The following is a 72,089-nucleotide window of genomic DNA, read 5'->3' as shown; positions in this document are numbered from 1 at the left end:
ACCACTTGGTGGTCCCCCTAAACTCGAGCAACATTGCAGGTGCTCTCAGACTGTATTGAAACACGGAATTAGTTCTGTTTTTAGCCATTTTTCTGTGGCATATAAATCTCTGCAAGAGCGCAAACACGGCCATTATGCGCCCCTGCCAAGCGTCCACTCGGGTTTTTCCAATGCCGCGTACACGACAGCCGCTCGCCACGGCCCCCGCAGCAACCGCCAGCCACGTGGTCTGCGGCGGAAACTGCTGCTCTAATCTCCCGCCACAGTTTGTACGGTCACAACATTGTTATAACATGTTGTGGTTTTTGTGGTTTTCTACGCTGCTTGAGGGTGCAAATAGAATACTTGGAACTGGTAAATACGAGGGTCACTCCAAAAGAAATGCACACTATTTTTGTAAAAATACAGTTTTCGTTCAGCATGTGTCAAAGTTTTACAGTGTGTAGATACATCCTTCCAGCTTGTTTTCAAACTTAGGTCAACCTGTTCCCGTGAGTGGTGCCGTCACAGCATGTCTTCAAGATGGCTGCTACACTTTACGATCGTCAGAAGCAACGTGCTGTCATAGAATTCCTGTGCTGTGAAAACGAGACAGTGGGAAACATCTACAAAATGTTGAAAAAGGTGTATGGATATGCTGCTGTCGATCGCAGTACAGTTAGTCTGTGGGCAAGCAGGTTACGTGATGAAAGCGGGGACGGCAATATTGAGGATTGTCCTCGCAGCACCAGGCCTCGTACTGCACACACTCCAGACAATGTGCAGAGAGTTGACGAATTGGTGACTGCTCACAGACGCATCACAGTGAACGAATTGTCACGCTACGTTGGGATAGGGAAAGGAAGTGTTTGCAGAATATTGAAAGTGTTGGCGTTAAAAAAGGTTTGTTCCAGGTGGGTTCCCAGGATATTGACAGTGGCTCACAAAGAAACAAGAATAACGGTATGCAGCGAACTTTTGGAACAGTGCGTGAATGGTGTAGATTAATTTCTTGAAAGAATTGTGACAGGTGATGAAAGATGGCTCCATCATTTTTCACCAGAGACGAAGAGGCAGTGAATGGAGTGGCATCACGCAGATTAACACAAGAAAAAAAATTCAAAACCACACCTTCTGCTGGAAAAGTTAGGGCTACGGTGTTTTTCGATTCCGAAGGACTCTTGCTTGTGGACATCATACCAAGCGGGACCACCATAAATTCTGATGCATATGTGACGACAATGAAGAAACTTCAAGCTCGACTGAGTCGTGTTCGACCACATCAGCAAAAGCGGAATGTTTTGCTGTTGCACGACAATGCACGGCCACATGTCGGTCAAAAAACCACGGTAGCGATCACAAAACTCGGATGGGCAACACTGAAACACCTTCCTTACAGTCCTGACCTGGCTCCATGTGACTATCATCTCTTTGGGAAACTGAAAAACTCTCTTCGTGGAACAAGGTTTGAAGATGATGACTCCCTTGTGGACGCTACCAAACAGTGGCTCCAACAGGTTGGTCCAGAATTTTACCTTGCGGGTATACAGGCGCTGGTTCCGAGATGGCGTAAGGCAGTTGAGAGGGATGGAAATTATGAGGAGAAATGAAAATATTGTTCCTAAAGGATGTATCTACACACTGTAAAACTTCCAAACATGTAGAATAAAAGATGGATTTAAAAAAAATAAAATAGTGTGCATTTCTTTTGGAGTGACCCTCGTATTAGTGAGTTCGGTGCTCTGTACGATGATTTTGGCTTGTATTAGTCGTTGCCCGCTTATGCTTTGATACGTCAGGTGTTTTCATATCTGTTTCATTTTCTGACCTGTGTAAGATCACCATACAGTGCAATATGTCTCGGCGTTAAATAAATAATTGAGGGTGTTCAGGTACAGACAGACAATTCCTGTATCTCTTTTATTTAATGATTTTCATTTATTATGTGTTTTTTACATCAGTCACTAAGTGTTCATTAGGCTGGGCATAGGTTATTTAAAGGATTTCATGAGGGCAAAATGCAGCAGTGCACAACCAATCCCTGGTGTTAGCAGACGAGCCACTAAACTGATTTAAAGTTTGTATATTCGCCCTCCATGGTTAGACGATTAATCTCACAGTCATTACCATACCATGGCGTTGCAAGCCCTCTACCAGTCGATAGCGTTCGGCTGAAAGGAACTGGACTTTGCAATGTTTCAGATTTCAAACAGCTCGCTCTACACTTCGGGGTTGAAAAGGACACGTATTAAAAACAAAACAGATCTTCGCATTATCACCTGCTGCGGATGTGTAGCCTCTAAATCACAGCTCAAAATAAAAAACGATAAAGATCAACAAACACTGGAAACATAAAAAACCATCACCCTTCTTATGGATCAGTATGTACATATAAAATAAATTCCAGCAGCTCGGGAAGTGTCTTTGAAATTTCATTGCACTTGTGCGCACCACAACAGGCTAAGAATGTTCCTGTAAAGGTTCTGAATATTAAACGAAAAGAGAGTTCACTAAATAAGATTCTCCGTCCAAGTTATCACTTCCCTAGTAACATCGGCATCTTGCTTTCACATAAATATCAGTGTTTGGTACAGCAATAAACTGTACTGGATGCACACCGATACGTCCGGTCGTTGGTCTTGTGTAAAATGAAATGGTCGTAACAAATCTTCGTGAGGGATTGCAGGCCAGCGGTCGGACTTTAACAGCTACAATCAGAGACCGTTAAAATGTGCTTTCAGGAAGCACCATGACCATAAGAGTCTGATTGCCGCAATTAGACAGTCGTATTGCAGTTGGCTTTAATGTGACTGACCGTACATCACTACTAAGAGGCGGGGAGGTCATAAGAAACGCTATTTTGACTCCCAGCTTACGACGAAACTGCCGTAGTTGAGTACATGCAGACCCACAGATCGATTTGCCAGCAGTAATCGACACAGGACCAGTTTGCGACCAAATTGTTCCTGGCGAAGTAGTCTATCAGAAACAGGCCAGAGGATCGCGTTTGTTGGAGAACATCTTGACGTGATACAAGCGTTCCATCACCAGCTGCACCTTGTGAGAATGTACATTACCGTGTCAACCCAACACACTCATTACATTGCGTAAAACGGAAACGTAACTGGGCAATTCACGTTCGACTTCAAATAGCGCTATGTGATTTATAAGGTGGGATAAAGAGGAGTTAGTGCTTCGACTCTAATTGTTTCTGATGTGTGTGGGTTGTTAGTCTCTAAAGAGACTTCTTTTACAAGAATCATCAGTGATTAATTGCTTACAGTTTTGATGATGTTGTGAGCCGAAGTTTGCTGTTTCTCGAAAAATTCGACTGATTTTTGTGGTATTAGGGAGCAAATTGTTTATTGTTCTATCTTTGCTCTAACGTATGTATTGCGGACGTATCTGTCAGCACATGTTTCTACATGGAAAGTTTTGTTCTCCACTGTTTGCGAGTGCGGAAAGTTTTCGTCTGACATTAAAGATCGCATAAAAAGATAAAAGGTACGAACTGGCGAATAGCATTCTGCAATCCGTGGTAAGCCCCTATCTCCTGAAAGTAGAATAGAGACGTAGTGAGAAGGGCAATCTTTACTTGTGGCTTTGATTATGTGAGTATTCCAGCTATGTTGTGTATCAATGTCAAAGCGTAAATATGCATATGAATCACACCAAGATAAATTCCTCCCACTAAATGAGAGGTGACGGTGAAATAGTCTGAACTTCCTCGTGAATTATGTAGCTCGGCATTTGGTCGGATTAATTTTAATCTTCCGAAAATTGTACTCCTTGCTTACTTCTTCAAGATATAGCTCTAATTTTCAGTGAATAGAAAGAAGACTGCGACACTCTTTTAATATTGTAGTTGATGATCGACTTAGGTGTGTCAGGCTTGTTCCAAGATGCTACTCGAGGTGGGTGTAAAATTAGCAAAGGAGAATAATAAACGCTAAAATGAACTGGAGACTTGATTTAAAAAATTCAGTTTAACACTTCTATTATTACTATTATTATTATTATTATTATTATTATTATTATCACTATGTTGAAATGTATAGGCTTATTGTTCGAGAGTCGTTCTGATGTCGTAGCATCGGCAGTGGAATGTGTAAACTGCCTACACAGAAACGTTATTCAAACTAGTGTACACCTTCTATAACAGCACACCAACAAGTTGCTTGACACAGTAATTGAAATTCTCTATGATTTCAACGCTCTGCTAAATAAAAATGAGAGAAATTCTCACTAACAATTAATGATACAAATGAATTTCCTACAGCACACATTAAATGTTCCAAGCAGGGCACCTGTTTTATAATGGAACGCCGCCGCAGTGAGAGCACAATTCAGTTATGCAAAACATATCGGTCGCATTTGTCTTTTACTAATCTCGCCCGACCAGGACAGTTACTGCACGAAATTAAATAAAATCCTAATTTTTAACGTATGACTTTATTTTCTCAGGTTCGTATCACCATTAAATGATTTACAATTAATTATTTGAACCAAAAGGTGTATATCAATTCATTGAACTATCAGAAAGATGATTGCTTACTTTGAGCTCAAAAAATGCTATGTATCTCAAACTGAGTTTAACAAAGTCAGTTCCACAACAGGATCCACACCGACATATGCAAATACACAATAAATGACTGCTTGAGTGTAGTTTAGTAGACACAGAATGTACTGTTAACAAGTGGTAAGCACATCAAAATAAATGAAAGATGGCTATGCAACAAGTTTAAAAAACGGATCGAAGATCCAGATAAATGAAATCACTGAAGCAGCAAGACAAATTGCGGAATAAACCTCGTAAATTGTGAGCTGCTCGGAGCAAAGGCAGCACTAACGCTGAAAGTGACACTTCCTCGAGACTCAGCAATGTATGCCGGCAGGCGACCAGGTGACTCTCTCTCGATACGTATTCATGGTCATGCATCTTCTCTATGTCCCACTCTGTTCCAAAAAACCAACGATTTAGAGGAGAGGATTCACGACTTCAGCCATAGTAACGCAGGAGAATCCTGCTACAATTTCTTTACTATCGCTTACTATATGTCAATCAACTAAGTACTGGATGGTACATTGTATTTGCTATGTCGTCAGTCGTTGGTTCAGTCATTGGCATCACAGCACCTTTGCCACTGATCAATATGATTTGCTGGTAAGATCCAGAATGTAAAACCCAGATATTTTCCCCACACTGGAGAAGGCTTTTGTTGGGGCTTATGGGCGCTCAACATCGAGGTCATCAGCGCCCTGACACACATTAAAAGGAACGAATGTGGACATACCTAATAAAACTGAAGCACACACTCAAAGCAAGCAGGAAAAGAAGGAAAATGCTACATAAGAAAGTAAAACCTAAGGAAAGGGAAAACATAGCAACAAGAATGCCACAGGAAATTGTCATTGGCTGGCCACTTACACAAAATATGGGCAAGCTTGTCACGCAGTGAGCAAATTAAAATTCTCTCCCTAAAATCTTTGTAAAAACATTTGACATGGCACAGAACTTTAAAACTTTAGCCACATTTGTCCGAGTGTTGCCTAAAAGAGATGGCAGGTCCGCTGGCAAGTCAGCCGCGGCCTGCTGGTCAGAAAATAAAACGCAATCCAATGAAACGAGGCGCACAGTGACCTGGACGCCACAAGCACATTGGAGGGTCCTCGCACCGGAGCAGGAAGTCATGCGTCGTAGCGCTGTGGCCTATCCGAAGCCGACTGAGGAGAACCTCGACCCGTCGACGGGGCTGAAAGGAAGTACACCACACACGCGTTGTGGGCTTGACTATACGGAGCTTATTATCAGTCACTTCCAGCTACTCATCCTCCCACCGACGCATGTCTCGTGAGCTCAACAGCGAGGTGAGTGCGTGCAAGGGGATAGCACACTCAGATACTTGTGGATCGAGACACGCCTCCTTGGCTGCGAGATCTGCCCTTTCATTCCCAGCAATGCCGACATGCCCCGGAACCTACAACCTTCCGAAGTCGCTGTAGTCGGAAGAGGGCATCCTGGATGGTCTGAACTACACTCCTGGAAATGGAAAAAAGAACACATTGACACCGGTGTGTCAGACCCACCATACTTGCTCCGGACACTGCGAGAGAGCTGTACAAGCAATGATCACACGCACGGCACAGCGGACAAACCAGGAACCGCGGTGTTGCCTGTCGAATGGCGCTAGCTGCGCAGCATTTGTGCACCGCCGCCGTCAGTGTCAGCCAGTTTGCCGTGGCATACGGAGCTCCATCGCAGTCTTTAACACTGGTAGCATGCCGCGACAGCATGGACGTGAACCGTATGTGCAGTTGACGGACTTTGAGCGAGGTGCGTATAGTGGGCATGCGGGAGGCCGGGTGGACGTACCGCCGAATTGCTCAACACGTGGGGCGTGAGGTCTCCACAGTACATCGATGTTGTCGCCAGTGGTCGGCGGAAGGTGCACGTGCCCGTCGACCTGGGACCGGACCGCAGCGACGCACGGATGCACGCCAAGACCGTAGGATCCTACGCAGTGCCGTAGAGGACCGCACCGCCACTTCCCAGCAAATTAGGGACACTGTTGCTCCTGGGGTATCGGCGAGGACCATTCGCAACCGTCTCCATGAAGCTGGGCTACGGTCCCGCACACCGTTAGGCCGTCTTCCGCTCACGCCCCAACATCGTGCAGCCCGCCTCCAGTGGTGTCGCGACAGGCGTGAATGGAGGGACGAATGGAGACGTGTCGTCTTCAGCGATGAGAGTCGCTTCTGCCTTGTGCCAATGATGGTCGTATGCGTGTTTGGCGCCGTGCAGGTGAGCGCCACAATGAGGATTGCATACGACCGAGGCACACAGGGCCAACACCCGTCATCATGGTGTGGGGAGCGATCTCCCACACTGGCCGTACACCTCTGGTGGTCGTCGAGGGGACACTGAATAATGCACGGTACATCCAAACCGTCATCGAACCCATCGTTCTACCATTCCTAGACCGGCAAGGGAACTTGCTGTTCCAACAGGACAATACACGTCCGCATGTCTCCCGTGCCACCCAACGTGCTCTAGAATGTGTAAGTCAACTACCCTGGCCAGCAAGATCTCCGGATCTGTCCCCCCATTGAGCATGTTTGGGACTGGATGAAGCGTCGTCTCACGCGGTCTGCACGTCCAGCACGAACGCTGGTCCAACTGAGGCGCCAGGTGGAAATGGCATGGCAAGCCGTTCCACAGGACTACATCCAGCATCTCTACGATCGTCTCCATGGGAGAATAGCGGCCTGCATTGCTGCGAAAGGTGGATATACACTGTACTAGTGCCGACATTGTGCATGCTCTGTTGCCTGTGTCTATGTGCCTGTCAGTGTGATCGTGTGATGTATCTGACCCCAGGAATGTGTCAATAAAGTTTCCCCTTCCTGGGACAATGAATTCACGGTGTTCTTATTTCAATTTCCAGGAGTGTATTTTATCTGCTGGATACAAACGTTGCAATGAGTGATGGGCACTGAGTGAATCGGAACAGACAAGAAATTTAGGAGAGGAAGAATGTGTCATCTGCTCCAGTGCCCGCAAGATCGCAGACAATTCTGCATCAACGACAGTAAAAGTCTGAGACAGTCGGACCTTGAGGACACGATCCGGAAAAACAACTGAGCAACCAACGGAATCCCCTTGTTTCGACCCATCCGTAAAAACAGCAACATAGTCTTGGTGCTCATATAAAATGGCAGAAAATGCTGGATTAAAAACGGTGGCAGGAGTGCAATCTCTCTTGTACTACAATAAATCTAAAATCACTCCGGGCCTCTTCAGTAACCAGGGTCGCAGGCGGTTAAAACCCAGGATTTGGGGTGGTACAGACTCCACACCGAGGGACTCTATCACACGATGCACACGGATCCCAAACGGCAACGTAGCCTGGGGACGGCGGGAAAAAAGGCGCTCCAGAGGTGGATGGGCAACAAGATGTTGAGCAGGCGAGCTGGGAGCTGCAAAAAACTTACAAGCCTGGGACACCAGCAGGAGCTGCCGCCGGACGGTAAGTGGCGGTTCGCCAGCCTCAGCACAGAGGCTGGGTACGGGACTGGTCCGATAAGCACCCATGGCCAGTCAAATCCCAGCATGGTGAACAGCGTCAAGGATCTGCAAATAAGACGGCCTTGCTGACCCATATACTGTGCACCCATAGTCCAGCCGTGAACGCACAAAAGCTCGCTAAAACTGAAGGAGACGCGCCCTGTCCGCTCCCCAAGACCTGTGGCTGTGGCACTTGAGGATGTTCAGTGCGTTCAGGGTTCTGGCTCTCAAGTCACGTAGGTGTGGCAGCCATGACAACCTGGAGTCGAAAATTTGGCCCAGAAACCGCACTGTGTCTCTAAAATGTAGGACAGTATCCCCCATATGCAAGGCAGACAAAGTAAAAAGACGACGAGAACGACTAAAATGAACACAAACACACTTATCGCAGAAAACCGAAAACCCGTCTTTGCAGCCTACTCCTATAACCGCAGCACTGTTAGCTGCCACTGACGTCTCACGGTTGCAACGCTGGAGGAGGAACAGAAAACAGCAAAGTCGTCCACAAACAAGGAGCACTGTACTGGACTCCTCACTGTAGACGTTATACTGTTGATGGCTATGTCAAAGAGGATAACGCTTAAAACACTGCCCTGGAGGACCCCCTTCTCTTGCTCAAAGCGATCAGTCAGTGTGTTACCAACGCGGGTCCGAAAAAACCGCTGAGACAGGAAAGACCTAATGAAAATGGGGAGGCGTCCACGAAAACCCCATTGATGCAGTTGTGCAAGAATACAGTGTCTCCAAGTAGTATCATATGCCTTACTGATATCAAAGAAGATACCGATACAGTGATGCTGACGGAGGAAAGCCTGCTGAATAGATGCTTCTAGGAGGGTCAGGTTGTCGACCGTGGACCGAAATTTTCGGAATCCACACTGAAAGCGGCTAAGGAGCTGTCTGGTCTCTAGCAGCCAGACCAGACGACGGTTAACCATCCATTCCAGGGTCTTTCCGACGCAGCTTGTCAAGGCGATACTACGATAACTACTGGGACATGTGCTACCCTTTCCTGGTCTGAGGAGAGGGATGAGGATTGCCTCACTCCACGAGGTGGGGAACACTCCTGTCTGCCACATGAGATTAAAACATTCGAGGAGGATTTCCTTTGACGCCGCTGGCAGATGTCGAAGCATGGAGTACCGGATGCGGTCGTAGCCTGGTGCAGTGTCAGAAGTCTCAGTAAGTGCCGATTCAAGTTCCCACATGGAGAAAGGGGAGCTGTAGGCCTCAGAACTGTTCGACCGAAACTCCAAGTTCGCTCTTTCGACAGTCGCACGATAGCGACGAAATGCTGCATTCTGGCTTGCAGTGGCAGTACTTTGTACAAAATGCTCTGCCAGCGTCTGAGCAATGGCTCTGGGTGTCGTTTGGAGGCATCCATGGTTCAGGACTGCAGCTATTGGTAAACGGTTGCGTTTACCGGAAATCCTCCGGATGGCTTCCCAAACTTTTGTGGAACAAGTGGAACGGTTGATGGAGACCAGGAACTCCTGCCATGACCTTCTCTTGCTCTCTTTAATGACACGGCGTGCCCTGGCTCTCGCGATTCGAAAGGCGGTAAGATTGACCGCTGTTGGGCGGCATTTAAATCGGCGAAGAGTCGCACGCCTGTCCCGGATGGCTGAACGGCACTCTTCTGTCCACCAAGGACTTAAGAGTGCCAGAAGACTGTGGTATGGACAGGTCAGCAGCATGATGGATCACAAGTGTGATGTGATCCACCCATTCCTGCACGCTTTTGTGGCGTTCAAAGACAGCCAACCGAGTGAACAGTGGCCAGTTAGTCCTGCCCTTCATCCACTATGGTAGCCGCTGCTCCAGCAATACACCATCCAGGAGAAGTGATCGCTGGAATGAAGGTCGTCAATGACCTCCCAGTGAATAGAGTCGGTGAGGGTTGGAGAAGCAGAAAGATAGGTCAATGGCTGAGAATGACCCTGTAGCAGTAGAGAAATGAGTCGGAGTACCTGTGTTGAGGATGCACAACACTTGAGATGTTAGGAGGCTCTCCAAAATTCGACCTCGAGCGCAAAGAGAAGTGGAGCCCCACAGGACATGATGGGCATTGAAATCTCCCAGGAGGAGAAATGGGCGGGGGAGTTGGTCGATAAGATCTGTGAAGGCGTCTAAGGTCATTGCATCCAGAGGGGGTAAATAAAGGGAGCAAATGGTAAGCCTCCGATGTGAATGAATTTCAACTGCAACTGCTTGCAGGTCAGTATCCAGGGGGAGAGCAGAGAAGTGGTGGTCATTATTGACAAACACGGCGACTCCGCCTTTGGCCCTTTCTCCAGTCAGGTCATCTTTGCGATATGATATATAGCCCCTTAGTACAGGAGCATCAGATGGTTTTAAATGCGTTTCCTGTAAACACAAGCACAGGGGGCGTTGCCGTGCTAGTAGGTTCAGTTCCTCCACATGTGCTCGGAATCCATTCATGTTCCATGGTATAATGGGATACATCTATCAGGGTGGGAGTACCTTCTCACTTTCTGTTGGGGAGGAGAGCCCACAACTGGTGGAGGCTCAGTTTTGGGGCGAGATGATTGCCCCAGTCTGACATCAACCTCCATCGCCTCTGAAGAGGAGTCGAGAGAGACGTCAGAGAGAATGACATCCACATCAGCAGACTGTATAACTTCAGTCTCCTTTAGTGGGAGAGTCTTCACCTCTGTCTTTGGCTTCGATTTTCTGGCCTGAGGTGGCATTGGAGCCAAAACCTCAGAAGCAGTAGGGGTGTAACAGCGCTGGGTAGTGCAGAAGAGTAGACCTGAGAAGGGGCAGGAAGTTCCATGATGTCAGCTACCATGGCCTGGTCAGAAGGCCGGGGGGAGGGGGGCGGTGAAGGCTACACAGGAATGGCAGCAGCACACATACATTGACAAACGCAGGTGCTAGTGCTGACAGTAACAACCTCCATTTGTGTAGCGGCATCGGTTTTCAAGACTGGCTGTTTGAGAATGGAAGAAAAGGAAGCAGCGAACGTGGGCTGCTGCAGGGACTTGTAAATTTCCATATGGGATGCGTTTTGCAGTTTTAAGTTCCTGGATCTTCCGTTCCTCAAGGAAGACTCTGCATTCCCTACTCTACACAGGGTGATCCCCAGAGCAGTTGACACTCTTTGGAGGAGAGGAGCAACCAACTCCCTCATGGGCAGCTTTCCCACAATTCCCGCAAGTGCTTTCCCCTCTACAGCGGAGAGTAGTGTGTCCAAAGTGCTGGCATTTAAAACACCGCATGGGCTTGGGGTAATAAGGTCATACACTGAGACGTAAGAAACCTGCCTTCACATGCTCTGGCAATTTGGTGCTGTTAAATGTTAAGGATAAAAGAGTCAGTCTTTATGAGAGTACCATCCATCCGTTTCATAACGTGTTGCACGTCGACAATTCGTTCCCGGGACCATTCAGCCTTCATTTCGTCTTGGGGAATGTCAATGAGATCTCTGCAAGTCACAACACCTTTGCAGTAGTTCAAAGTGTTGTGAAATTCAGTCTCTATCGCAAACACCCCAAGAAATTGTACTTTCTGAAGGTTCTGGACTTGCTGGAAACTTGATGGTTCAACCAACAAGGCTCCATTTCGCAAGCGCTTGACAGATTTTAAGGTGCCAGCAATGCCTTATAAGCCTTTCTGTATATAAAATGGTGAAACTTTATAAAACTCCCCTCCTTTCTTTTAATTATGAGAAAAACATTCTGCGAAGCAGTTTGCATTCTGTTACTAGTAACTGAATCAGGAAGACTGGCTACACAAGCCCTCTTGTTGGATTGGGTTTTAGAACCCACCAGCAGTCCACCCTTTCCGCTGGCAGGAGAATAAAAGTTCGAGGGTTCCATCTCAGTCCCACGAGCAGCTAGGGACCGCGTGCCTAGGTAAGCCTTATACAACTGAGGTGCGGCAGGTTCCCCAGAGGTAGCCCACTAACCTCAACAGCCATGCATCTCATCGGCGCGCGCACACCTTGAGATTGAGGGGTTGTTTATAGTAGTTTATTCCATCCTCGCGATCCGGGCGGTCAAGCCAAGATCCCCACTCCCTGAGACACTCAACGTTCCACCGCCGCGCCGCACGGTGGTCGTTGAAGCATGCCCAGAGCTTACGGTGACAGGGGACTGGCGGCGCTTACCAGTCCCCAGCTCAGGAACCCCTGGGTCGTCAAGCCTGTACTCAGCAAATGAATGCTGAGCCCCTGGGGCCTGGAGAAGGCAAAATGGTAGTTTAGCTTGTTTGCAACAGTCTACAGTATGGGCAGATTCGTCACGCCAGTAATATTCTGGGGACTTGCGGTAGCAAGGTTCTAATTTCAAAGGCCCATTCCAGTGCTTGGGCAATGGAACCAAGCCAGCTTTAAAAAAAAATGGTTCAAATGGCTCTGAGCACTATGGGACTTAACTTCTGAGGTCATCAGTCGCCTAGAACTTAGAACTACTTAAACCTAACTAACCTAAGGACATCACATACATCCATTCCCGAGGCAGGATTCGAACCTGCGACCATAGCGATTGCACAGTTCCATACTGTAGCGCCTAGAACCGCTCGTCCACTCCGGTTGGCGCCAGCTTTCCACTGTGCAGTTCTACAAATCCACAATTCAACTGGGGGTTGTAAATTATCCCATATTCAAGACTGCGCAGGCTTCTCACAACATATCCACTCTGGCCTGCCTCAGGAAAGAGCAATTTAAGAATCTTACTCCAGAAGCAACTAGCTATGTAACTTCTCAAAAAAAGTTGAGAAAACACAGTTGTTAAATGATACGTGACTTCACTATCATAATGTGTTCTATAAGAAAGCAGGCCTTCATACAGTGGCACTCCATGTCCCTCTATCTTCTGTTTCCAGATATCTTACAGACACTTTCATCTCATCCATCACCTTTTATCTTCTCTTTTCTTTCATTCTTAGGCAACTGCCTTGCCACAGTGAATACACTGGTCTCAGTCAGATCACCAAAGTTAAGCGCTGTCGAGCATCGCCGGCACTTGGATGGGTGACCATTCAGGCTGCCGTGTGCTGTTAGCATTTGTCGGGGTGCTCTCAGCCTCGTGATGCCAACAGAGGAGCTCTGATCAAAGAAAACCATCGTAACGACCAGGAGAGCAGTGTGCTGACCTCACGCCACTCCTATCCACATCCTCAGCTGAGGATGACACGGCGGTCGGATAGTCCCGATGAGCTACTTTGGCCTGAAGACGGATTGCTTTTCTTTCTTTCATTCTTGTCCCACACGCTAACCCTTTCAGTACATTCAACATCAAACATTCCTATTGCCTTGTGTAACAAAGCCCATTTCTCTTTCTGTTTCTTATACCTTGGAATAGTCTTTTATTCTCCTCCATTCTTTCCAGTATATCTTCATTAGTTACTGTCTGTACCCAACTAAGCCTTTCCATCCTGCTCCACACCCACGTGTCGAATGTTTCCATCCTACCTCTCCTCCTCTCTTTTTAAGGTCTGTGCTTCATCTCCATAGAGTGCCACATTCTTGGCAAAACACCTAGCTAGGTTTATCCTGAGCTGTTTATTTAGCTTTCCACATAGTGAGTCCTGCTTCTAATGAAAACTTCCTTAGCTACCGCAGTCTGACGTATCCTTGTGGTGTATCACATATTCTGTCATCATGTTTCCTAAATACTTGAGAGCTAGTGCTTGGCTACTTTTAATGTGTCTTATCTTAATATTAACTAATATGCCTCCTTCGCTGCTCATCATGCACCTTCTTTTTCTCTTACTGCTCTTCATTCCATAATCTTCATGAATCTCACTTTGATCTTTTAACATTTTGTTTGCATTGCTTCCAATTCCTGCTAATAACCCATGATCTGCAATGTATCTCCACAGTTAAGTTATACGAGACATGTTTTTTAAGTAAAAACCATTCTGAAATAAAAATAAAACACGGAGACATTTCTTGGTCGTTTTATTTCTACATGGCAGCTCGTACAGTAATCTACTATTCCAAATAATTCCCACCAATGTTAAGGCTCTTTTCACATCATACAACCAGCTTTGAATACAACCCTCACAGAAAACTGTCACGTGAGCGTAACTTTCGATAATTCAGACGTTCTGTAACTTTTGTATGAAGCACACTTCTTGACACTCGCAGAAACTCATCATATGATACTAAAAGTCGTAACGCATCAGTTCTCTCTCACTTTCTCTTCAACATTCTGCACCAGATAGTCAGTAATGACTGAAAGTCGCCTCCTCATTAACCTCTGCGTAGCCATCCTTAAAAGCTTTCACCCATTTTCATACCGTCCCCTCGCTCATAATATTTTCCCCATTGAGTTGACAATCAATTTCAGACGCTTTCACGCTTTTAGTACTAAGAAAACGAATCAAATCGTGTATTTCATAGTCGACAGGATTCTCAGTCGAAGGAGGCAGTTGAAATACTCACAGTCAAACGTAAATACGCCGAATGACTCTGTAATGGCGTCTGTGGCCTGAAAACAGAGAGTGGTATACAGCACACATGCGCCAAATGTCGACCGCGGTGCTGCAGCAGTGGAATTTCAAAACGGTACATACTTTAAAAACACACCTCGTAGGTGCGACGACTGTCTGAGGAAGAATTGGCGGAGGTTGGCGCCTTTCAATCTGCCTACTACGTTGCTGTCAAAGTAGTAGTTAGGAGGACCTCATGTAGGAGGTATACGTGTGGCTCTCTTGGTTTTGCAAATTTCGCACGAGCTTGAAGCTTGGTTACGAATGCATATCAACTATTCTTTAACTTCTTCCCATCCGTTTCGTACAGACATTAAGGACAATTCATTCTGCGACTTTCAGAATAATAAAAAAAGGAGATGTCAACCAGTTGTTTACCTGCAGTTTCTCGGAAGTACTGCAAAACAAAATATCTTGAAATTGAAGGTGCTCCTTCTAACAAGTGCTCTTGCTTTATGGACTCATGAAGGTTCTCAAATATACAAAGCCATTTTTTGTCTATCATTTAATTAATAAATGACCTGTTTGGAGATGAATTCACTTCTGAAAGATAAAATTGCTATCACCTTGGTTTATTCGACGATTGTATGAGACAGTGGGTGTTGCAGAACATACCATTGTTCGATAAGAAGGTTGTCCATAAAAAGTGTTAACTTATTTTTCACTCAATTATTGGTACTAAGACAAATTCAGGCTTCGTGATAACACGTGTGGGTTCTAATTGAAATGAAATTCTTAAACAGCAAGACACAATACGCAATCAGTATGTTAGCTTTCGAAAATATACTGCATTATCCTTCCTGAGACACCTGTCCTAGAACAGAAATACCCAATGTAAGAGAAGCATATGCGGTAAATCTATAAGATACTGTAGTAACTGTAGACGTGTTTCTAATATATTAGTTGATCATTCAGTGAAAATGAAATTACAAGAGAGCCACACGTATACCTCCTATATAACAAGCAGGAGTAAGTAAAATGTGAAGGAGCTTCTTCTCCAAAAAATCTTCTATCCTATTTTTTGCAATTGATTGTGGCTTGTTGGATATCGATACAGTCATCAAGGATCACTTAATTACATCAATTATAACTCATCTGCACGAATTCATTTTGTCATGTTAGTAGGGCTACAATTTAGAAAATAAGGAAACATTACATCATTTTACTTTATTTGCTTTATCTAGCAAAGGCAGGAAAAAGGAATAATTATCTGCTGGGATCCAGGGTACATAGGGATCCTGGTGAATGAACTCAGCTGCTAGAGAGGCTTGCTCCCTTCCATCTCCCACTCGCTCTTCACTTCCCCTACACCTTGCTACCATACAACTGGCTCCGAAGACCAAGTGTTGGTAGGAGGCTTGGTGGCTCCCAATGCAGAGAAAAAGCAGCAGCCAGTGAAATCGTCATTGTGACCGTAGCTAACCTCCTTCTGACCACGAAGAGCTGGAGAACCAACACTTGCAAAGCTGATACTGGAACATTGCCCACTAACGCATGGTTGTCTCTTGTGTTGTGAGGAACTACCAGAGGGTCAAAGACTGAAACACAGCTGCCAATTCAACATATTATAATTTACTGTGTTTTATATGACGATCTGAGTGCACACCTCAGTCTCCTACAGCATCTGAGTAGTAGGGCAACAGGGTTACCAGCGCGTTTCGTTAGTGCAGGTTGCCTACATCAGGGGCACATATGCACTCAGGGGCAAACATATTGTTCTCCTTTGATTGACAGATCATTAACCTATTGTTCTCCTTCAATTGACAGGCCATTAACCTATTTTTATGCTAAAAGACTCCTTCCTTTTGATGGAGAAATCCTTAACTTAATGTTCCCCTACCACTGGCACTCCCCTCACCCCTCAAGAAACCTCCAACTCGCCCCCTCCCCGTCACTGCTACAGGTACAATTTCAGGTCTGAGTTATCGGATAGCCTCTCTCACTCTTATCAATTTCATTGACTACTTACTTAAATTGCTCAATTAATTAACCACTCCCCCTCCAGTAAACTCACTCCCCTTCCACCATCCCGCCTAGAAATCGGCGGGAGAAAGACTCAGTTGAACAGTCATTTGGAGGGGATTCGATTGTAGTGTATGGAATATTATTTAAACAATTCAGGCAATGTTTGGAATAATGTTTATTTAAACAATTTAGGGGATTTAAACAACGTATCGAGTATAGTTTATTTATTTATTTAAAGATTTTTTCAGGACATCGATCACCACCTGCACCACCACATCCCTATCCCTCCCCTCCTCTGCCTGGAAACTGGCGGGCGGCAATGCAGTGGAGAGGGAGGATCACACGAAGGGAAATTCGGTATATTGTTTTTTTTTTTTTTTTTTTTGTATAAGAATGTCGATTTGCGGGACATGGATTTCTCTTGCTCATCATTTTCTGCTGATTGGAAAGATGCCAGTCTCATGAGTAGTAATTACATTGATCGCATTACTTTTTTTATTCAGAGTGCGCAAGGAACATCTTCAGGAAAAACACATCACACCTGATTACACAGTTAAAAATCCTTCGATCGTGAAGCACGCAGCGCCCACTGTCCCGTGTCCACTGGACCATGTAGGACACTATAACAAACGGTCCCAGGAGTCAGAATGCACTGGCAGACCCTTGAAGTGATGATACTGCCATAGCTACCGAAGCAAGTGCAGGTGTCAGTTCAGGTCCCACAATTATGAGGCGGCAGCATCCCTTTCATACATGACACCTGAGAAATACCTGTCGAAATATGTGCTCACCTATGCACTGTTGCTGGCACGATGATGCAGAGCTGCGGGTCCACACTGAGAGAGATGTTTGCATAGTGTATCACCCTTAGTGAAATGTTTGCATAGTGGCTCACCCTCGCAGGTGATATACTGATGTCACATCTCTATGTAAATAAGAGCCAAGTCTGCCTCTCTGAAATAGTAAAGTGCTGCATGAATAGTTAATAGTTGCTTTTGTAGGAGCTTTCGTGATGCCTCAACTTGTGTGCATGGAAATTCTGGTCCTAATAGGACCTGTCCACGAAAATAGCCCATAATAACACCGATTGCATTCTTACTCGCGATCCTAAAGGGACAGCCCATCCACCACTTATCAGCCCCTTCCTGGAATTCGTAAAGTGCTGCAGAAATAGTAAACTGTCGCTTTTGTAGGTGCTTTTGTGGTTCTCAGCTTGCCTGCTAGGAAATTCTTGTTCTGACAGGACCTGTTTATGAAAATATCCAGAATAACACCAAATGCATTCTTCCTGATGATCCTAATGGGACAGCCCACCTCTTACTGAATTTACCCCTCAAACTGCTGCTCCTGCCATTGTGGGAGTACTGTCGGCCTTTTTTTTCCTTTAGATGAGACTTTCAGCGGCAAAAAATTGTTTCGTACAGATCATCACATTGTACTGACAATTATACCCTGAAAAAGTGGTCTACACATCGTCAAATACATCCCACGTACCCGCTGAGCCGCAGTGCAGTGCCAACAGAGGAAACTGCCGCCATACACATGGCCACAACCGCAGCTGAAGAAGCATGTGTCAGCCAGAGAGAGGCCAACTGGCCATGGAGAGCGCCAACCCCAGGAGGACCTAAGTGCTAGAAGTTCAAACACTATCAATACTTTCAGTGCAAACAATCATCATATTGCATCTTCTCAAATTTCCACAGAGTATAAACGAGGCACTCACAGTACCGAAGGCAGCTCAACGCAAAACTGGATATTAGTTCACTATTCACCCACCCAGAGGGAGCTGCCAACCAAATTATCATAAATGGGAAGCTTTCTCAGACCCTCTGAATTGGTGTACAAAGGTTGGGCAAGTTCCAGCTCTGAACAAAGGCGTGAGCTGAGATGCTGTTTCTGGGCCCAACCTCCTTCCTTGCTGCTGCACTTTCTTCTGCCATTTACAAACTCACAAAAATATTGGGAACCAGGCACATATTTATCAGTGTAACTACAATTAAATATTAGGATTGCTGCCACAGACGGACACTGAGCAATGTACAGGATATGTCTCCTCTTTACAGTCTTGGTTCTGGAATGAATTTCAGTATCTATAGCACACATAATTTACGAAGTAAAAAAAAATCTTTCATTCCCCTTACACCTACTGATGTCCTTAATCTATAACTCCCTCACGATAGGACATGCAGTAACGACCACCAGACACTCGATCAAATACAGCAAACACTGTTGTACAAAGGCTGGGTCGGTTACCCTCAGCACACAGGTGTTACTATTTTGTGGCCTCGAGCTGCATGCTTGCTTGCTTTGTACACCCATCTCCAGACTCTGGGATTACAAAAACGTATGTAATTTCACATGGTTTGCCAGAATATGATACCATTTACATGATACTTTTTGATATCAAACACATAGCAATGTCTCTCTCATAGCAGTACTGCTTGTGAAACATAATTCTGAAGATATAGACTGGAAATTATTTCACGAGAAACTCAAAACTTTAGCGAGATGGAGCATGCTGTAAACCACCGAGTAACTATAAACTTATCCTGTCAGTGAAGACCTTTACTTGAAAACTCGAAAAAAATAGGTGTTTCTCATCTCTAGAGAACCAGCAAATGTATCTTTCACGCATCTTCACTTGTACATGCGGACACCACAATCGATGTTCTCTCAAATAAAGGCGCGAAATATGCAGAAGCAGTCAATAGGACAATTTACATTGGAGGGAATAATGGTCAAGTGCAAACATACATCCATACTGAATCTTCTCAAATTTCCAAGCAATCACGACAGATGACCGATCAACCAAGTCCTTTTCCACCACTTTCTGGGAGGGAGGGTGGGAGAGCAGGTGGTTTACCAGAGGTAAATTATTTGATTGATTTAATTAAGTAGTCAATCAAATTGATAAGAATGAGAGGGACTATCCAATAACTCAGACCTGAAAGTGTACCTGTAGCAGTGACAAGGAGGGGGTGGGGGATATGGGTTGGAGGTTTCCTGAGGGGGGGGAATAGTGGGAGGGGGGAAAATAGGTTAAGGACCTGTCAATCAAAAAGGAGGATCTTGTTAGCAGTACAATAGGTTAAGAACCTGTCACTCAAAGGAGAACAATAGGTAAATGACATGTCAGTCAAAGGAGAACAATAGGTTTGTCCCTGAGTGCATACATGCCCCTGATAAAGGCAACCCGCACTAAGAATCCGCGCTGTACACCCTATTGCCCTACTACTCATTAGCCTACCACTTTATCTAATAGTAAGGCAAGTGTGGTTTGGGTCTTAGTTTTTTGTGTGATGTCAGGGCTTCTTGAAAAAATATTTAGTAACGAAATTAGTGTATCGCAGAGTGTCTTGGTCAATGGTCATCCATTATTTCTAAGTAGTCAGCGAGGAACAGTTATATTGTCGCCTTTTGAAAGAGTCTGTACTGGAATTTTTTACTTGACTTTATCTAATTTTCTGCTGTGTTCTATCTCAATTTTATGAATGGTCTTGCATAAATCTCATGATTTCAGTTTGTTTTCTCATCTACATCTACGTGACTACTTTGCAATTCACACTTAAATGCCCGGCACATGGTTCTTCGAACTACTGCCATACTACTTCTCTATCACTTCCGAACAACGCAAGTGAATAACGAACATTTAAATATTTCTGAGCAATCTCTGATCTCCCTTATTTTATTACACGATCTTTTCTCCCTGTGTAGCTGGACGTCAACAAAATATTTGTGCATTCGAAGAGGAAACTCGGTGACTGAAATTTCGTGAAAAACCTCGTCGCAACGATGAACGCCTTTGTTTTAATGATTGGGAACCCAACTCGTGTATCCTATCCGTCATACTCTCTCCGCTATTTAGCGATAGTACAAAACTAGCTGCCTCTCTTTGAACGTGTTCGATGTCCTCCGTCAATCACATCTGGTAAGGAAGCCACACTTCGTAGCAGTACTCCAGAAGAGGGCGGGCAATCGTAGTATAGGAACAAACATAGTATAGGGAATCTCTTTAGTTGTTCTTGCTGCTTGTATTCTGCCAATAAAACGGTGTCGTTGGTTCGCCTTCCTCACAACAAAAAATGGTTCAAATGGCTCTGAGCACTATGGGACTTAACTTCTAAGGTCATCAGTCCCCTAGAACTTAGAACTACTTAAACATAACTAACCTAAGGACACCACACACATCCATGCCCGAGGTTCGTAGCTGTATCCCCCAGGTATTTAGATGAATAGTTTAAAACTTTTAGATTTGTGTGATTTGTCATTTAACCGAAATCTAACGGATTCCCTATAATATTCATGTGGATGATTTGACAGTTTTCATTATGTACAATCAGTTGCCATATTTCGTGACATGCTTATAACTTGTCCAAATAGTCTTGTAAATGGTTTTGATCTTCTGATGTCTTTACTGGACGTTAAATGACAGCATCATCTGCAAACAGTCTGAGACGACTGCTCAGATTGTGTGTTGAATCGTTTATACAGATTAAGAATATTTCTTCCGCAACGCCAAATATCACTTGTGTTGTAGTCGATGACTTTCTGCCAGTTACTATGAACTGTGACCTCTCTGACACCGAACGAGGTGACGCAGTGGTCAGCACACTGGACTCGCATTCGGGGGGACAACAGTTCAAACAAGCGTCCGGCCATCCTGGTTTACGTTTTCCGTGATTTCCCTGAATCGCTGAAGTCAAATGCCGGGATGGCTCCTTTGAAAGGGCACGGCCGACTTCCTTCCCCATCCTTCCCTAATACGATGGGACCGATGACCTTGCCTGCTTGGTTCCCTCCCCCGAATAAACCAACCAGCAAACTCCGTGACAGGAAGTCACGAATCGAGTACCACAACTGAAACGATGCTCCATATGAACGCAGTCTGATTAAAAGCCGCATGTGAAGAACGGTGTCTTCTGGAAATGTAGAAATATGGAACCAGTTTGAGACCCCCTGTCGAAGCACTCATTCCATAGCGTGAATAAAGAGTTAATTGTGTTTCACAAGAACGATATTTTTGAATCCATATTGACTACGTGTGTTAAATCTTTAATTGGTAATACAGCTTCGTTTTAAAGTTTACTGTTACTATTTTGATAACCCTCGTATCAAGGCCGTTATTAAAGCCAAAGGTGGTTGTTCTGGGTACTGATTTCATAGGATCTATGCACCCAAATTGCTTGAAAATGTAATCACATGTCAGTTCTCGTATAATATATTCGTCCAATGAATACCCGTTTATCATCTGCATTTCTTCTTTGTGTAGCAATTTTAATGGCCAGTAGTGTATTAGATTGTAGTGTATGGGTTTCACTGTAGCTGTGGTTTCCAATATTTTGTTCTCAGTGTGTAGCTGTCAATAACCAAATAGGTTGTGCGATATTATAGACGAAAAGTCAATGAAAGACGTGGTGATGCCGCTGTGACTCTAGAGCCTTTGTTACCTGTGCACTAGTGTTGTGGTAGTGACAGGTGTGTGAAGTGTGAGGTGATCCGCTTTCGAGTCCCAAAAGAAATCCGTTGGAATTCGATTACTCGATAAATAGTAAAATTCTCAAGGCTGTCAATTCAACTAAGTAAGCTCTAGTTGATACCGTATTTCTAGATTTCCGGAAAGCTTTTGACACCACTCTTCACAAGCGACTTCTAATCAAGCTGCGGGCCTATGGGGTATCGTCTCAGTTGTGCGACTGGATTCGTGATTTCCTGTAAGGAAGGTCGCAGTTCGTAGTAATAGACGGCAAATCATCGAGTAAAACTGAAGTGATATCAGGTGTTCCCCAGGGTAGCGTCCTGGGACATCTGCTGTTCCTGATCTACTTAAATGACCTGGGTGACACTCTGAGCAGTTCTCTTAGGTTGTTCGCAGATGATGCTGTAATTTACCGTCTAGTAAGGTCATTCGAAGACCAATATCAGTTGCAAAGTGATTTAGAAAAGACTGCTGTATGGTGTGGTAGGTGGCAGTTGACGCTAAATAAAGAAAAGTGTGAGGTGATCCATATGAGTTCCAAAAGAAATCCGTTGGAATTCGATTACTCGATAAATAGTACAATTCTCAAGGCTGTCAATTCAACTAAGTACCTGGGTGTTAAAATTACGAACATCTCCAGTTGGAATGACCACATAGATAATATTGCGGGGAAGGCGAGCCAAAGGTTGTGTTTCATTGGCAGGGCACTTAGAAGATGCAACAAGTCCACTAAAGAGACAACTTACACTACACTCGCTCGTTCTCTGTTAGAATATTGCTGTGCGTCGTGGGATCCTTGACGGAGGACATCGAAAGGGTGCAAAAAAGGGCAGCTCGTTTTGTATTATCACGCAATAGGGGAGTAATATGATACGCGAGTTGGGATGGAAGTCATTAAAGCAAAGACGTTTGTCGTCGCGGCGAAATCTATTTACGAAATTTCAGTCACCAACTTTCTCTTCCGAATGCGAAAATATTTTGTTGAGCCCAACCTACATAGGTAGGAATGATCATCAAAATAAAATAAGAGAAATCAGAGCACGAACAGAAAGGTTTAAGTGTTCGTATTTCCTGCGCGCTGTTCGGGAGTGGAATGGTAGAGAGGTAGTATGATTGTGGTTCGATGAACCCTCTGCCAAGCACTTAAATGTGAATTGCAGAGTAGTCATGTAGATGTAGATGTAGATGTAGGTGTTCATATTTGCTACTTGAAGTAAAAATCTGAAACACGATGATTTTTCTGTTATATAATTATTGAGAAGCCACATCAGCCACTGTAATTTACGACAAGTGAGATAAGTAATTAATGATAATTGAGGGTCATTGTAGACCATTTTGATAGTTTTCTCTTTTGTGAAACTTAATTAAAACCTAGATTATAGATGTGATATGGCATAGGTCATCCTTCGATCCAGTGAGAACTTGGAAACCCATTCAGGGAATATTCGTTCACATTTTTGTTGAACGCAGTTTTTATCTTCCTGTATTAAAACATTTCCTTTTATCAATAGTGCAATTTATAAACAATGTTTTGTGATTAGAATAAAATTTTTAATGGTAAACTTAACTGCTTTTTCGACGTTATTTTACCAGCTAACTAAAAATAGGAAAGCCTTGAACCCCTTCCACTAAATTTAGTTAGTATTAAGATTCTTTTACGGGGAGTGCAGTGGAGCTGATGCTGAAATCATTAAGTATTTGGTTATATCGTCGCAAGTCTCGCTGAACTCTTCTGAACTCTACATGTCATGTGTGGTCTGGCGTCTCCTTACCAGCAACAGGTCCCAGGTTCAAACTAGTCAATTCCCTAAAAAACACGCTCAGAGCGGCGTTGCGCGAAAGTGGTATGGAGACACGACTTAGAACAGACAGACACCACACAGAATGTTAGAAGCTGATTCCAGTTCTTGTGTGAATTTTATATTTTCATGTAGACTGTTAAACGTTGCGAAAATTTGCTCTATTCCTTCTGGAGAATTATTAACCAGTAGAAAGAGTGTCATCCACGTATCTCGCACATCTTTGTTAGCTGTACGCTAGCGTTTTGGTAGTGGACATTTGGAGTGAGTGGCCGAGTAAAGAGACTTTTTTGAGCGTAACCCATAGCAAGTTTATTTACAAAGAGGCTTACAAGAATAAATAGGAGTGCGGTGGCGGCGCGGCGCGTCGGCGGCTGGGCTGGCGGCTAGTGGTGAGTGGCGGAGGGTGGTGTGTCGGGGGCGGCTACCCGCGGCCCACGAGCGGCGAGGCGACGGCGGGCGCCTGGAAGGCGTGCAGCTTGAGGCCTGGTCCCTGCGGCTGCGCCACGGCGGCTCGGCCGCCCTCCACGGCGCCCTCGCGGTGCACCACGGCGTTGAAGCCGTTCACGGGGTCCGCCGTGTACTCCACAGTGCGGCGAGAGCCGTCGGCCTCCACCAGGCTGTAGCTGCCCTGGACGTTGTCGCCGTCCCGGCTTTCCTGCGGGAACACGCTCCAGCTTTACCCCTCTGCTCCTAGCTCCCGCTACACTATGAAACTCTTTCGAAAAAGACGGTCGTGTGAAACCCAGCTCGCGCTATTCGTCCACGAGACTCAGAGGGCCTTAGACACGGGTTCAAAGGTAAATGCCGTGTTTCTTTGCTTCCGCAAGGCGTTTGACACAGTTCCCCACAATCGTTTAATGAACAAAGTAAGAGCATACGGACTATCAGATCAATTGTGTGATTGGATTTAGGAGTTCCTAGATAACAGAACGCAGCATGTCATTCTCAATGGAGAGAAGTCTTCCGAAGTAAGAGTGATTTCAGGTGTGCCGCAGGGGAGTGTCATAGGACCGTTGCTATTCACAATATACATAAATGACCTGGTGGATGACATCGGAAGTTCACTGAGGCTTTTTGCAGATGATGCTGTGGTATATCGAGAGGTTGCAACAATGGAAAATTGTACTGAAATGCAGGAGGATCTGCAGCGAATTGACGCATGGTGCACGGAATGGCAATTGAATCTCAATGTAGACGAGTGTAATGTGATGCGAATACATAGAAAGATAGATCCCTTATCATTTAGCTACAATATAGCAGGTCAGCAACTGGAATCAGTTAATTCCATAAATTATCTGGGAGTACGCATTAGGAGTGATTTAAAATGGAGTGATCATATAAAGTTGATCGTCGGTAAAGCAGATGCCAGACTGAGATTCATTAAAAGAATCATAAGGAAATGCAATCCGGGAAACAAAGGAAGTAGGTTACAGTGCGCTTGTTCGCCCACTGCTTGAATACTGCTCAGCAGTGTGGGATCCGCACCAGATAGGGTTGATAGAAGAGATAGAGAAGATCCAACGGAGAGCAGCGCGCTTCGTTACAGGATCATTTAGTAATCGCGAAAGCGTTACGGAGATGATAGATAAACTCCAGTGGAAGACACTGCAGGAGAGACGCTCAGTAGCTCGGTACGGGCTTTTGTTAAAGTTTCGAGAACATACCTTCACCGAAGAGTCAAGCAGTATATTGCTCCCTCCTACGTATATCTCGCGAAGAGACCATGAGGATAAAATCAGAGAGATTACAGCCCACACAGAAGCATACCGACAATCCTTCTTTCCACGTACAATACGAGACTGGAATAGAAGGGAGAACCGATAGAGGTACTCAGGGTACCGTCCGCCACACACTGTCAGGTGGCTTGCGGAGTATGGATGTAGATGTGGATGTAGATGTAGAAACTGGAGGGCTGCCGAAGCCTGTGCCAACCGCCGCTGTTCACACTTCACGCCTAAACCCTTTAAACGCGACAGTTATTCTGAGCTGTGCTGCGAATTCAGTAGTCTCATTTTGAGAACACCGAAGGAGCGATCTGTTTTATTTCTCAAAAACATCCAGCAGCCTAGGTTGCATAAATATTTCTGTATTTAAGACAACCGTTTTCGACGAAGTTTGCTGTCATCTTCAGGTCTTAAAAATCTTTTTGTTGTAAAACGAGTTCACTTTGCGTTGGACCTCACGCCAGCTCATTGTTCCTTTTGAAGTCGATTTTCACTGTTTAGAATATGTCCAGCTTATGTGAACCTATGTGCTACTGTGAACTACATTTTTCTGATATAAGAATCATCTGTCAGCTATATGCATATATGGACACGGCCGTTTAGACAAGTTACTTTACGTTCTTAAATATTTTAGTTATGGCAGACTGTTTATAATGTTCTGACTTTTATCCACGTGACAACTTATTATGAAGTCCGAAGTAAAAAGAACATCTTCCGCAACAAAAAGGTTCTTAAGACCTGAAGATGACACTAAAATCTGTCAAAGCCGGTTGTCTTAAATAAAGAAATATTTATGCGATCTAGGCTGTTGAATATTTATAACTCTTCTGCGAAACTTTAAGTTCCAGTTCAGCAAACAAAGTACAGATTACAGGAAGCATAGGAGAGAACATATTGAAGCAGTACGATGAAAAGTTATACTAAGGTTGGATCACAGATTGGAATGTCATGAAATGTACCTCGTTCTGAAGATATCGATATCCAGAGGAATCTGTTCAGGTTCCCAGACAGAGGAAACTAATAACCTTTGGTAAGATATCAGTTAAATCGTGGAGCCTTGGAAATATGGAGCAATATATAGACCTGACCAACGATATCAGTACAATATATAACGAGAGGAATTGGACTGAACGTTTAGTCAAAAATTTTTAAGTCCTCATTCTTTTAGTCTACACCAAGATTTTTGATAGTCTCCAGAAGAATATTCCTATCACCTATGTCAGATACATTTCCGCTGTTAATTTCTAACAGTCTTCCTGATGTCATCTTAAAACATTCAGCAGCCTGTCGTTTTTTCTTTTCTTCTGCAGAATATCCCTTGTTTTTCTTAATTTTGCTTTCACATGTCCCGGCTAGAAGTGTATAATGTATTTTTGTAATCTGGCACATAAAAGTAATTGGCCTATAATCTTCACATTATTCGGGTACTAAAAAATAGACATTCAAAAAGAAACAGGGGAGATGCTTCGATAGTTCCGAAATAGTTCCGAGGAGCAAATGGTTAAAACGAAAGATATAAAGCGGAAACGTAGTTGTGGATGTAGAACGAATGTTGTCCTCTTCAGTCCGAAGACTGGTTTCATGTAACGAAAGATATAAAGCGGAAACGTAGTTGTGGATGTAGAACGAATGTTGTCCTCTTCAGTCCGAAGACTGGTTTCATGTAACTGTCCACGTTATCCTGTTATCCTCCGAATAACTTCTGCAACATACACTTATTTGAACCTGCTTACTGTATTCATCCCTTGGCATCCCTCTACCAAATTGGCAATTCCTTGACGACTCAGTATGTGACCTATCAATCGATCCCGTGTTTTAGTCAAGCTGTGCCATAATTCTTTTTCCTCCCTATTCGGTTTACTACCTCCTTATTACTTACTTGATCTACCCTAAGTTTCTGCATTGTTCTGTTTCAAAACCTTCTATTCTCTTCTTGTCTGAACTACTCCTCGTCCACATTTCGCTACCGTACAAGGCTACAATCCAACCTAAAACCCCCAAAAAAGGGTTCCTAAAACTTAGTTTCGTGTTTGACTACTGTCCCGTCCTTGCTTGGCGGACGACTTGCTTATTATATATAGTGATAAACAGAAAGTCGTCTAGTCAAAATTGTTTCAAAATGAGTACAGTAGTTTTTGAGTTTAGTATTCACATAGATAGAAAAACACAGGGGGAGACTTCACCTCGTAATATGTATAGATGAAAACAAGTAGTAGAATGAAGTACTACTAAAAACAGAATAGAAAAGAAAACTAGTAGCAGTTACTTCTGTAAAATATCTGGGAGTATACGTGCGGAACGATTTGAAGTGGAATGATCATATAAAATTAATTGTTGGTAAGGCGGGTACCAGGTTGAGATTCATTGGGAGAGTCCTTAGAAAATGTAGTCCATCAACAGAGGAGGTGGCTTACAAAACACTCGTTCGACCTATACTTGAGTATTGCTCATCAGTGCGGGATCCGTACTAGACCAGGTTGACGGAGGTGATAGAGAAGATCCAAAGAAGAGCGGCGCGTTTCGTCACATGGATATTTGGTAAGCGTGATAGCGTTATGGAGATGTTTAGCAAACTCAAGTGGCACACTCTGCAAGAGAGGCGCTCTGCATCGCGGTGTAGCTTGCTGTCCAGGTTTCGAGAGGGTGCGTTTCTGGATGAGGTATCGAATATATTGCTTTCCCAACTTATACCTCCAGAGGAGATCACGAATGTAAAATTAGAGAGATTAGAGCGCGCACGGAGGCTTTCCGGCAGTCGTTCTCCCCGCGAACCATACACGCTGGAACAGAAAAGGGAGGTAATGACAGTGACACGTTAAGTGCCCTCCGCCACACACCGTTGGATGGCTTGCGGAGTATAAATGTAGATGTAGAAGTCGCCCGTGCCCTTTCAAAGGAACCATCCTGGCATTTGCCTGGAGCGATTTAGGTAAATCACGGAAAAGCTAAATCAGGATGGCCGGACGCGGGATTGAACCGTCGTCCTGCCGAATGCGAGTAGGAATTAGGGAAACTCGTGTTAGTTGAAGACTACTGTAAGATGTGGTACCTGTTGCGCCTTGTTGTCACCGGTGAGGGTGTCCTGCACGTCGTAGGCGTAGCTGTACTGGGGGTGCGGGTCGAAGTCGACGTCCTGCCCGGGCACGGCGCCGGGGACGACGTACTGGGGGCCGCCGCCTCCCTGCCGCCCCTGGCCCTGCCCCTGCCCCTGGCCCTGCTGGCCCCCGCTGCCCCCCTGCTGCCCCCCGCTGCCCCCCTGTTGGCCCCCGGCCCCCTGCCCCCCGGCGGAGGGCGCGCTGGCGTACAGCGTCTTGCCGCTGCCGAGCGTGAAGGCGGGCGCCACCTTGAAGGCGGGGTGCGGGTGGGGGATGAAGGCGAGCGGCGGCCCAGGCGAGGCGACCGCGGGGGCCAGGAAGCCGGCCGCCGCCTCCGCCGCCCCCACCGCCACCAGCAGCGCCGCCAGAGCCGCCGCCGCCGCTGCCCTCGCCGTCCTTCCGGTTGCCGTCATGTCTGCTGCTGCTGCTGCTGCTGCTGCTGAGACCAGGGTGAGTGGTGCGATGCCTCCGGGGTGGCTGCCGCCGGCTTTTATACCGGCGCTCGTGGGGTCACGCCCTGCTCCACGCCCGTCTCTGGCCCAGTTGTCGCCTCGTTAAAACTAACAGCCGCCGCTTGCGAGACGGCACCCGGCCGTTTTCGGCGTCTCTCCCGCCAGACGCATCGCCAGCTCTGGTGCGGCTTCCCTCAGCTCGGAGGAGCAAAGTCTGCTACTAACACTGCTAAGTTCCTAGACATCCATCTACATCTGCAGCTATACCATTACTTCGGACTGTAAAATATAGCATCTATTTTTGAAGTCAGCATTTATTTCTGACCAGATTAGGATCTGTTTGAAATGACTAGGCGCACGTACAGAGTGGTTCGAAATTCATATACCATAGGACAAAATCTACATTCGATATTTCAGTGCCTGTGTGTTTCAGAAATACGATGCAATGTTCCTTTGGACAGCTAAATACGATACTATGTTGTTCAGAGATACGAATTATGTCCGAAGGAACATTGCGTCGTATTTCTGGCACTGCAATATCCTATTTATCTGCCGATAGCGGGCAAGCCACTATCAATTAAAATGTGTCTCTTGTACGAGAATATACATAATGGATGAGTGACTGCAGGTTTGTACACACATGATTGATGACATGTGAAAGTTTGGGTCTGGTCGTGAGTCGGCTCGGTAGCTCAGCATGTTCGGTCAGAGGGCTGGCTGCCCTTTGTTTACCAAAAAATAAATAAATTAAAAAAATCTGAGTGAAGGAATCAACGATGAACTTGAACGGGTGTCACGTAACGTCCACCTAGACCAACCTAAGCAACCAATAACTAACGAAATGAACAGAGAGAGAGAGGAAAAAAAATGGCATGGCGACTGGTCACGATAAGCAGGAAACACGGGTTCGATTCCCGATCCGGCACAAATTTCCATTGTCATCACTCGGTTACACACATGATGGTTGTCCATATTCGCAACTGCGGCACAAATTTCCATTGTCATCACTCGGTTACACACATGATGGTTGTCCATATTCGCAACTGCGATTACATTTCATGTAAATCCTACACTGGTAATAGACATATGCTACACTTACACAACACAGAAACAGGAAAAGAAATATACACAGCAATAAGAGATAAAGAAAAATGAGCACAACCATATGCATTAACAAACAGTATTTCAGAAACAACACATGAAGAGTACCTGCAGAAACGACAGAACAGACATGCCTATATGCAACGTAACAACAACCTCCAGAGGGTGGACAGCGACGCCCACAATGACAGTGAAAACAGTGACACTGAAGAGGAACAGACGGCGGAAGACGTCGAGATGTAACAGCAGATAAGTCACCTAGTATTATAAATCGACATGACATATCAAAATACATAGACAAATTATACAGATCAGACAGATAAGGGTAGCGAATACTAGAGTAAGTATAGTGTACGATACCGGCGATCTATCCAAGAAAACAACCAATGTTGTACACGGATGAGTACCTAATGTTAAAGCATAGGATTAGGAAAATCATTTCTCTGCTACTAACTAAACATTTTTCTTCTGACGCGGTCAACAGCTCAAAGAAACCATTCCGAGGTGTTCACCTCCAATCACAATCGGTGACGGCACTAACGAATCTCTCTTCTATCCTATCAAATTTTTACATTCTTCTTAAAACAACAAAATTTGATGTATATTTCCGCTTAAAATTGTTGTTATTGTTTTTAAAAAAGGTATTATTCTATGTCAAAAGTTGCAGATAAAAACGAAACAAAGCAAAAAACTAGAAAAAATGTGACAAAAGAGAAGTGTAAGGTGTACGACCTGTTTTAAAACATCAAGTAACAGGTCTTTAAATTTGCAAGAAATAATTGGTGATTCTCTAGTCTTCTCCCATAGGGCAAATTCGTAACTAGTGGAGATATCAAAAATACAAAGAGACGAACAATGCTATGCATGTACTAAGGAGAGCTTGCAGGCAAAAAAATAAAAATTTTTGACATTTTCCAAAACAAATCTTAGAATGTTTGTCACTCTCTTATGCACAGAATGGTTTATTACTTATCTTTTGTGTGACGTTTAGAAGTATCAAATTTTTAGTTTCATTATATTATTTGCATATCTTTTAAACTAAGGTATCTAAATTCTGGCATGAATCTCTTCATATGCGATTCTAAAGCCTAGAATTGTGTATCTGAAGCAGATCCTCATGGAAATTTGAGAATAAAGAAACTGTAATGCTGAATAACTTCTCATGGTCGGGTTTTGCAGTCACGCAGACTTTCTTAGAAGACAGTATATTCGCCATCGATTGTAGAAATTATGCATTTCACAATAAAAATTTCGAAATTTGGGCCGTTAACAAGTGGTACTGAGAAGCTAGAGTAGTACAACAACGAAGCACGGAGTATGTACACAGAATTACTCAAACATGCCATGTAGACAGTAGTACTTTACAAAAATGGAGGTGAAAATAATGCATCATTGAAATTTTGCTGCAGAACGTATTAGACTTTAAAAGCCTCTTATATATCCTGCTCCCTTGGACCTTACAACTATATCATCGCTTACAAAGCTGTATGTAGTCAGCAGACAAAAAATGATATTATGATATGACGTTAACAACTGTGATCGCTGGAATGTACTATCTCTGATTAGCGTACAGACAGTCTGGCCGGACGGTGTGGCCGAGCGGTTCTAGGCGCTACAGTCTGGAACCGCTCTACCGCTACGGTCGCAGGTTCGAAACCTGCCTCGGGCATGGATGTGTGTGATGTCCTTAGGTTAGTTAGGTTTAAGTAGTTCTAAGTTCTAGGGGACTGATGACCTTAGAAGTTAAGTCCCATAGTGCTCCGAGCCATTTGAACCATTTTTGAACCAGACAGTCTGACTTGTCAACGTATTTTCGCGCCAACGGCCTCAGTTCGCCACCTAAACATGTGTTAGAAGATTTATTTGCAGCGATTTGTGTGAAAGATGTTAACACTGGTAATACTTCACGCAATTTACGCCATTTCACGATGTGCAGAGTTCCGCACTCGTCTGAGGTTACTCTATTTCTACAGTGAAAAGGCTTATTTTGACCATCAGATGTATTCATGTTGGAGGATTTTAAAATATGACATGTGCTGAAGTAAAATACAAGTGATCTATAATTTCCATCATTTTTGTAGTTTATTACTGTCAACACGTCATGTTTGTGCAATTCTTAAGACACACTCGGTACTTCGTTTTCGTATTCTTTTAGCTTTTGCAGTACTACTTGAGAATGCCCCAAAGACCGAAATTGCAATCTACAGCCAATGTCGTTTAAAAAGCTGTAATGCGGTGGACATGCGCAAACAGGGTGAGCACACTCCTCAGAAAATTAAAATTAACTCTTTGCAGCAACATACTGTCAGGTGGCAAACCACTGAGGGGATCAACTGAATGATGAAACAATAGAAAGGCTTTAGTAGCATTTTGGAATGACCATCAGGTATATCGGAAATGACTTAGAACGTATGAAGAAAGCATTCTCCGCCTCATACTTTCACAAACTCTCAACTGACAGGAAACAGATACATTCACTTTGCTTATTTGGACCTGAATCGTGGTACAAAATTTCGGATAGCTGTAGTTCAGGAGTGTGTTTCGAACTCTATTACTGAATCTGTTATGGAAGCTATCAAGAGAATTTGTAGGAACCTGACTCACTCAGACTTCCTCCGAAAGTATCTACATGGGCGGACTTCGAATCCCAAAGAGCCTTTCAATAATGTTATCTGGACAAGAGTGCCCAAAAGTGTGTTTGGAGGGTTAACTACACTGAAACACGGAATCTGTGATGCTGTATTAACATCTAATGATGAATAGAAGGAAGAGGTTTTTAGATTGTTATCCTCAGTGGTTCTAGAGATAAAGGTACATAAACTTGGCTTATTTTACATTTAGGTTGAACATTGACTCACCTACATCACTGGGCAATGACGGACTGAAACCTAGTACAATGCAACCTCAATACCCGGTCAGTTGCACAAAGTGAATTCGATAGGGATGAAAATGTTTAGAGGACAGTATACTGGGTACAGAGGCTTGGCTGATGACGCATTCCTGTGCTGCCTTCCTCGTTGGCCGAATTGGACTCACTACCTGATTGCGTATCCGCTGTTGTTGTGCTTGATCGTCCGAACCGTCTTTTGTCGTGAAGAGTGTCTTTAGACTTCAGCTGTTCGATTGAGGGATAGACGAGGGTAGTAACTTTTTAGCCTGGTTTTTTATTGGCTTAAAATGTTCCTTAGAGAGTCTACTTTTACGATTCATTCATATAAAGAGTGACATGTTGAAATATGTTAAAAGCGCGATTTACTGCATAGGGGTATGCGGCATCCGAGCTCTCGAATGCAGCCGGTGTACTAATACGATAGTTAGCCAAGGAATAACGGTCCTGTTAGCTTCGGATAGTATCAGAGAGGGCATTAGTATTGTGGCTACACTTTGACATTATTTGCCACGTGAGTTTAGCGCGATCATATCGCTGACGTATCAGAGCACAATCTTTGCCGCTGTTGGCTTACTGACCTCGAGTTGTTTATGTTTATCGTTGACTTTTCGAGTGTGAAAGTAATAAAAGTTATTCTGAACAACTACGTATTATTCTATTGTTCGGGCATACTAGAAAGTCGCCACAGCATCAACTAAAACACTATACTCAGCAAGATTTCTCTTCGTAAAATGATTCGTTTATGGTACAGTCTGAAAGCATGTGCTTGTCTCGTGTCTGCTCAACTTGTCATATTTTTCTGTGAGTAAAACATAAGCACTTGAAAATGACAAATAAACGTATTTTTACGGATAGAAGAGGTTCAAAAAGTAAGCGGAAGCTAGTTAACCGACATAATTTCGTCAAAGTGGGAGTGCTTCGACATCGGTGAAAAAACAAGGCCAGCTGCCGATTAAAGTTTTGTTCAATTTCAGTATCAAAAAAACACGTAAGTTGAAACTTTAAATGCTGTTTTTTCAAAACAACATTTTTCAGTTTGGCGGGTGTATAACTCAAGATACATATATGCAGTTACATATCCCTTTTTGTAACTTTTCCATTTAGTAAGTAATATTTTTGCGAACAATTTTTAGTTTATATCTTTGGTGCACGTTTTTAAAACGAATTTCTTGATAAAAATTGATTTTTTTTCAGAGTCCCGCCAGTCTGTTAAAAACCATTATTTTAAACATCCCTAGGTACCACGTTAGACAATATCATTATTTTTAAAACAGTTTTTGAAATTTTGTTCTATGTTGAAAATTGTGACTTACGGAACTTACACCAACCGGCCTCGCAATTCGCGAAAATCTTTCGTCGATGTTGTGTGGTGTCCTCTGGGTGCAAGTTTTTTGCTTTAAAAATAGGTAATACAACATTAAGGGTGTAAAATAATGGTCTAAAATCAGTTTCGTATTATGTTTGTTATTATATTGAAAAAATGAGATCATGAATATGAGCTCCAACATAGAGCGTCACCGTGGTCCACTCCCTTAAGCGGTCAATCATACTGTGATCAGGATTGCGTTGGTGGGATGTCGCCTGTGGTATTTTTTCTGCTGCTTCCCATTGACTCATGCCTGCCGCGTGGATGAGAATCACTTTCGCCGCCTCTTGGTTTGTCTATATTGCTGTACGAGTCATTACAGTGCAGAACAGTACCACACTAAACAGCTATGGTTACTGGCGGACCTTTAATACCCTTCCGTGGCACTTCGTTAATCAGTTACCTCACAGACGACCGTCAATTTTCTGCTACGTACTGCATGCGAATAACCATTTCGGTGGGCGGGTGGTGATGGGTCGTTCTTCTCAGTGTAGTTTTCTCCATTAATACCGACTTTTCCCCATCTTACATGACTTTTGAATCATCCTGTACTTATAAATATCTATCCTGTTACTGCTTAATTGAGTTGTTGCCGTTCCATACATGCTGATGACCTAATATACTTGCGAAGGTGAAAGACTTCGATTACCACGTTATGTGGCAGAAGATGAGTCAACAGTGCTTTGAAATTCGTCGACAATACTAAAAAAATTAAATTTTGAAAAAGGCATATCTGTGCCATCAGCTGCACAATAATATGTTTATTCTCAACCGATTTCGATTATTAGAGGCATCTTCCAAGAAGAAAAGCTGAGTATATCAACGGATAAAAAATACATTTTCTTCAAATATGATACAACTAACTGTAGAACATGTACCTGTAACAGAAGTCCGTCTGAACACATTCCATATAAATCTGCTGTATCTTGGCACAGTTACTGTAACTGTGCCAAGATAAAGCACGTTTATACGGACTGTGTTCAGGCAGACTTTATGGCAGATATGTATGTTCTACATCTGGCTGGGTCGTATTCGACGAACTGTATTTTTGATCACTGCTTTTCTTCCGGGAACATGGTTATAATTCCCGAAACACACAAATATGATTTTTCGAAATATTTAACAACAGTAGATAGTCACCCACGAAAAGTTTTAATTTTCAAAAAATTACTTGCGCTTATAGACAATTAATAATAGAGAATAAATACTTTTTATTTTCTATAATAAAAGCTTTTCGGCTGAAATGTTTGCTTTTGTAAGAACTTCAACCGGTATTTTTTCAAAACGGTCTTTGCTTGTTTTCTTTAACAAACAGCGATTGTTACTTATGAGACGCAGCAGCATTTTCTCGTCAGAGAACAGAGCGCTTCTCTGATCTAACGTGTTTCTTGTGATTAACATTCTTTTCCCCACCAATTCCATAGTTACAAAATCTGTTGAACACTGGTTTTGAAGCCACATCATGTAATCACCGATCAGAAAGTTGCAAAGCACTAACGTGTGCATTCATAGTCGTGAGACCCATATTTGGCGACACTACAGACAAACCGACAAGTTATTTAAAATGGGAGTTGAAGTAGAACCGAATTTAACCATATACGTGCGTTCCAGGAACACTCCCCGCGTTGTGGCTGATAGGAGTAGCTGAATCGAGAGAAACCAACGAATCCTCGGTATTGATTGCTTTTAAGTCGTTGCGAACGTTAGCCAGCAGATCGCAGTATGTTTCAGGCGACAATGCGTAAACGATTGCTGAAACGTTGAGCGTGATTACGTATACAATCGTGTTATTTTTTTCAAATATTGGACGCAGTGCGTCGTCTGCTACCTTAAGTTGTTACTGACCGGAAAGCAAAACCAGTGAACGTATTTCGATTTCTATCGATTCAGCTTCTCCCGTCAACGACCTCTGCGAAGGTCGTGTGCAAGTGTTTACTCTAAGATGCCAGGTCCTGCGGCTGATTCCTACGTTGCCACACGCGGCGTGTATCTTGTAAGGACCTTAAACCCGCGCGGCAGTAGGAGAGACACCAGAATATACTTACGAAGGCACTCATAAGCAAGTTCGCTCTCATGTACGCTCTTTACCTTTCAAACGCGTAAGACCCACATTCTATTTCCAAGATAGGTTTCTGCGTTGTTTTTGTGATCCCAGTAATCGAAAATTTGTTTGTCGACGTTTATTTGCGGGAAATTTCAAATATTCCAACCTACCTATATAAAATAGTTCATCTGACAAAATTCGCTAAGAAATAGCATGTATTAAATGATTTTGCGTTTTCGTTTCTTGAGACAGAAGTCACGTCTGTATTAGCATTTTTCGTAAACGCAAATCTTTCAGGTTGTTGTTGTTGTGGTCTTCAGTCCTGAGACTGGTTTGATGCAGCTCTCCATGCTACCCTATCCTGTGCAAGCTTCTTCATCTCCCAGAACTTACTACAACCCACATCCTTCTGAATCTGCTCAGTGTATTCATCTCTTGGTCTCCCTCTACGATTTTTACCCTCCACGCTGCCTCCAATACCAAATTGGTGATCCCTAGATGCCTCAGAACATGTCCTACCAACCGATCCTTTCTTCTAGTCAACTTGTGCCACAAGCTCTTCTTCTCCCCAATTCTATTCAATACCTCCTCATTAGTTATGTTATCTACCCATCTAGTCTTCAGCATTCTTCTGTAGCACCACATTTAGAAAGCTTCTATTCTCTTCTTGTCCAAACTATTTATAGTCCATGTTTCACTTCCATACATGGCTACACTCCATACAAATACTTTCAGAAACGACTTCCTGACACTTAAATCTATACTCCATGTTAACAAATTTCTCTTCTTCAGAAACGCTTTCCTTGCCATTGCCAATCTACATTTTATATCCTCATTTTTCGGGTATCTGATAATTATTATGCAGTTCACGCTTAATTTAAAAGATAGTTTCGTTTTACACCTTTGTTTGCATTATGATGACAGATTGGGAAAATAAATGACTTTGATCATAAACAGACAAGATGGCGAATGGTTATATCTTTTACTAAATTTCTGGCTATGAAAAAACTTATCCACATTTAAATGATTTGCAGAACGTTCCTAGAGCCATTTTAGACTATTTATCAACCGTTTCACTCTGGAACAACACGTAGGAAATATAGATACGCGTTATTCGCAGTTCAGTACCTCCTCAAACACCTAAGTGGAATCTTACATCACTGCTATTCAAGATTCATTTGGTTCACGTATTTAAATGTGAAGCCCTGGGAAACCCACGTGTTTTTTACTGTTGTGTGATTTGATGACTATTTGTACTCTAACACAACAACGCCCGTTTAGATGGGTTATACTATTCAAAAATTCGAAAATGGCATCACAATTGAAAATGCTAACGGTATAAACGGGTATTTTGATCAATCAATGGCAGCTTTGTGGCAGAGTATTATCCTTCAGATACTTATCAGATACCTTGAAACCAGCCATCGGAACTGTAAATGCGGACCTGTGCGTGTCTAATTTATTTATAATGGCAACATAAAGCCCTTTTACTACATTCAACAAGGAATTTGAATACTCAGTCAATAAATCTATTATGACTAGTGTTACAGAAGTTCTTATATTTATTATGATACATGAGACTGAGAAATATTTATGACGGAAACAGTAAAATCTAAAATAATAGACCAACACAGAAACAGACAAAGTTGCAAGATTCACGTTTTATTTAATTGATCGCTTGTGTCGTGTTAACTGAACCCATTTTCAAATCATCCTGCAGACGGAAAGTTAAAATTATAATTTATCCGATAAACTGTTGTTGAGAGCACATAACAAGGTACAGAACGTATCGTACCAGGATATATGTAGCAGACGTACAAAACAACATTTTCTGAAATAGCATATAAACCATGTCAGGATTATACATATACGTATAACGAAGCCAAATTTAACAATGAACAGCGCGTTCACATCGATCAGGCTGCATCCGAACAGTCTCAAAGGAAGCACGAATACGCTGCTACAGTATCTCCACATCTGGAATGGGCTCTGCACACACGATACTTTTGTGATTACCCCATAACCAGAAACCACACGGGTTGAGATCCTGTGGACGAGCAGGCCATGCAACTGGGTCCACTCTTCCGATCCATCGACCAGGGAAGACACGATTGAGATACGTCCGGACATTGGCGGCGAAGTGGGTTGGAGCACCCTCATGCAGCAGCCACATAACCCTGCGAATCACCAGTAGGACTTCTTCCAGCAGGGAACGCCGATAGTTCCGACCTATTAGGTAACGTGGAAGGAAGACTGGTCCCAAAATACGTCGTCAGTTATCCCAGTCCACACATTCTGCTGCACCGATGCTGATGATTCGCTGTCACCATACCATGGAGATTCTACCTGCTGTTCCACAGATGACTGTTATCAAAGACGAAAACACCGCTCCGCAATATGGTTGCCTCATCATTGAATAGGATGGTCAACAGAAACTCCATTAGTGACGAGTTGGCGAAATAAAATGTATCATTATTATTCCCTGACGGCAAGAAGTGCCTCAGTGGTTGACAATCTGAACTTTTCTCATAATAGTGACTGGCTATTGTCTGAACACGATTATGCAGTTTGTACTTCTGTTGGCTGCACCATCTCACCCTTTAAAATTCTATTCCCTATTCATATACAGAAAATGTATTGGTGATTGTACCGATTCTTTGCGTAATTTCTAGCGGGAAGGTAAAAGGTAGGTGGTTCTAAGAAGGTTCTGTGAGGACTTTCTTTCCTCTAATTCGTTGTATACAATTCTGGCGTCAAAGCCCACTAAATTTACCTTATTATTATTATTTATTTTAGTTTTCTTAATTACTTATCTTTTCCTTTTTGACACTCCTATGTGTAGCTCCTGCCAGTCCATAACATACTGTAGTTTTATATGAGAGCACCGAACTTAAAATCCGCCTTCGGCCATCTAGAGTGACGTTTTATTTTGTTTCCCCAAATCACTTCGTGTGTCTGCTGGCTTTGACATATCCATGACGATTCAGTTCCCTCTCTCGTCCCGAATTATCATAGTACCAAAACTGTAATAAAACCGAGGTAGACAAGAATTTCTTTAATTTTTGAACTTTCCTCGTCTTGGTCGTATCACATTCTTCGTGTCTCCTAATAACTACTGATCTAGGTGACACAGGTTACTAAATAGAAGTGTCTTGTTCACACTTGCGTCGATATAGGCAGGTCTCCTTCTAACTACTGACCTTAGTGACACAGGTTACTAAATCGAAGTGCCATGTTCGCACTTGCGTCGAAATAGACAGTTCAAATCCCTTTCTTAGAATGTGAGAACACGCCATTTTTTGTGATGCTTCACCCGGAATTAATCATTATACACTCCTGGAAATTGAAAAAAGAACACATTGACACCGGTGTGTCAGACCCACCATACTTGCTCCGGACACTGCGAGAGGGCTGTACAAACAATGATCACACGCACGGCACAGCGGACACACCAGGAACCGCGGTCTTGGCCGTCGAATGGCGCTAGCTGCGCAGCATTTGTGCACCGCCGCCGTCTGTGTCAGCCAGTTTGCCGTGGCATACGGAGCTCCATCGCAGTCTTTAACACTGGTAGCATGCCGCGACAGCGTCGACGTGAACCGTATGTGCAGTTGACGGACTTTGAGCGAGGGCGTATAGTGGGCATGCGGGAGGCCGGGTGGACGTACCGCCGAATTGCTCAACACGTGGGGCGTGAGGTCTCCACAGTACATCGATGTTGTCGCCAGTGGTCGGCGGAAGGTGCACGTGACCGTCGACCTGGGACCGGACCGCAGCGACGCACGGATGCACGCCAAGACCGTAGGATCCTACGCAGTGCCGTACGGGACCGCACCGCCACTTCCCAGCAAATTAGGGACACTGTTGCTCCTGGGGTATCGGCGAGGACCATTCGCAACCGTCTCCATGAAGCTGGGCTACGGTCCCGCACACCGTTAGGCCGTCTTCCGCTCACGCCCCAACATCGTGCAGCCCGCATCCAGTGGTGTCGCGACAGGCGTGAATGGAGGGACGAATGGAGACGTGTCGTCTTCAGCGATGAGAGTCGCTTCTGCCTTGGTGCCAATGATGGTCGTATGCGTGTTTGGCGCCGTGCAGGTGAGCGCCACAATCAGGACTGCATACGACCAAGGCACACAGGGCCAACACCCGGCATCATGGTGTGAGGAGCGATCTCCTACACTGGCCGTACACCTCTGGTGATCGTCGAGGGGACACTGAATAGTGCACGGTACATCCAAACCGTCATCGAACCCATCGTTTTACCATTCCTAGACCGTCAAGGGAACTTGCTGTTCCGACAGGACAATGCACGTCCGCATGTATCCCGTGCCACCCAACGTGCTCTAGAAGGTGTAAGTCAACTACCCTGGCCAGCAAGATCTCCGGATCTGTCCCCCATTGAGCATGTTTGGGACTGGATGAAGCGTCGTCTCACGCGGTCTGCACGTCCAGCACGAACGCTGGTCCAACTGAGGCGCCAGGTGGAAATGGCATGGCAAGCCGTTCTACAGGACTACATCCAGCATCTCTACGATTGTCTCCATGGGAGAATAGCAGCCTGCAATGCTGCGAAAGGTGGATATACACTGTACTAGTGCCGACATTGTGCATGCTCTGTTGCCTGTGTCTATGTGCCTGTGGTTCTGTCAGTGTGATAATGTGATGTATCTGACCCCAGGAATGTGTCAATGAAGTTTCCCCTTCCTGGGACAATGAATTCACAGTGTTCTTATTTCAATTTCCAGGAGTGTATAAAGAGGCTTAAGCGTAACCATGTAGCCACTGAAGGATTTGAAAAATGGATCTCATGTACTGACTTTCTAACGTAATACTTATCATAGCGACTTAATAAGTTAGGTTAAAGAATTCTTGCTGTGAGCTTAAGTTTTTCGAGTATGATACATTTAAGACATCCAGTGAAAATTCTACAAGTGTTGTTCAGTGCAGCGACGATTCCCTTCTCGTGAATTTGTTTTTGGATAGTTTCCGTCTTGAGCAGAGACCTATTTCTCTTCTTTTCTACACAGACTTGTTTCGCTGAAGTTACGGTATTATCAATGGCCTATTTACTTTCTTTCTCTTAAGTAACAGGAAAAATTGATTTTCGCTGACTTTATACATATTACTTTCATTTTTAAGTTATATTCATAAATCTGAAAACAGATTTTTTTTTATTTTGGCTGAGCCGGCCCACATAGAGCAAACATATTCAGCTACAGAGCAGCAAAGCGAAAGAACTGAAGTCTGTTGGCCTACTCCCCATGAGGAATCGATGTGTATGCGAAGTGAGTTCTTTCTCGTCTGAACCTTCTCTTTTAATTTCTCATAATGTTGAACTCACGCTGTAAGACGATCAAAGACCTTAAGCATCTCGCGCTGTAAGACGATCAAAGACGTTAAGCATCTCATGCATGAATCACTATAGGTCACGCCTTCGGTCAAGGTCCACTTCTTCATAGCGTGACGGTTCAACTTCGGAACGCAATACAGCAACGGCTCTGCGTGAAACGGATTCGACAAGTCCTTGGTAGGTTTGCAGAGGTGTTTGGCATTTCGCGTCTACGCATAAATCAAGCAGTGCCCGTAAATTGCGGGCCAGTGGCGTGAGCGCGGAGATGGCGCCTAATAGCGTCCGAGATGTGTTCCTTCACATTCAGATTCGGCATAACTGGTGGACAAGACTTCAACATGGGTTCACTGTCATCCTCCCCCAACCAATAGCTTTATTCCGTTCTTGTAACATGGGCAGCCATCCTTTTGGACGATGCCATCGCCATCGGTGAAGACATCAGGCGTGAAGGGACGCAGGTGGTCCGCAACAATGCAGTATACAGCTTCCAAGGAACCTTCGACTACTACCACAGATTCCATGAAAACCCAGTTGAACGTTCCCCCCTCTAGCATAATACTGTTCCACCTGTGTCCGTGGTGCTGCATTTACTTCGAGTAGCCGGATGACATGTATCCCGACATGCACATCGACCTGTGAGACGCCCATCGAACTGGTGTAAGACGAAACGTAATTTTTTCAACCATGTGACACGTTTTCCGTGATCCATGGTCCGGTCTCGAAGATCCTGCGTCCACTGCATTCTTAGTTGACAGTTTCGTTGGGTCAACATGGGGACACGCAGGGGTCGCCTACTGCAGATCCCCACGTTCAACAATATATAATGAACGATGTGCTCCTAAATGGTTGTTACTGAACCAGCATTGTACTCTCTACCAGTGTCCCCCATAGATCGGAGCCTATCAATCTTGAAAGAGTCTCCGACCTCCACGTTCTGAGATGACGTGTAGCCGGCCAACAACTTGTCGTCTACTCGCACACTCATACTCATAAATTAAGGATAATGCTGATACATGGTGAAACAACACTCTGGTGGGCGGTTTGTGGGTTAAAATCACCTCGGGGTATGACCATGCGGTGCATTTGACCTGCGATCGTCGCTCGGTGGCGCTGGCAGCATTCCACATACGCAGAGGTGTGTTGGTGCATGTCAGAGTACGGTGCAGCGAGTAAGTGTCCAGACGTTTTCAGACGTGCTAATGGTGACTGTGTGTTCTAAATGCCTCAAAAACACATTGATGACGTTATAAAGGGTAGAATACTAGGGAGACTGGAGGCTAGTCAAACACAGCAGGTCGTTGCACGGGCCCTCCGTGTGCCACAATGTGTGACCTCAAAATTATGACAACGATTCCAGCAGACAGAAAGCGTATCCAGGCGCTACAGTACTGGATGCCCACAATGTACAAAACCACAAGAAGACCGATATTTCATCATCAGCACCCGCAGACGGCCACGGGTGTTATTGCAGGAAGCCTTGCTCGGGACCTTACCGCAGCCACTGGAACAGTTGTCTCCAGACGCACAGTCTACAGACGATTGAATAGGCACGGTTTATTCGCCCGGAGACGTGCAAGGTGCATTCCACTGAACCCTAGTCACAGGAAAGCTAGTAAAGCCTGGTGTCAAGAACACAGTACATGGTCATGGGAACAGTGATCCGAGTTTATGTTCACAGACGAGTCCAGGTATAGTCTGAACGGTGATTCTCGCCGGGTTTTCAACTGTCGTGAACCAAGAACCAGATACCAACCACTTAATGTCCTTGAAAGGGACCTGTATGGAGGTCGCGGTATGATGGTGGGGGTGGAATTATGATTGGTGTGCGTACGTCCCTGCATGTCTTTGAAAGAGGAACTGTAACAGGTCAGGTGTATTGGGACTTGTTTTTGCACCAGTCTGTCCGCCTGTTCAGGGGTGCAGTGGGTCCCACCTTCCTCCTGATGGGTGATAACTCACGGCCCCACCGAACTGCCATCGTGGGGGAGTACCTTGAAACAGAAGATATCAGGCGAATGGAGTGGCCTGCCTGTTTGATAGACCTAAGCTCCATCGAGCACGTCTGAGATGCTCTCGGTCGACGTATCGCTGCACGTCTTCAAACCCCTAGACACCTCAGGAGCTCCGACAGGCACTGGTGCAAGAATGGGAGGCTATACCCCAGCAGCTGCTCGACCACCTGATCCAGAGTATGCCAACCCGTCGTGCGGCCTGTGTACGAGTGCATGGTGATCACATCCCATGCTGATGTCGGGGTACAGTGGTGTTTTGCAGCACATGCTGTAAGAGGTCCATAATCAGAGAACTTGTTGCTAGCGCACTCGAGCTGATGTAATTTCGATGTATTGCTCACGTGCTGCCTGCGATATGTAAGCTAGAAAATAATCTGAGACCAAAGAGCAGTATTGACTGCAGTAGGAACTGTGTGGCAGTAGGAGTAGGTTGTTGCTAGCGAGCAGTCACGTCTGGTGTATCGTGTTGGCTGGGCCGGTCGTGTGCAGTGATGGCGGAGCCTGAGCGGTGTAGGATAAGGTAAAAGCAGCCTCGCGCATATATAGTATTGTTACATCAAGTCCCATGTAAATGTTTTTAAAAAAAAAATCTGTTAATAACAATCCTTCTCATAAAAAGTAACTTTTGACATTTATCTCAATTTAAAGAATTCACTAATTTCTCCAATCCTTGGTAATCCCGATTATTGAAAAGAAAAGTCAGTTCTTTCCTTTTTTATAAGACAAATCTATCGGCCAGCATTGCACTTAGCTGCGCCAGGAAAATTTCTTATAGGAGCAGATATATATGCGTTATCGGGCGATCTAATTAAGGTAAGATTTTTCAGCTTATTCAGAATGATGTACCAGGGCCATGACGCAGCATTGCTGACGTCCAAAATTTACCAGGGTAAATTGGCTGTCAATTATTGAAAGGTTATAGGTTTGTCACATTGTATTATATTTTCACTGTTGGGTAGTTACGCTAAATGAGAGTATTATTCATATTATTTTATTTTGTGGGGAGGTTACAATGTGTTTCGGGACGGTTTTCTCAACTTATCACCAATACCGTGGACTTACAGATCTGTGTCGTGTGTGTTCCCTATGTGTCTATGCTATTAGCGCCAGTTTTGTGTAATGTTACGTTGTGTGGCACCACATTCTGCAGTTATCCTTAATCTATGAGCATGAGTGTAGCTTCGTCAGCCTTCAACCACTTACCATAGTTGCTAATAGCGTCGCACTTGAACAGCCGAGCAGCATGGAGATATACGTTTCCAGGCACCGGCGCATAAAAATCTACTGTTTGTCAAAGTTGCTTGTGTCAGTGAATTTCCCCATTTGTGGTCCGTATTGTAAGTAGAATGATTCCCCGTCCGTATCTGTATCATCTATCTACAACGCGCAAAAAAATTACAGTCACTTTTTCGAAATGTGTTAAGCGTCTCTCACTGTGACGCCTAAGTTTGAAATTCGGGTCGACAGTGCCAGCAATCTTCCTCTGTAATGCTGCAAGAGAATGACGCCCTGTCGATGTCACCCTCAAGTCGGTGACTTTTCAGACGGCAGGGTGTCGACAGACGTGAGAAAAACGGTCAGAGCTCTGGAGTTAATGTGAGGTGTAAGGTGGGTTAATGTTGTCACATTGGCACCAAATTTCACCACAGTTTTCCCAACGCCACCGTAGCCGTGTCAGACTATGGTAAAATCGTCACACCCTCCTCTCAACCATACTTACCCGTCCTTTTGATGCCTCTGCGATGGATGACGGATGTCAGAACTGGGACGCCCAGAGCTGAAATTTCGTGCGTTTCTTATAGATTGGCGAGGAATACATTTCAGACACACCGCCGCTCAGAATCGCCAAGAATTTGCCGTAGCATAAAGGGCATCAATGGGACTTCCCGTTCACTTAGGGCATTGATTACCACATATTTCACTGTCGAAAACTACTGTTCACAGTTCGATGAGTAACAAGTCAAATTTCGACACTGCTGACAGCCCCGGACGATTCAGTCTTACTCTAAGGAAGTTGTGTGCCAGCTATCCCACCGAACATAATCACACCTCTTTGGAGTGCCGTGCGGCTGCAATGTTCGCTCTGGTGTACAGGGATCGTTTAGAACCACTCGGCGAAATTTGAACACAGTCTGAAGCAGCAAAGGGAGTTCATGCTTTTCGACGCCTCCTTTTTCGTTCCCTCCTGTGGCGTAACCATGGAGGTTGAAACGTCTCTGTGAAGCCATTTCATAAGACACTTGTCGAATTCGGAACAACCTATTCATTTTACTGCTTGATTTTAGCACAATTCATGAACTCTTCCAGAAAGACTGAGCACTCAAATAAGGCCTGTTGGTTATTATATGTGTGTTTTAATATGGGTTTCGGTTTTGTTTTGTGGGAATCGCTGAATTGGTCATCGTCTGCTGGGAGCAGACGATGTTGGTTCTCGTTCAATGGAGAGCACAGGATGACCAACTTAGGTTTCCAATACCTGAACAATGAGGTTTACCCATCTTAGTCGAGGGCTGTTTTTCTGTGTGAGGTTGGTGACGGAGGGCTACCCCTCTGGTAGCTTCCGCTGCACTAGGAGCTAGGTAATCTCGTGAGAGAAAGGGGCACTCTTCGGTGAACGCTTGGTGAGTACGGATCGTAGCTCTTAAAGGGGGTTTCAGGTGATAGGAAGCAGGTTGAGTTAGGAATTCGTTGTGTTTAACTGCTGAAATACTTAAGAACTTCAGCTTAACTGAGGCGTGTGAAGCGAGTATGATTTTTAATCTTATACTTTGTGGAAGTTGCTTTTGGCTTTGTGTGTCGATTTTGTGCCCCGTTTTTGGTAATCAATGACCCTTCTGGTCTACCACGGCACCACAATAGGATTTATTTCAACAGTTCGCTTGTTTAATGAGCTACAATTTCCGCAAGTATTTCTGTTCTTTCGTGCGCTTTCTACAAAGCAGCACAACAGTTTGAGTCAGAATGCACCACGTGCTCTAGTTCGGCCGTTTGCAAGCAGCAGACGTAGTTAGTATGTTAAATAATTATCGCACAACCTCGTGCATTGGTTAAACCTCTGTCCACAATAATGCATGCGTAGAATTGTAATGCGAATCTCACTGAGATATTTTTATGGGTTGAATGCAAAGGAGATGGTAGTATCGTTGTCTCCCACCCCCGTTTTCCATGTTTCTTCTTGCTGTAGTTAAATTGTGCTCTGTTACATTCTCGCGCAATTCTTACTTAAATATTTCTAGACAGGCACGACTTATGTGTAGTTAGGATGTGCAACCAAATATTTAGTTACAATAAATAATTTCCGTGAAAGATAAATTCTTCGGTGTCGATCTTACCCCCTTACTCTGATTCCCATTCCTGAATTAATCAAGTTGCTTCATTCACGACATGGAGTGCTATTTATCTGGCTGCTTAAAGAAATTTGCGTACTTGTAATTAAATTATTAAAGTAATTAAACTAATAATTTACCAGCTTCATTTTTTCTAAATGGTTAGGAAGAGCTTGGTCTGGTGGCGACCTTGAATTTCCGAATTTTTATCATTATTTGTGTGAGAGAAGCAGCTAGAAAGGCGAGATAACGTATATGGCTCGATGAGAAACGTCGTAAACATAGTAATACGTTACAAGGTGTGCGAAATTAACAGATGCGGGAATAAAATGACAAAGGATTCTTCTGAGACCGCCAGTGTGGCAAAGCTCGTGGTGCCACCCACGCGCCTATGGTGAGCACTTCAAAAACGTACTTAAACAGAGACAACCTGTGGCCAAGTCCTAGCCTCTTGGAGACAGGCAACCCATTCGATACACTTCCGATTCCGGATGGCCTACCAGTGGCCACAATGGCAGCAGCGTGGCGTGCGCTACCTACAGGCACCTAGGACTATCGTCACGGATCCTATCAGCACAGGTACATCTTGAAGGTGCTCAACAAATGTTGGCAGGTGGCAGCGAGGGTGCTGCGAAGCTGGATGGTTCTAGAGGGAGCCTTTGCCGTTTTATTGACGCATGTGTCAAAGTCCCGCCTCCACAGAAGGACACGAAAAAGGAGCACTGAAAAAGATCGTCGTCCCGTCGCACATTACACTGTGAACTGTCGTTTTCGACAGCGAAATGTATGAGAATCAACATCCAATTAGCGCTGACGTTCTTTACGCCCCGCACTACGGCCTTTTCGCGTCCATTCTGAGAGACGGTTTGTTTGAAATGTTTTCTTCGGCCGCTCGTAAGAAAACCGTGATAGGGCGGCGGGGGCTGGTATTCCAACAGCTGCTTCCATGTACCTGTAACGTTGTGAGTGATACGCAATGTTTGCACACACATGGACTATATGACAGTTTGCACTGTCAGCCACTTTGCATTTTAAACACGAGTGTGGCAATATGAGCACTGGAGACATGCAGGATGTTTCCGTAAATGCGTGCAAAAATGGAACAGGACATTGAGAATGCCGCCGGCCGCTCTGACTGAGCAGTTCCAGGCGCTTCAGGCTGCACCAGCGCTGCTGCAACGGTCGCAGGTTCGAATCCTGCCTCGGGCATGTATATGTGTGATGTCCTTAGGTTAGTTAGGTTTAAGTAGTTCTAAGCCTAGGGGCTGATGACCTCAGACGTTAAGTCCCATTGTGCTCAGAGCCATCTGAACCATTGAGAATGCCCCACTGAAGGATCTGAGGTGGGGAACCTGGTGTCGGAGAAGTCAGCTTAAGAAGATATGGAAGTAAACTTGTCTACCGCTTACTCTAGCATTACTGTTTTGCTTATTTACAACTAACGTGCGTACAAGTTTACACATACTGTGGTGTTTATTTATATGTACATTCTTTACAAGAAGGAGGAGCCTAATTACTAGAAAGTCATGACGCAGGTTTTGTTTACTTTACTTGTCCTTAAGATGACGCGGTGGTGTTGTATTTGCAATGTCTTATGACAGGACATGCTATGAATCAACGACAGACCCATTCATTACTCAGTGCTATTCAGAAACGTACAGTACAATACGATGGAGCAGTACCGCTACAGTATCGTAGAACTCACTGACATGCGCCTTGTGTATGGCGAAGTACGTTGCAGTGCTCTCGCTGCTGAAAAGCTGTACAGGGAACGATTTTCTAACAGGCATCATCCGTCACGACGAATGTTTACTTCCCTCTATCGACGAATGCGGGAAACTAGGTCGTTGGAGAGAAGAAACGAGGGATCTGGCAATATGAGGACACTCGCACACTCGATTTTGAAGAGGTAATGGAACGTGTTCTGTTGCAGCGGGCTCCACTACACAAACTCGTATTGCACGTGAAATGGGCCTGCAGATGCTAGCGTGTAGCGATTGCTCTAGGAACAGTAATTACACCCATATCACCCACAACTTCCGCCCTTGGTAGCTGAGTAGTCAGCGCGATGGAATGTTACACCTAACGGCCCGGGTTCGATTCCCGAATGGGTCGAAGATTTTCTCCGTTCAGTTACTGGGTGTTGTGTTGTCCTTATCAACATCCTCTCATCCCCATCGACCCACAAGTCGCCGAAGTGGCGTCAACTCGAAAGACTTGCACCAGGCGAACGGTCTACCCGACGGGAGGCCTTAGCCACACGGCATTTCCATTACCCACAACGATTCTGTTAAATGATTGTGACTCACTTCGCAGCAAGAGTCGCATCGTGTCATTGGTTACTCCAACAATGGATTGATCGACCAGGTCTCCTCCAAATCGTGCTGTTTATTCACAAGGCGTTATTTGATCGTGATGTTATATCGAACAGCAGTAATAGCCATGTGTGGAATGAGGAAAACCCACAGGCTGTGGTAGAGTCACACCATCAAGTAAGGTTTGCTGTGAATATCTGGGTCGGCAATCTCATGGGCCATGTTTTCTACCTGGCTGTCTGAATGAACACCTGTACGTGGGGTTCGTGCAAAGAGTTCTACATGAGCTACTGGAAAAATTACCTTTGGCTATTCGTGAGAGGATATGGATACAACACGACCGTGCATCGCCTCACTTCAGTGTGGTTGTCTGCAACCATCTGAGTGCTATATTTCCTGGTAGATGGATTGGATGGGGAGGTCCCATTCCATGGTCTGCGAGGTCACCTGACCTGAATCCCCTTGATTATACCTTGTGGGGATATCCAAAATCACTTGTATATGAGACCCCAATGGATACAGATATGGACTTAGATGCCAGAATTGTAGCTGCCTATGATGTGATTCGAAACACACCAGAGATATTCGTCAGGGTGTCAGAATCTTGTTCGCCGATGTCATACTTGCATTGAGGTTGATGGCGTCAGTTTCAGCACATGTTATAAGATGCGGTACAAATGATACAATCATTGTGTCAGTAACGGTATTTACATTTAACTAAAACTAAAGTAAACAGTAGTACACAGTAATGTAGTTTTATACCTAATATCTCCTTGAGGTGGCTTCTCCTACCCCAGGTTCCCTGACTCAAATTGTTCAGTGGAGCATCACTGGCAATATGAGCACAGTATCTCAGAGATAAGTAGGGTGTCTTTCATTTTATAGCAGTTACAGAATAGCTATTCGCTTTTATTTTACCTCGGTTCATAGTTTGAATGTTCAGTCGTGCATCACTGAGTTGAAAATAAGGAGCAGCTGCTGAGATTGTTGTTTGATTTTTCACCTTTTAGTTTCTTACATGTCGTTTGCGAACATATTTCTTAACGTCTCTATGCGAATAATTTTTTTAAAAATATTTTTGATAGTGAAATATGTTAATAAGTAACAGAATTTTAATTAAATTGCTACCACCCATTCTGGTGGACCGTTTATTCTGTAACGTGTCATAGCTTGTACACTACTGGCCATTAAAATTGCTACGCCAAGAAGAAATGCAGATGATAAACGGGTATTCATTGGACAAATATATTATATTAGAACTGATATGTGATTACAGTTTCACGCAATTTGGGTGCATAGATCCTGAGAAAGTTGTACCCAGAACAACCACCTCTGGCCGTAATAACGGCCTTGATACGCCTGGGCATTGAGTCAAACAGAGCTTGGATAGCGTGTACAGGTACAGCTGCCCATGCAGCTTCAACACGATACCAAAATACATCAAGAGTAGTGACTGGCGTATTGTGACGAGCCAGTTGCTCGGCTATCATTGACTTTTCAATTGGTGAGAGATCTGGAGAATGTGCTGGCCAGGCCCGTACAGGATCTGCAACATGCGGTCGGGCATTATCCTGCTGAAATGTAAGGTTTCGCAGGGATCGAATGAGGGGTAGAGCCACGGATCGTAAAACATCTGAAATGTAACGACCACTGTTCAAAGTGCCGTCAATACGAACAAGAGGTGACCGAGACGTGTAACCAATGGTACCCCAAACCATCACGCCGGGTGATACACCAGTATGGCGATGACGAATACTCGTTTCCAATGTGCGCTCACCGCGATGCCGCCAAACACGGATGCGACCATCATGATGCTGTAAACAGAACCTGGATCCGAAAAATGACATTTTGCATTCGTGCACCGAGGTTCGTCGTTGAGTACACCATCGCAGGCGCTCCAGTCTGTGATGCAGCGTCAAGGGTAACCACAGCCATGGTCTCCGAGCTGATAGTCCGTGCTGTTCCAAACGTCGTCGAATTGTGCGTGCAGATGGTTGTCGTCTTGCAAACGTCTCCATCTGTTGCCTCAGGGATCGAGACGTGACTGCACGATCCGTTACATCCATGCTGATAAGATGCCTGTCATCTCGACTGCTGGCGATACGAGGACGTTGGGATCCAGCACGGCGTTCCGTATTACCCTTCTGAACCCACCGATTCCATATTATGCTAACAGTCATTGGATCTCGACCAACGCGAGCAGCAATGTCGCGATACGATAAACAGCAATCGCGATAGGCTACAATCCGACCTTTATCAATGTCGGAAACGTGATGGTACGCATTTCTCCTAGATACACGAGGCATCACAACAACGTTTCACCAGGCAACGCCGGTCGACTGCTGTTTGTGTATGAGAAATCGGTTGGAAACTTTCCCCATGTCTGGACATTGTTGGTGTCGCCACCGGCGCCAACCTCGTGTGAATGCTGTGAAAATCTAATCGTATGCATAGCATGTCATCTTCGTGGTGTAGCAATTTTAATGGCCAGTAGTGTATAATATGTCCTGGATCGTGAATATGTCATAACCGGGTGGACTGTAACCGTTTCCATTAGGGTTACAGTCAATATCGATTTATTAATACAAGGCGGGCCGCGACCTGTGTGTCGAGTGTAACATTGCGGCCGCCTCATTGCTTGCGTCACCAGAAAAATCTTTACACACAGGTGCGAGGAATACCTCGCACCGCATCTATTGTTGTAGTTTTTGTCATTGTCATCATTGCTGCTTGTCATGTAGGTGGTCTTTCGACGCTGATTGTTTTTGAATAAACTTTGGCCAAATAAAAGTGGACTGAGTCCTGCCCCCATTCTCCTACTTATATGGATTTGTGACAACTGATCACCACAGTGCATTTAATTAGCATATATATATTCATTGGGTACTGGACTATGAAAAAAATCACTAGTCTGAGCCAGCCGAGCTACCTGTCATGTGTCATTCACAGCCTGTTTCTTTACCGCGTTTCATTCTTTCTCTACGTTTGCTATCTTATCATTAAGATGAGTTTTAACATAGGCAAATCTTTTGTCGAAGCTTTTTGTATAGGTTCTAATTCATCTTTTACCTCCAGTGGAGAAGTGCTCTGTTTGGAGCTCACATTAGTAATAATTTTCTGTGCGGATTTATATTTCTAATCTTTCTGTAATTTGTTCGTCCTTTTCTTTAAAATTCATCTTTCGTGATTAGTGGAGAGATGCTCTACATGGATTACTATCTGTTGGAGGGTGGATTTAGAAGTTTCTTGCTCTAAATGCAAAGTACTAAGGTTTCCAACAAGTTACTCAACAGATCCAGGAGAACCTGTACTTAGTCTGATTTTAGACCTCGTCAGTAATTTCCGTAACCTGATTCAATAAGCTATCTTGTTGTTACAATACGGTAGTGACTGTGTTACTGAGAAGAAGTGTGCAAAGTTCAATCGGACATACGTGCATGTCCAAAGGAACTGGTACTGCCACAATTACAGCCACTATGAAATACGTGAAATGTATTCGCAGTTTCCAATACGAACAACCATCAGCTAGATAGGGGAATGCCGGCAGTGAAAATTTGTGCCGGATCACAACTCCAGCCCGGATTTCCCGTATTATGCGAGCGGTCGCCATAACTGGTTTGGCTACCCATGCACGACTCAGGGCCCCACCAAAAATTCCATATGTCCTCGTTCCTGCGTCACAGCCTGTACTTGCACACACATTATGTAATTCCCGTACAGGAGATAACAATTTTAACTGAAAGTAGCTGCCTGCTATCGGCGAATAACTACGATATTGTAGTGCGTGTGTTGTTAAGAAAAAGGATGCAATATTCCTTCGGACATGCAAGGAAGCCATAACACTGCTTACGTATGGCGTATTGCTGTTTAAGCATTTCGTTTCAAGCAGAACTTGCATCTTTTCAGTACAAAGTATGAATTAGTATTGCTACCACTAATTAAGGTGGAAACTAAATCCACACTTTTCACTGTTATTCCGCTAATCAAACAATGCTAACTGCAGAAAAACCCACCGCCTGATACACTCATAGATCAGACAAGTAATGGCTATTTTCGTTTCAGGGAAACAAGCAAGCAATTAACAAAGTAATTAATAATTTTATGTATGGATTTAAATTCAAGACACCATGCCATCGTTTCTGTGATGAATCCTTTAGACGGCTACTGTATACTGTTTAGCGGATTCAATTATCTTTATCATTTTCATTTCCTCTTTACTGCCTCATACAGGATACATTACAAAAGAAAAGCAAAATTAGCTAGCTCGACGACGCCTAGCTAATTTTGTTTACATCTCTTGACGGTGCCACTTTGGCTTCTTTATTTTATGCCATATCTTAAACTTTCCCTTCTGACAAGTCTTCTTAATGTGAAAAATCTCAATTTGACTGTGTTTCCGTGCCGATGTTAACTTGTTAAGTCCCTCTAAAATGGTCCGGATGAGTTAGATCGTAGGGGAAGTCGGAGAAATGCAACGCCGTATCATCTTCAATACGACCATTCCTAGTAAAGCACTGTGACATTCAAACCAACCAACCTTCGAGGTGATGACAGCTTCACCTTATCTTTGTTTAAACAAGTCTGAAGGTGGTCTGACGACTACTTTTGTCATCACAGACTGGAATTCAAGAAATAAATTCAGTACAGAAATTGGTGCGAACTATGCTCCTCTACAAACTTCATAGCACCTTCGAGATTGGATATGTAAAGGTAGAGTGTTTCTAGTTCCTGTAAATTTAGAAGAAATTAAAAAAAAAGATAGTAAATCCTTCGTTTTAGCACCCTGCCATCTATCAGGTTTCTTATCCGCGTGTCTCATCTCCGCTAAAAGAGAGCTCGCACCGGACTGGGAAAGGGGAGCAGCGCTAACGTGGTACAGGAGCGGGCGGTTCTACCTGCCCCTCCCGTTTTCCCCCGCGCATACTAACTAACTCGAAAGCTTATAGCGCGCGATGGAAATTTCTTTCGACGTCAGGAGCGTGACAGACATACACGATGGGAGAATTTAATTATGTATGCTCCCCACGAAAGAGAGAGATGTCATGTTTCCCATCTTCCAAAGTGGATGAGAGCACAACGGCTATAGCTGGAAAAAGTGCAGTAAGCGGTGACAAATAATTTAGTGTGTAGGTAAGGAGAAGTCCCGCAGACATTAATCAAACACAATACCTTCTTAAAAGCCTTTCATTTGTTTCCCCTATACATCACAATTCATGATTTTCTCTTAAAAGAAAAGCGAATAACGAGAAAGCTGTGACAGCTAGCAAAGTAATTTTAAGTGTAAAGAAGCACCGTTTCTTCAGGAATATTCCTGCTCAGTGGACGGAGCGAATTAATCCTGTGACTGCGAGGGACAGGTGCCAGATTGGTTATGATTTAAGTTGTTTTCAGAACATAAATTATCATCGGAGTCATTCTTTGGGGCAGAGGTGGGGATGGGGGGTTGCAAAGAAAGAGGCGAAGATTACTCCTGCGCTAACCCCTGTGTCCTTCTAGTTGTTATCATATTTTAATCGTATAAGATTTTTATCATAATAATATGCTGCCTGACAAGAACACTAAAGCACTCACATGACACGGCTAGATGTCAATGTAACATCGTATACGTATACAGCATCAACGGTTATCTAAATTGATTAGAGTTCCAGTTCCTGCGGTACGTAAAATGGCCACTAGAGTGTATTAGTGTTGTTCGTGTTTAGTGTTGTTGCCACGCCTGATAGTGTATATGAAGCGCGTGATCAGCGCTATATGTTGAGCAACCACTGTGAATGACTCTGCGATGACACGAACTTCTCAGAAATAAGTGCTTGCTTAAGGAAAACAGGTGGACCAAAGCACTGTTAACTTGTGCAATTTGTGAAGCACTTTCTCTTGAATAAATCATCAATTTTTTTCTGAAATTATAGTCATTTGTTCGTCTGTACATGTACATCACATCTACCGATTTCCGACCCGTTCGAATAATTTCTTCGTGGTTCTTTTTTCTTTTTTTGTCTTAGAGTGTAATTGCATATTGATATATTATTAGTACTACAGTTTTCTTTTTTATTATCGTCAGTCTTCTGACTGGATTAAAACGGCACGTTACGATTCCTCTCCTGTGCCAATCTCTTCTTCTTAGAGTACCGACAGCTGCAAACGTCCTTGATTATTTGTTGTTTGTCTTCGAGCCTCCGTCTTCCCCTATAGTTTCTACCCTCTATGGCTCCTATGATTCTGTCTTTTATTCTTGTCAATATTTTCCATATTTTTCTCGTTATTTCTATTACTAAACTATCCGACAAAAAAATGAATTACCTAGAAAGGAAACGAAATTAAACTTCACAGGTTTAGAGAGTTGTTGTTGTTGTGGTCTTCAGTCCTGAGACTGGTTTGACGCAGCTCTCTATGCTACTCTATCGTGTGCAAGCTTCTTCGTCTCCCAGTACCTACTGCAACCTACATCCTTCTGAGTCTGTTTAGTGTATTCATCTCTTGGTCTCCCTCTACGATTTTTATCCTCCACGCTGCCCTCCAATACTAAATTGGTGATCCCTTGATGCCTCAGAACATGTCCTACCAACCGATTCCTTCTTCTGGTCAAGTTGTGCCACAAACTTCTCTTCTCCCCAATCCTATTCAATACTTCCTCATTAGTTATGTGATCTACCCATCTAATCTTCAGCATTCTTCTGCAGCACCACATTTCGAAAGCTTTTATTCTCTTCTTGTCTAAACTATTTATCGTCCACTTTCACTTCCATACAAATACTTTCAGAAACTACTTCCTGACATTTAAATCTATTCTCGATGTTAACAAATTTTTCTTCTTCAGAAACGCTTTCCTTGCCATTGTCAGTCTACATTTTATATCCTCTCTACTTCGACCATCATCAGTTATTTTGCTCCCCAAATAGCAAAACTCCTTTACTACTTTAATTGTCTCATTTCCTAATCTAATCCCCTCAGCATCGCCCGACTTAATTCGACTACATTCCATTATCCTAAATTTGCTTTTGTTGATGTTCATCTTATACCCTCCTGTCAAGACACTGTCCATTCCGTTCAACTGCTCTTCCAAGTCCTTTGCTGTCTCTGACAGAATTACAATGTCATCGCCAAACCTCAAAGTTTTATTTCTTCTCCATGGATTTTAATACCTACTCCGAACATTTCCTTTGTTTCCTTTATTGCTTGCTCTATATACAGATTGAATAACAACTTCGATACGCTACAACCCTGTCTCACTCCCTTCCCAACCACTGCTTCCCTTTCATACCCCTCGACTCGTATAACTGCCATCTGGTTTCTGTACAAATTGTAAATAGCCTTTCGCTCCCTGTATTTTACCCCTGCCACCTTCAGAATTTTAAAAAGTGTATTCCAATCAACCTTGTCAAAAGCTTTCTCTAAGTCTACAAATGCTATAAACGAAAGTTTGCCTTTCCTTAATCTATTTTCTGAGGTAAATCGTAGGATCAGTATTGCCTCAAGTGTTCCAACATTTCTACGAAATCCAAACTGATCTTCCCCGAGCTCGGCTTCTACCATTTGTCCATTCGTCTGTATAAAATTCATGTTAGTATTTTACATCGGTGGATTACTAAACTGATAGTTCGGTAATTTCCACATCTGTCAACACCTGCTTTCTTTGGGATTGGAATTATTATGTTTTTCTTGAAGTCTGAGGGCATTTCGCCTGTTTCATTCATCTTGCTCACTAGATGGTAGAGTTTCGTCAGGACTGACTCTCCCAACGCTGTCAGTAGTTCTAATGGAATGTTGTCTTACTCCCGGGGCCTTGTTTCGACTTAGGTCTTTCAGTGGTCTGTCAAACTCTTCACGCACTATCATATCTCCCATTTCATCTTCATCTATCTCCTCTTCCAGTTCCATAATATTGTCCTCAAGAACATAGCCCCTGTATAGACCCTCTTTATACTCTTTCCGCCTTTCTGCTTTCCCTTCTTTGCTTAAAACTGGGTTTCCATCTGAGCTCTTGATATTCATGCAAGTGGTTCTCTTTTTTCCAAAGGCCTCTTTAATTTTCCTGTAGGTAGTATCTATCTTTCCCCTAGTGATATCCGCCTCTACATCCTTACATTTGTCCTCTTGCCATCCCTTCTTAGCCATTTTGCACTTCCTGTCGATCTCATTTTTGAGACGTCTGTATTCCTTTTTTCCTGCTTCATTAACTGAATTTTTATATTTTCTCCTTTCATCTGTTACCCAAGGATTTCTGTTAGCCCTCGTCTTGATCCTCTGCCACCTTCACTATTTCATCTCTCAAAGCTACCCAATCTTCTTCTACTGTTGAGAGAGTATGTGATATTATTTCAATGATTACAAAGCCGAGTCCTATTCTTGTCGTTCCTCTCGTGGATAAGGCCTACACAGATCTGTCATCATACACTCCTGGAAATTGAAATAAGAACACCGTGAATTCATTGTCCCAGGAAGGGGAAACTTTATTGACACATTCCTGGGGTCAGATACATCACATGATCACACTGACAGAACCACAGGCACATAGACACAGGCAACAGAGCATGCACAATGTCGGCAGTAGTACAGTGTATATCCACCTTTCGCAGTAATGCAGGCTGCTATTCTCCCATGCAGACGATAGTAGAGATGCTGGATGTAGTCCTGTGGAACGGCTTGCCATGCCATTTCCACCTGGCACCTCAGTTGGACCAGCGTTCGTGCTGGACGTGCAGACCGCGTGAGACGACGCTTCATCCAGTCCCAAACATGCTCAATGGGGGACAGATCCGGAGATCTTGCTGGCCAGGGTAGTTGACTTACACCTTCTAGAGCACGTTGGGTGGCACGGGATGCATGCGGACGTCCATTGTCCTGTTGGAACAGTAAGTTCCCTTGACGGTCTAGGAATGGTAGGACGATGGGTTCGATGACGGTTTGGATGTACCGTGCACTATTCAGTGTCCCCTCGACGATCACCAGAGGTGTACGGCCAGTGTAGGAGATCGCTCCCCACACCGTGATGCCGGGTGTTGGCCCTGTGTGCCTCGGTCGTATGCAGTCCTCATTGTGGTGCTCACCTGCACGGCGCCAAACACGCATACGACCATCATTGGCACCAAGGCAGAAGCGATTCTCATCGCTGAAGACGACACGTCTCCATTCGTCCCTCCATTCACGCCTTTCGCGACACCACTGGAGGCGGGCTGCACGATGTTGGGGCGTGAGCGGAAGCCGGCCTAACGGTGTGCGGGACCGTAGCCCAGCTTCATGGAGACGGTTGCGAATGGTCCTCGCCGATACCCCAGGAGCAACAGTGTCCCTAATTTGCTGGGAAGTGGCGGTGCGGTCCCCTACGGCACTGCGTAGGATCCTACGGTCTTGGCGTGCATCCGTGCGTCGCTGCGGTCTGGTCCCAGGTCGACGGGCACGTGCACCTTCCGCCGACCACTGGCGACAACATCGATGTACTGTGGAGGCCTCACGCCCCACATGTTGAGCAATTCGGCGGTACGTCCACCCAGCCTCCCGCATGCCCACTATACGCCCTCGCTCAAAGTCCGTCAACTGCACATACGGTTCACGTCCACGCTGTCGCGGCATGCTACCAGTGTTAAAGACTGCGATGGAGCTCCGTATGCCACGGCAAACTGGCTGACACTGACGGCGGCGGTGCACAAATGCTGCGCAGCTAGCGCCATTCGACGGCCAACACCGCGGTTCCTGGTTTGTCCGCTGTGCCGTGCGTGTGATCATTGCTTGTACAGCCCTCTCGCAGTGTCCGGAGCAAGAATGGTGGGTCTGACACACCGGTGTCAATGTGTTCTTTTTTCCATTTCCAAGAGTGTATAAATATGTAGTTAGGCCTGATCAATCGAATGAGGGGGCGCAGTGTTTTGCCCACTGGACTCGCATCCGGGAGGATGACAGTTCAAACCCCCTGTCCGGCCATCTAGAGTTATGTTTCCGTGATTTCCCTAAATCGCTTCAGGCAAATACGGGGATGGTTCCTTTGAAAGGGCACGGCTGACTTCCTTCCCTAATCCAATGAGACCGACGACCTCGCTATTTAGTCCCTCCCCAAATCAACCAACCAATCTTATCGTATTTTGTATTAATTGGAGAACACTGCATGCCTTAAGAAAAATACCGCACAATATTTCCGACTATTTGACGAGGGAAATTATTTGCTGGAGTGTTTATGTGCTCTGTATCCCATGTGCCAAACACCATCTAATATCAACCAATCTGAAGATAATCAAAAAGGCGAAATGCGTCACTGGTAAATAAATAATAACTGCAACCCTGCAACCTGCAGCCCGCATCTCGTGGTCGTGCTTCCCACACCCGGGTTCCCGGGTTCGATTCCCGGCGGTGTCAGGGATTTTCTCTGCCTCGTGATGGCTGGGTGTTGTGGTGGTGTGGTGGTGGTTAGTGTTTAACGTCCCGTCGACAACGAGGTCATTAGAGACGGAGCGCAAGCTCGGGTGAGGGAAGGATTTGGAAGGAAATCGGCCGTGCCCTTTCAAAGGAACCATCCCGGCATTTGCCTGAAACGATTTAGGGAAATCACGGAAAACCTAAATCAGGGTGGCCGGAGACGGGATTGAACCGTTGTCCTCCCGAATGCTGGGTATTGTGTGATGTCCTTAGCTTAGTTAGGTTTAAGTAGTTTTAAGTTCTAGGGGACTGATGACCATAGATGTTAAATCCCATAGTGCTCAGAGCCATTTGAACCATTTGAACCTGCAACCTGCACTGTTTATTTCTTCATCGTATTTTACTGGTTGCTGTACTATCCTTGCTATGGGTTGGGGAGCCTTTCCTTTTCTGTCTTGCTGTAATAAACTTCCTGTAGTTTGCGCGTTCTATCAGTGTGGTTAAGAACTGTCTACACTGTGTTGGCAGCAGGCACGGTTACCTTGTGAATGCCCACCCTGTCCTAGTTGGTGTATTCTCTATAGCCGGTCCGTTCTCAGCGTACCCATTAGGGTAGACCTTCTAGTGCGAAATTCAAGAGTATCCGGCCTTAAACACAGCTTCTAGTTTACTAGAATTTCTTGCCATTTTAAATCATATCGGTCCTCATGCTACCTCATTTGCCAAAAATAAATTGTTTCAGCAAAATTTTTTTGGTGGAGAGTAAGAGTCACGATCCCATGACTCCCCCATGCCGTGTCACCAGTTTCATCGATATTCTATGTGTTTTGACATCTGTAGTTGTATTTTTCTGACGCAAAGGATATCCTGCAGAAAAATATGCTAACATTTTTCCTATTAGAGTTTGTTATTTTCCCAAGGTAACTGCATCTGCAACGTCAAGACTAGTGAAGGATTTTACTTCACAAAATTTATGAATAACTCTTTTGAAGTTTCCTACTGTCACGCCGTTTTTATATCACTGCCGCATGCAACTTCATTGATAACACATTTTACCCCTGCCCTTTTAAAGCCGAGGAATGTTTCTATAGATTGTTTTATATATTTCGGTAATTGCTTCTCTCTCCCATCATGAAATTGTTGTGGTTTAGCACATTCTACTTGTAGATAATTTGTATCTATTGTTTCTTTTTTTTAATTTTTTAATTTCTTAACACAGCGATTAAGCGACATTAAATGGACATCAGAAGCGTCTGTCAGCTTCCTTAGCGCCAAAGGGACTGAGTATTGCACCTTCTATAGTATTTTCTGAAAGTATTTGCGTGTATAGGCAAATAAGGATGTGAAACGTGGGTGAAACCAGTAAAGACAAGAAGAGAATAGAAGCTTTTGAAATCTGATGTTACACACATCAATAAGATCAAAAGCATCCGAATTCATGGCAAAAGCATTCGTATTTATGGCAGTTTCAATGAGGCGTCTGAATGTATGTAGAGGAACGGCAGACCATTCTTCCTCAAGAGAAGAAACCAGGGAAGACAATGATGTTGGAGCGAAAATGGCGTTCTAACACATCGCAAAGGTGTTCTACTCGATTCAGGTCGGGACTTTGGGCAAGCCAGTCCATTACAGAAATTTGTCTGTCCACAAGGCATTGCCTCGCAGATGTTGCTGTTCTTCTGCTGTACGCAGTAAACACTGCTCTAATGTATTCCTAATGCATTGTTTCCGCGTTTAGAGCTTCTTTGGGCACAACAAGGTCACCACACCCTAACCACGAGAAATAATCCAATACAGTAACAATACCTCTTCCTACTACACTGCTGTTTTCGTACATGCTGGCAGGTGACGTTCTCCACGCATTCGCTAAACCCAAATCACTAGATCAAATTGCCACGAGATATGGCGTCATTCATCATTCCATATTACTCGTTTCCAGTCATCCACCATCCAAAGGCGTCGCTCTTTCCCGTGTCAAGCGTGACTTAGCAATGAATACATAAATGTGTTGCTTACGAGTAGTTGCTCGACCATCGTACCGCATTCTTTTTAACTCCAAACGCACAGTCACAGTGCTAGCTGTACTGCTGGTAGCAATTTGTAACTCGTGACTGATTCTTTCCGCTGATTTCATGAATATTTTCAAGCCACCCCTCAACAGCCTCTGTTCGTCACCACATAAAGTCTGCATCGTCTTGCTTTAGCTGTGGTGTTCCTTCGCGTTTCTGTTTCACAGTCGCATCACCAGCAGTCAACTTGTTCAACTTTCTTTTTTGGGGAACAAATGCACAAAATAAGAACACAGTTTTCAAACTGCAGAAAGGATCCATAAGAGTAATAACCAAAAATAGTGGTCGAGCTCACTGTAAAGATCTGTTTAAAACACTGGGGATTTTAACTGCCCCTTGTGAATGCATTTACCAGTCAGATATACACATCAAAAATAACATTGGTAGTTACTCCACAAACAGATCTGTGCATGACCATGAACAAGAGAGAGACTCAACTTAAATTTACCAAGAAAAAATAAACATAAAACTCAAAATATCATTTTCTACCAAGGAATAGAACTGTACAATACATTACCAAAAGAGGTTAAAGAAATTGCAATAATACACTTATTTAAAAAAGCAGCTGAAAAGTACCTGTTATGCAACACACTTTATACATTAAAGGACTACTTACCGAAAACAGGGTAAGGGTTTGATAAAAACATGTTATGCAAATAAATAATAATAATAATAATAATAATAATAACGATTATAAAATATCCAACATTCCACATGACACCTTCACTTCATGTTTTTTTCCTTCTTTTTTCCTTTCTAGAAATACTTACCCGCAAGCTATGCATTACACAATACCAGCACCTCTTTCTTTTTCTGAGCTCAACATCTCACTCATTATGTTTTTCGGGGTAGCAAATGGGAAGTTGTGGTGCAGAAAATGATCATCAGTGTGTGTGTGTGTGTGTGTGTGTGTGTGTGTGTGTGTGTAGTGAGTGAAGTGTTATGAAACAGCGTGTGTATAGTGTGTGCAGTGACTGATAGTGAGATATGAGTGAACAGTCTGGCATTACATTTTTTGATAAGTTATTTGTAAAAGAAGTATTGTATACAAGGAGTAAATCTAATGATTGTCTCTAACTAGAAGTCTGTAAATATATGTGTATACGAATTAGCTTATTTTAAATTGATATAAATTTTTAAATACTTTGACATGTCCTATATCCTTGGAATAAGAGATCTATGGATTAATAAAGCTACTACTACTATTACTACTAGAAATGTTGGACCGTCCCTGCCGGATTTGTAACTCAGGCGACATTCAAATTCGCTGAGCTCTATTGACCGACACTTTCTGCAGTCAGTGTTTCTGTGCTGACAACACGGTACTCCCCGCCTCCTTTTACACTTGCGGGTTCACCTCTCGTACATCTAGTGGCCAATTCCGCATTACGTACTGGTGTCCGGATAGCACTGATCAAATGACTCAATAGGTATATGGAATAAGTAATGAAGAGACATTGATCCAGTAAGGCAGAAATGAGCCTTCTAGCCCAAACGACTGAGCAACATGTCTCATGGTAAAGGCACGAATTTTGCAAGGCGGCTGTTCGAATCACGTGCATTCATCAGCTTTAGGTTTCCCACGATTTGAGTCAATCGCTAAGGACGAATGGTAGGGTTGCTCCTGTGAAAGTTGTAATCTTGTTGCATTAATTTGATGTGAAAGCGGGTTAAAGCTGTGAGCTGTCTGGGGAAGTTAATCTTGCATTACTGCGCAACTGTTTCACCAGGTATCCAGTCTAGCTTACCAAATTCCCAACCAGACTAACATTAATTATAATCTTTTAATAGTCATACCAAAACCGGTGATATATATATATATATATATATATATATATATATATATATATATATATATATATATATAAGAGAATTTAAATAAAAGGAAATAAATCAGTTTATATATGGAAATTTATTTTAACATTGATCATTGAAATTTCAGCATATTAAACTTGAGTCATAACTAAGCTGGTGCCTTATTTAGGATTGTGAAAATGTGAGTTTGTAATCTTACGGAACACGTCAAATATGGAGCCAAGATTGGGAGACTGCATACAACCTGCATTCATAAAATAACACACGAAGAACGTTGAAACATATGCTAGAGGAAATTAACCACAACCAACCGATTCAATTTTCACCCAAAGAAGTTAAGTTCGTAGCGCAATCCTGTCCGTCATGTAATTACCACACACTGGTATACTAAATTCATACTAACTCTCTGTGAAATCTTCACGAAAAGAATAACTGAGGGCTACTTTGATGATTACACCACATGCTTCATGTGGTCAACTTGGCTTACACAAAGAGTGTAACTCCACAATAATTCTGATAATTAAAATAAATTAGATCGAAAAGCAATTTACAAAAGAAAAACCTCGAACTGGTTACTATCGTCTTACTATTAACCTGATGGCTCAAACAATTGTATAAGCACGTGGTACTAGTCTCACAAAGTACACCCCAAGTGGGTTGAACATAAAGAAAAGTTGCTATATTGAAAAATATTGTCAAGACGAGACGTTATAATCTCACGCACATTTGCATTTAAGATTGATGATCTTAGTTAGAGTTACTGATCAACACGTGGTTCCACTTTACTCACAAAGTAGTGACAAAGCAACTACCGGAAGATATTCTGAACTTCACACTCGAATTACACTGCCTTGCAATTTAAGATAACATTAGATATATTAGAGCTAAACCTGAAATAAAGGTGACTAAATTTTCAGTTAGGCTGAACTTAAGAAATCCATTGTCCTACGGACTTAGCAGACACGCGCTTAGCATGAGATCTTACCACTTCAGACGCTCGCCACGGACCGACTGACTTGCGCTCCTAGCGAGCGTGCTTCCCATTTACAAACGGAAGTGACCAGAGAGGCAGTTCCCTATACCAACATGACAAGGAACGGACAGGAACATACTAAGAATGGAAAACCTCTCTGCTTCTAGAAAGCGTAGCTACCTGTTACGACGTTGGTCCTACTGTTCTCTAGCAAACAGGCTTGTCTGCTACTCTCAAGCATGCACTAGAAATGCATTTGCTCATTCATCCTCTCACACAGAAGGGAAGGGGGATGACAGTATCTTATCATATATATAAAAGAAAGCGGATGTAGGTTCCCTATGAGACTGAGTGACATGAATTACTTATAAACTGTGTTTTAAAGTGTAGTAGTGTGACAGATCGTTATTGTTTGTGTGTCAAAGTAACACGTTTCACTGCTCAGTCTCCTCCCAGATAGTCAGAAACACCACAGTAAATTTAGAAAAGGAATTTATGCCGTAAATGGCAACGTATTTAAGAAATTAACATGAAAGGAATCCGACAGAGACCTTTCAAAGTGCATGGCCGATTTTCTTGCCAGTCCAACTTGCACTCCGTCTCCAATGGCCCCTAATCTTCCTTACTTCCTATAAGGAACAAAACGACTAAAACTAAATTACGTTGATAAGAGACGTTCTGCGACATTAACTAATGCGAGGTCTATTAGAAAAGTAAGGAACGATCGGTCGCGAAATAGAAAATACAGTGAAAATCTGATGAAGCTTTGCACAGATGCATACGGCAGTGTGTCTAGTACTCCCACCGATCGCATCATGTCGCTCTTTCAGTTATGAGCTCACAGTGAGATCGTAAAGATGGCTACAAATTAGCGTCTCCCTCCAAGTATGAGGGCCTGGCGAAAGATTTCGCCTGTAGCTATGCAATCCGCATGACATAACTGTCATACAATTCGTTTTACACGACAATTCTCGGCCGCACTCTGCAGGGGCAATGTAGGTGCTCCTGCAGCGTTTTCGCTGGGAAGTGTTTGATCACTCACAATTGGCTACCCCTGAGGTTCATCTCTACTCAAATGAACCGTTGGTTAGGAAGGCAATATTTTGACACAGACAGCGACCTGCAGTCCAGAGCACAAAATTGTCGAAGAGTACTGGCAGCTGTTCTCTATAACGAGGGAATTGAAAACTTGGTACAACGCTATGACAGATGTCTGAGTCTGAGCGGCGACTGTGTGAAGAAGTATCTGAAAGGTGTAGCTAACTGTTGCAAAAAAAAAAAAAAAAAAAAAAAAAAGTTTTGATTTTCACTGTGGTTTCTATTTCACGACCTATCGTTCCTTGCTTTCCTAATAGCCCTCGTACTTATGTAGAGAGAGACCAACGCTTCAATACAACAGGTTAAATGAATGCAAATGTATGACTCAAAGACAAGAGAGCAGGCTGAAAAGTGATGTCTCCGATTTATTTCTTATTTTGTTCTCAATTGCAGCATTATATGTCATGTACTCTGTCGACTTTCCTTTTCCGCCTCGCTGATGCAAGTTGCAACCCTCTGCCTCGAGAGGGCTCCGTATTGTGGCGTACACTGGTCTGGAAATCTGCCTTGAGTTCCTATGGGACTAAACTGCTTAGGTCATCGGTCCCGAGCCTTACACACTACTTAATCTAATTTCAACTAACTTACGCTAAAGACGACACCCACACCCATGCCAGAGGGAGGACTCGAACCTACGACAGGTGGAGCCGGGCGAGCCGTGGCTAGGCCCCAAGACCGCGCGGCTAATCACACTGGTGAGCCAAAACATTAGCCCACCCACTTAATAGCTTGCTTGTCCCTCTTTGCAACGAAATACATCACTGATTCTGCTTATCAGGGATCAGACAGATTGTTGGCAGGTTTGTGGCGGTAAGTGACATTAGATGTCTATCCAAAGGTCATGTAATTCGCGTAATAAACGGGGCGCTGATCTGCGTATACGGTGATGGCACCCAATAGGATCCAAGTAAGTACCACAGGATTTCCATGAGGTGAATTTAGTCGCCGAGACTTCAACGTTATTTCATTACTATGCTCCTCAGACCATTGTAGCACGGTTCTTCCTCCGAGACACGGACAAATCTACTGCTGAAAGATGACATCGACGTCGGAAAAGACATCAAGCATGAAGGAATGCAGTTGGTTCGCAATTGTTAGCGTATCTTTGGTTACTACCAGAGGTCCCAAGGAAGCGCAGGTGAATGTCTCCCATAGGCCATATTACACTCCTGGAAATGGAAAAAAGAACACATTGACATCGGTGTGTCAGACCCACCATTCTTGCTCCGGACACTGCGAGAGGGCTATACAAGCAATGATCACACGCACGGCACAGCGGACACACCAGGAACCGCGGTGTTGTCCGTCGAATGGTGCTAGCTGCGCAGCATTTGTGCACCGCCGCCTTCAGTGTCAGCCAGATTGCCGTGGCATACGGAGCTCCATCGCAGTCTTTAACACTGGTAGCATGCCGCGACAGCGTGGACGTGAACCGTATGTGCAGTTGACGGACTTTGAGCGAGGGCGTATAGTGGGCATGCGGGAGGCCGGGTGGACGTACCGCCGAATTGCTCAACACGTGGGGCGTGAGGTCTCCACAGTACATCGATGTTGTCGCCATCGTTCTACCATTCCTAGACCGGCAAGGGAACTTGCTGTTCCAACAGGACAATGCACGTCCGCATGTATCCCGTGCCACCCAACGTGCTCTAGAAGGTGTAAGTCAACTACCCTGGCCAGCAAGATCTCCAGATCTGTCCCCCATTGAGCATGTTTGGGACTGGATGAAGCTCGTCTCACGCGGTCTGCACGTCCAGCACGAACGCTGGTCCAACTGAGGCGCCAGGTGGAAATGGCATGGCAAGCCGCTCCACAGGACTACATCCAGCATCTCTACGATCGTCTCCATGGGAGAATAGCAGCCTGCATTGCTGCGAAAGGTGGATATACACTGTACTAGTGCTGACATTGTGCATGCTCTGTTGCCTGTGTCTACGTGCCTGTGGTTCTGTCAGTGTGATCATGTGATTCATCTGACCCCAGGAATGTCTCAATGAAGTTTCCCCTTCCTGGGACAATGAATTCACGGTGTCCTTACTTCAATTTCCAGGAGTGTATAATATTGCCCCCAGCAGCCTGCGCCCATGACGCGCTGTACGTTTCGAGCCGCCGTTCACCTCGATGACGGTGTTTGTGGAGAGGACCAACGACCAAGGTAGCGAAATTTATTTCACCCAAAGATCCAACACGTTTCCATTGACCGACGGTCGAATCCCGATGGTTCCGAGCCCACTGCAATCGTAACTGACTACGTCGTTGGGGCAGCATGTGAACACGTAGATGTGGTCTGCTGCACAGCTCCATGCTCAACAATGTTCGATGAACGGTGTACTCTGAAACAATTTTGCGTGCACCAGCATTGTGTTCTTTCGAAAGAGATGGCACAGACCGTCATCTATCCTACCTTATACAGCAGACAAGCCTCCGATCCCCACATTTTGTGTAGAGCTGTGGACGTCCAACCATTTAGCGCCTAGTGGTAATTTCACTGTCCTACCTTACTCCGCAGATGCTCATGGACAGTAGCACGTGAACATTCGACCCGCTTCTCCGTTTTCTAGATATTCGTTCAAAGTCGGCCGGCCGCGGTGGTCATGCGGTTCTAGGCGCTTCAGTCTTGAACCGCGTGACCGCTACGGTCGCAGGTTCGAATCCTGCCTCGGGCATGGATGTGTGTAATGTCCTTAGGTTAGTTAGGTTTAAGTAGTTCTAAGTTCTAGGGGACTGATGACCATAGATGTTAAGTCCCATAGTGCTCAGAGCCATTTGAATCGTCGAACATTTTCCCGAGAAGGGGGTCCCATATTCGATTCCCGACGGGGTCAGGGATTTTCACCTGCCTCGAGATGACTGGGTATTTGTGTTGTCCTCATGATTTCATCATCATTCATGAAGGTGGCGAGATTGGGCTGAGAATAAGTTGGGAATTTGTATGGGCGCTGATAACCGCGGAGTTGAGCTCCCCACAAACCAAACATCATCATCATCATCATCGAACATTTGCAATGTTTTGTTTTTCCTCAAACCTATTATGCATAACTATAGGTTAATAGGGTACGTAATTTCGTTTCCGCGAAAGTTCTATCATGCAACTGTCACTTTTCCACGGTCTCCACGTACGCACGTTAGCGGACGTGCCATGGCAGCGCGTCCTCAGAGCTCCCTGCATTGCCCCACCTGACGGCCTGTGTCAACAAGGATCTCACGTTGCCCACATCGTAGCGGTACACGGTCCGTGCCTTGACAGCCAGCGCCCTTCCCACTGTCTCCCAAGTATTTCGACGGCCAGAGTCTCAGCTGCCGTGGTGGCAGGGTGCTTCTCTGTGTTTGCATAGGATAGGTTTCAACGTACACATACCGCAGACAAAAAAAAGATAGTTAGATCCCTGCACGTGGTTGACTTCGCTGGCTTCCTACAGACGCCAACATACTCTGACATAGAAGTCCCTTCAGCTGTTCTTCATTGATTTATTTTCTGTGACGTCTAGATGCCCGGATCTATGGCCATATCCATTGTTATTTATTATATTCACAGACTACGTAGTTGTTGGATACGTTTAGAGTTAGTCTCCCTATTAACAGCTTCCAGGTGGTTCGATGAACCTTCTGTCAGGTAGTTAATTGTAAATTGCATAGCAACCATGTAGATGCAGAAGTAGATGAAGATGTAATTAAATATTGCCATTTCGAATAACAAAGAATATATAAATTTAGTTATTTTCTCCGTAAGAAGCGAAAATAATTCTTCGGTTGAAAATGTTCATAACTGAATATCGTGTGTCTCTCACAGTAGATAGTATCGTTGTACTGTGCATTTTGAATTCTATTTTGAATGATAGCATTCTCTTTGTATGCGCTGTAGTCTTTTTCAGAAATGACAAAAATTACTCCGGAAAATGAAGGTATTTTTCCAAGTGTGAAAACTTATCCAAGGTATAACATGGTCATGTACCCAGGAACAAATATTTGATTGAAATTTAAAAGTGCTAAAATCGAAAAAATCTTCTCAACATTGTATTTTAGTCTATATGTTACAACCGGCCGGAGTGGCCGAGCGGTTCTAGGCGCTCCATTCTGGAACCGCGCGCCCGCAGGTTCGAATCCTGCCTCGGGCATGGATGTGTGTGATGTGCTTAGGTTAGTTAGGTTTAAGTAGTTCTAAGTTCTAGGGGACTGATGACCTCAGCAGTTAAGTCCCATAGTGCTCAGAGCCAATTTATATGTTACAAAATCAAATGGTTCAAACGGCTCTGAGCACTATGGAACTTAACATCTGAGGTCATCAGTCCCCTAGACCTAGACCTACTTAAACCTAACTAACTTAAGGACATCACACACATCCATGCCCGAGGCAGGATTCGAACCTGCGACCGTAGCAGCAGCGTGGTTCCAGACTGAGGCGCCTAGAACAGCTTGGCCACAACGGCCGGCTGTATGTTACATTATTACTCTACTAAACACCAGTAGTCACTAAGTGAAATCAATTAAAACGGAGTATACTCAAAAACCAGGGGCAACTTAAATATATTTTGAAACAGAAGCTGTTGGAAACCAACACAGATTTTCATTTTCCAGCTTAACATTGATAAGACATTAAATAAATTTTGTTAGTCTTCAAATATCAGATGTCTCTACGGTAAAAGACCTTATTCTCTTTCAGGGTAGAAGATGATGCACGATCGCCGAAGTGTGGTTTGACTGTCCACATGTTATAAAAGTTTTTAAAAATATATAGTATTTTACTCACCATAGAATTCTGTATCTGAAGAATTAACAATACTCTTCCAATAAATTTAATATACTGCACAGTACTTAAATGTATAGAACGCGAAATATTTACAAATGCTGCTAACAACGAAACTAGAAAACGGCGGGTGCTGCTTAAGGGACGGTCTCTGGTGGGCATTTCTTAGTGTAATTTTAAAATCAGTCACTTAACTGAATTAAAAAACTAGTCTAAACTCCTCCTGAAACAAGGCCATGAAGGCACAACGGTACCGACCGGCCGCCGTGTCATCCTCAGGCCTCAGGCGTCACTGGGTGCAGATATGGAGGGACACGTGGTCGGCACACCGCCCTCCCGGCCGTATGTCAGCTTACACTTAACTTAAGTACCGACCAAAAAATATCGTGTGTCCCTAGGTACAGTTCTTTCTCCTAGTTTTCAAAGGGTTGGTCATAAGCGATAAACTACTACTATCAACCAAGATTTAACTCTGTGAATAACAGAACAAATCGTTTTCTTTGCAGCTGAGTGTACACTGTTTTTGCTGAATGACGAAGAAAAATGGAGTATAAGTTCGAGTAAGTATGTTTTACACAGTAACTTACGATATGTAATTTGGTTTTTTAGTATGGTTGTGCTTTAAATACTCAGGTTACTGCTTGCTGTAAAATAAATTACGTTCATTTAGGCCGTTTGAACGTCGGTGTTGCCATATGGCAACGCTAGGCGCTTGTACTCAGTAAAAGGATGAATTTTCCCTTTTTGTTTTAAATGAGGTTTCTCACTTGCTGAGGCGCTGGAGATTCTTTATAATGCCAATAAAGATCAGGAATATTTTGAGACAGCAATAGAGAAGAATGATGGGTTATTGTATGTGCGGTTGCTGGACAACTCAGTTGTCACAATGATCTCTTCTTCATGTGGTGCACAAGAAGATGGCCAAGTGAAGAGATTCTCGCAACTAAACGAAATATAATGATTCCCAGACCAAAACTGGTAGCCAAATATAAGACATATATGGGAGGTACTGATCAGATGGCTCAGAATCTAGCATGCTATTGCATTGCAATAAGAAGCAAGAAATGGTACTGGTGTCTCTTTACATGGATGTTAGATGTCGCCATACAAAACAGTTGAATTTTGTATAATAAAGCAAGAAACCAAACTATTTCTCAGCTTGATTTCAAGAGAGAAGTAGAAACAGTGTACTTGCAAAGACACCAAGCTTCACCAAAAGGAGCCGGGAGATCATCTGCATCAAGGGCATGTTCCAACACCAGCATATCAGATTCAATTAGGTTTGATAAGACAAACCACCTCGTCCAGCACACAGAAGGAAAGAATAAGAAAAGGTGTGCACACAAGAACTGTAAATCTATTGTGAGAACAATGTGTTCAAAGTGTAATGTGGGATTGTGTATTGACTGTTTCATTCCACTTCATGCAAAATAATGCTGAGTTCAAGGTTTGATTTTTTATTATTAACTGTATTGTGTTATAAAGTATCAATTGTATGATGAAGACTGAATAATAAATTTGCACAAAGCTTATATATGTAATAAGAATTTTCAATAAGCTACTTATTTTAGTTGAAGTTGTAATCCATATAAATTTAGGTAGTGAAAGCACCTAGCGTT

At 44.0% G+C, this 72,089-nt stretch overlaps 1 protein-coding gene across 1 annotated transcript; it reads right to left on the bottom strand.

Annotated features, from left to right (window-relative positions):
* Nucleotides 1-24,031: 24,031 nt before the first annotated feature.
* Nucleotides 24,032-36,449, bottom strand: LOC126273390 (cuticle protein 21-like). The gene is made up of 3 exons (XM_049976943.1): nt 36,420-36,449; nt 28,520-28,897; nt 24,032-24,401 (listed from the first exon to the last, which is right to left on the bottom strand). The coding sequence occupies exons 1-3, from the start codon at nt 36,447-36,449 to the stop codon at nt 24,168-24,170; spliced, it is 642 nt and encodes a 213-aa protein (XP_049832900.1). The 3' UTR covers nt 24,032-24,167.
* Between the last annotated feature and the right edge of the window lie 35,640 nt (nt 36,450-72,089).

The sequence above is a fragment of the Schistocerca gregaria genome, chromosome 5 (assembly GCF_023897955.1).
Source record: "Schistocerca gregaria isolate iqSchGreg1 chromosome 5, iqSchGreg1.2, whole genome shotgun sequence".
In the NCBI taxonomy this organism is placed as follows: Eukaryota; Metazoa; Arthropoda; class Insecta; order Orthoptera; family Acrididae; genus Schistocerca; species Schistocerca gregaria.
Note: the sequence above shows the minus strand (reverse complement) of the source record. Positions and strands in the feature narration are given on the sequence as shown.

Bases quoted from the DNA above. Each gene is read 5' to 3' on its own strand.
- LOC126273390 (XM_049976943.1), bottom strand. From the start codon at position 36,449: ATGAGAGCGAACTTGCTTATGAGTGCCTTC. The intron at 28,898-36,419 runs GTAAGTATATTC...GGGGCGGCGGAG, and splicing joins ACTTGCTTATGAGTGCCTTC to GCGGCGGCCGGCTTCCTGGC. The intron at 24,402-28,519 runs GTACCACATCTT...GTGTTCCCGCAG, and splicing joins GTGACAACAAGGCGCAACAG to GAAAGCCGGGACGGCGACAA.